The sequence below is a fragment of the Amblyomma mixtum genome, chromosome 7 (assembly GCF_055824585.1).
Source record: "Amblyomma mixtum isolate Tamu chromosome 7, ASM5582458v1, whole genome shotgun sequence".
NCBI lineage: Eukaryota > Metazoa > Arthropoda > Arachnida > Ixodida > Ixodidae > Amblyomma > Amblyomma mixtum.
The window spans coordinates 81,197,741-81,269,829 of NC_143018.1; the positions used below are offsets into that span (position 1 = coordinate 81,197,741).

The 72,089-nt window shown below is 47.6% G+C and overlaps 2 protein-coding genes across 3 annotated transcripts; one reads left to right on the forward strand and one right to left on the reverse strand.

Annotated features, from left to right (window-relative positions):
* Positions 1-24,112: 24,112 nt before the first annotated feature.
* Positions 24,113-37,287, reverse strand: LOC149336619 (uncharacterized). 2 transcript variants are annotated; one of them, XM_089553022.1, is made up of 7 exons: positions 36,391-37,287; positions 32,670-35,002; positions 32,545-32,586; positions 30,349-30,435; positions 28,400-28,647; positions 25,338-25,452; positions 24,113-24,740 (listed from the first exon to the last, which is right to left on the reverse strand). In XM_089553022.1, the coding sequence occupies exons 2-7, from the start codon at positions 32,776-32,778 to the stop codon at positions 24,289-24,291; spliced, it is 1,053 nt and encodes a 350-aa protein (XP_089409148.1). In that variant the 5' UTR covers positions 32,779-35,002; positions 36,391-37,287; the 3' UTR covers positions 24,113-24,288. The 2 variants fall into 2 exon arrangements, with proteins under 2 accessions (XP_089409148.1, XP_089409147.1); XM_089553021.1 differs by having other exon boundaries at positions 24,114-24,740; positions 25,293-25,452; positions 36,391-37,286.
* A 23,094-nt stretch (positions 37,288-60,381) lies between these two features.
* LOC149336620 (uncharacterized) lies at positions 60,382-66,539 on the forward strand (the record flags this gene model as incomplete). The annotated part of the gene is made up of 2 exons (XM_089554190.1): positions 60,382-61,523; positions 66,533-66,539. Coding segments are annotated over 2 exons (1,149 nt in total), but the record flags the coding sequence as incomplete, so codon positions are not given.
* Between the last annotated feature and the right edge of the window lie 5,550 nt (positions 66,540-72,089).

Consider the following 72,089-nt stretch of genomic DNA (forward strand, 5'->3'; position numbering starts at 1 on the left):
CTTATGAAGTTAATATTTAGTTTTGGTTATGCTTACAACTAATTGCTTATAATTAACTTTCCGTTAAAGTCACGATCTAACTAAAGGATATTCGTAACGGGCTCGCTGAGTAGGACATGTTAGACACCAATATTGTCTAATTAGCTTAATATTGTCAAGCGCTTTTGTAGAACATCGACGGAAGAAGCAGAAGATAAAGGTCGGACAGACCGGCAGAGGAAAAGGAGGAGAAAGGGCCGAAGGACGCTTGTAGGCGTCGTCGCGGTGCTGCTTCTATCGATCCCCTCTCTAAATAAACCCCCGTGCGTGCTAAGCGGGTAACAGCTTTGGTGGAGGTGTGGGGTATCGACCACGGAGCGTTCCATCTATTGAAGGAGGCGTAGAATGCCATCGCACATGCCTGGAGACGACAATACCGAGCAATCAGGACCATCCACGGTGACCTAGCCACATTATCGAGAGCCCCGGACATTCGTTGCAAAACCTGAGGAGGACGTCGACGAGTGGCTGAAATACTACGCAAGAGTGAGCAAATATAATCGCTGGAACGCTGCTACTAAACTGGCTAACGTGGTGTTCTTCCTTGCCGCCACTGCTTTCGACTGGTTTGACAATCATGAGGATTCACTAAGCTCATGGGCCATCTTTAGAAGGGAGATCAAGAAAAATTTTAAGGACGAATCGGCAAAGAAGCGTGCGGAGCAGACATTACTACACCGGGCCCAATTACCTGGAGAAACTTGCACGGCATACATCGAAGCTATCTTAAAGCTGTGCAAGCTAGTGAATTCCAGTATGCTTGAAGAAGACAAATTCGGCCACCTTCTAAAAAGAATGGCGGAAGGCATTTATGATTTTCTTATTAGCAGAGAGAGCCTGAGCACCATGTTATAAAGCATTGTAGAACATTTGAAGCTCTTAGGCTGCGTCTAATCACTCCTAAATTCGTAAGACTGGCCAATGTCTCCTCTAGAACGAGTGTTGAAGCCTGTCCTTCACATTATATGGCTGATAGAATACGAGAGATTGTGCGCGGGGAATTTTCCAGATCCAGGGACACATTCAGCCGTGCACAATACCTGGGCACAGTTGTGGACCGCGGGTAGATGTTGCTGCCCTGTCCACTCCGTGGCTCCAACCTAGCGGCGCTTCGGCTATGGACGATCGGAAGAACATTGCCCAACGTTATGGTCACCAGCCGACGGGAAGGAGGCCCACCTACCCTCAAGACGCGGTTCGATTGTGAGCAGCGAGAGCCTGGCTACAACCAACGTCGCGACTTTGTTCGCCAGGAGTCTTATTGCGATCGCTGGCGCTCTCAACCTTTTTGCTACCGCTGTGGCATTGCAGGGCATATCGCTAGACATTACCGCCGCCGTTTCCCGACTGCTCAAGGCTACCGATACTCGGCGAATATTCACGGCCACCGAAGAGCAGCGATCCCCAACTCTGTCCGCTTGGGGCACGTACTTTTCGATACATTTGCGGCGTTCACCTGGATCTTATCGGAGTGTGATGCCGCCACCTCAGCACCAAAGACGGTCACCTTCTCCTTGACGTCGCACTTCCCCTCCGCCTCCGGGGGACTGGGAGGCGTGGCCGATAGAGCTGAGGCCGCCGGCGAGTCGATCACGTCCACACTTCTAACCGTGTTTATGTTGAAGAACCAAGCTTTTATTGACGGTGTGAAAACAATGCCTCTTGTAGACAGTGGACCTACAGTATCCGTTATGAGTTTGATGTTTAAAAACCGTTCAGGCAGAAAAGTAATGTTTAGTGGTGACCGCGCAGCGTTATTCCGTGATGTCGGTGGTGAACCTTTGGTTCCACATGGTGTGGAATTGTTATTCCGGATATTGTTCGGATATTGTTATTGGTGGCCTAACGTTTAGAACAGAATTCATTGTGCTGCCGCGGTCCCCGCAGGATGTGATTCTTGGGATTGATTTTCTGCAAGAGTGTGGTGCAACTTTAGACTGTCGTACGGGAGAGAATGCTATGAATCCTCTACTTTCGGCTCGTGTGGATGACTGGACACTTGATTTTGGAGTATTTGCGGTGGAAGAAGACACTATTGTATCAGGTTTCTCAGTAGCATTCGTGCGAGTTTCCTCTATTCGCAATCAGTGCGGATCTTTTGAAGCTGTAGTAGAACTTACGACACTCGCCTGCTCTAAGAAGAGTATCCTCGTGCCTCGTTTGGTCGTTCCCGTGGTGAGAGGCCGTACCGAGCTGTGGACAGAGAACCAATCTGTAGAGCCAGCTGTGTTGCCTCGGGGCCTCAAACTTGCCGATTTCGAGGAAGCCGTGTCAGGTTCTGCCGCGGCGTTAACCAGCTCTGTCATTCAGCAGCACGTGCAACGAAGAACGGAGACCCAAGTTAAGGCTACGATTAATAAGTGTCGTTCCACAACAATATTTACTTAAGGTCAGGCTTAACATGGCAGTCATGTCGTCAGCACTCGGTAGCTCACAGTTTCATATTTCCTTGCGACAGGCTCCTACCGCCTTGAGGTAAAGAAAAATGGCTCTGCAAACAGTCGAAAAACTTTTTCAGCCCAAATTGGTCTACAATATCCGACCACAAGGCTGTAGGCGCCCGCTTGCCGTAATGTATTGAAAAGTAGCCTAATCACGTGGTAATACATCACATGGACGGCGGATGGCGCTACCGAACAGCTAAAGCGCGTTACATCAGAATATTCCCGTTGGTGGCGGAATTTCTTTTACTTCATTTTTTTTGCGCACATTAGGGTACTTGATAGCCACTGGAACGAGAACATTTCGGGAGAGATCTGCCTATCTGAATTATAAACAAGAGACTACCACTCCTACCAAACTGCCATGAGAGGACGGCCGTCCGGTGCCGCCTTGGAACTTTTTTAGGGTGTGTTGGGTGCGAGTGGGAGACGCACTTTTAATGCGAAAGCATTACTAGTCACATTAAAAGAAATCCTGGCTGTGTGTGTGTCTGTGCGCGTATGTGCGTGTGTGTGTTGCGCCTGCGCGTTTGGGTGTGCGTTCGTGTGTGTGGGGGGGGGGGGGGGGGGGGGGGAGGCGTCGCGGTGACGCAAAGGTTGTGGTGCTCGGCATATCCCAAAAGAATCTCGTCGAAAAATGCATCATTTGGTAATGCTATTCGCCATCATCTATTATCGCACAAAAAAAAAAAAGAATTTAGGCTGATATGGAGTATAATAGAACACGGAAGACGCGAAGAAAGTTGACAAAACGACTTCAATCCCTCAGTGCACAATCAAAGCATACAGGATGTCGTTGTTTCCAAGTACCGTAGCCTATTAGAATTGGTTACTCGCAGTGTGGCCAATCTATCATCACCCGAAGCATCTTTATCTGCAGTCAGATCATGCCAGTAAGTTTTATGTACTTGGTTTCATTCTTGCAGAGTATGTTCGTGATGCTTCAATTCTGCTACGCATGTCAATTCGGCGCTTTTTTATTTTTCTTTGTGGGCTGCTTTCTGCCGCAGAAACCTGACTGTATGCCTATTTCCTTTCTTTTATTTATGTTTGTTATCTGTTATAGACCATCCATTTGTGCACGTCATATACCAGCTCCTGCCTTGGCTACCAAAATGAGGCGGACTGTCAATAAAAAAGAAGAAAAGAAACACCACTGCGCAGCCTTGGCCTTGTGGTTACCGCAAGGTGGCGACACTAAAAAAAAAGCCTTGAAACAGCGGGGGGTGTGGCTTTAGACAAAGAGTACGGGGCGCAGTAAAGAACCAGCAAACTTATAAGCACATGCCACGGTGTTTAGCTGCTACACTTTCTGCTTAGTGACGCAGTTGTAGCACACTATATAGAGTTCTGAATGACGAAGAAGGACTTGAACGCCGAAGACCCAACTCAACGGAGACCCAGTGTGAGTGTTTTACCCATTGTGTGCTTCTTGTCTTTTGTGCGCGGGTCGCGTTGTAGCTATGTTTGCAGAGCCAGTATCAATTCCAAGTGACATGAAATAAATGGTTTGGTCGAACACAGCATTAATTCCGTTCACCTGTTCCTATGCCCGCCGTCTTCGCTCCGTTTTATGAGAGAGTAGCAGCTGTTCCTACCCACTTTACGTCTGCTGAACAAGGTGTGGCCTAAGACGCGCCCCGCAGTGTTGCTTCTTGTTCCTTGCCCTTGGTATGGCGCAGCAGTCAAAAGTGAACTTTTGCTCTCTCGCAGCTTGTCTAGATGCAGCACAGGCAGCGAACTCAAGCCATTCTACTTCGCTCTGCACCGCCCACTTTACCTTGAACGAAAAAGTAGGACTAGGGCGCCGACGACGCGACTCTGCGGAGACCCATACGTGAGTACATCTGTTCTCTTGCACATAGCTCGGTTGGTGTTTTTTGCGCGGGTGTCGCTTAAAGTCCCACGCTTTTCTACCTGCACCATACAAGCAGCCCACTTTCCGTTTACATCCAGGCAGTCATCATCAAACGCATTTTCTGCCAAGAATATGCTTGAGAAGTTCGATGCGGGAATAGAAGTGGAAAATTCCTGAAATATGCAGTTTCATCTAATGAACTGGTGCATCAGCTGTCAATGAGTGAACCATTTGGAACGTTGAAAAGTCGGCGCGTATTTTTAGCTGCGGCTGGCCAAATTCGGGAGCGCGAAGTAAACAGGAGAGAGAAGCTGCGCCATTATTTGTGCATCGATTATATTACCGTGAAGTTTTGTACCTATTGTTGGTTCAAAACCTTGGTACAATGCTTGATAACCTCGTGACGCGAAGCGCGACCATATCTATCTTGAATTGGTTCATCGGTTTGACGTCCCAAGGCAACTCGTGCTACGGGGACGACATGGCTCCGTCCGGGCTCCGGAAATTTCCACCACTTGGGGTTCTTTAGCGTGCACTGAGATCGCACAATACACCGGCCTCCAGAATTTCATCTACACCGAAATTCGACCGCTGCCGCCTGGATCGCACCCGCGTCTTTGGGGTCAGCAGCCGAGCGCCAAAAGAGCTGCTTTTATCTGGGATTATCGCTGTTCCGCGCTGCCGCTTCAACGTGGTGCGAGATAGCAGCCATAGGATTTGGACTTTACCACGAAAGTTCACTTCCCAGCTTTAAAAGTAGCGCGGCTGAGAGCAGCGGTCTGTTATGTTCTTCGACGACCGTAAAATGCGCTGGTCGCTATCGCTTCCGCCAGACTCATAGAGTAATATAGAAGTAAAGAGCGGAAACTCCCGTAGGCCCCAGCGGCCGACTTTTGCGCACAGCGCACCTAGCGGACCCGGAGAAACGCACTGGCCTCAGAGATGATAGACCTAAACAGGAATCTTGGAGGCTCTACTGTCAAAACCTGGTGGTGGGCATCTGCCCTTGACGCAGCTTTGTTGCCTCTTTGGAAGTGCTTAGGAAGAGCCGCCGCCGCCGCCTTTAAAACCTACAGCTGCAGCTTCTTGTTGGACAGTTCACGGGGTGGAAGAAACAACCGTCGCAGCACCACAGTAGTACACAAAACGGACGTGCCCACGAAGCTTGCAGACGCCGCAAAAAAAATACAGCCGCTCACACCGTCGGTCCGTCGCACACTGCCGCCTGGGCGTGCTTGCCCGTTGGCTTGACGCACTTAAAAGACGCCGCTGTTGCTGACGTAACTGCGGCCGTAGGCGCGCAGCGCACGTCACTGCAAGCCAAGATATGCCAAGACCATACTCTTTTTCTTTTTTTTATTTGCACGTTCAGTGCCATCTGGCGGAAACGGGGAAGCGCCGAACTCGGCAGCGAAAGGGCCCGAGTGTCCGCTGTTTACTTTTATGTTACTCTATGCCAGACTGTTTATACTCCGCTTCATACATCATGTGCAAAGCTGACGAGGTTACGGAAGTAGTCCGCAAAACAAAATAAAGAGAGTTGTATCACTCCGCGCTGTTCTGTGGCCGTGTGGTCTAACGTGTCGCCCCGGAGTGTCGACAGACCGCAATGGGGGTGCACGGGTTCAAATCCCGCGTGGTGCAACTTTTTTTTCGCACATTTTTTTTTCTTTTTTTTCATCGCAAGTTGCATTTCGTGTGACTTGATAGAGAAATCTTGTTTTGTTCGCAATCGCTTGAATATTATTCCATGCTCCCAAAAAAACTGCATGCATCTGTTCATTTGATGCATACCGCGTTAATGTGAGCTGTCTGAAATTCGTTGTCAGTGAGCTCGCACCGGCTTTTGATCAGCAGTGGCGGTTTTCTTCCCGATTCTGCAGCATTGTGACTATACGTTTTAGATGCAAGCTAGAGATTTGAGCGAAAGATGACACACATTCGTCGGGTTTAATTAATCAGCACAGTGGTGAGTGCTCCACCGTGGCCCGATTAACAAGTGGCCGTCTGCAACTTTCGATTTCGCTGTTGCCGAGGAACCCACTCTTTTGTGGGCCTCTCTTAAGGTATCTGACATGTTATGAATTGTTCTGAGCAACCGGTTAGCGGCTGATCTAGTCTTCGCCAAAAGAGTCTGGGACCGACTTTGGCACTGTGCTGTAGAGTAGCCTGAAGGCCTTGGCGAGAGCAGTTATTTTTTACTGATCGCAAAGTTGAGAAGCAAGATGTCTTAATTTAGAATGCTGGCTTAGAATTTAGAATACAGGAGCGCAGAAAACAATCTAGACTTCTTAATCGCCTATTTTCTGGCTGTGTATGCGTAACATTCTTGTGCATATCTGCAATTCTTTTGTTTTTGTTAAGGTACCTTTCGTTTTTAAGCAAAGCGCGTTTTCATTTGCCATTGAAGATAGCTCTATAACTTGGCTATTATATGCGGAAAAAGAGCAGTATATTTAAACTGATGGGTCAAAATATTTTTACACACACCACCTGGTTATGGCCTGTTTCCTGTGTTGTGTTAATTTTAGAACGTGTTGATTCACACAGTGAAAGAAAATAGTACTGCCTCAAAAGTTAGATTTGTTGTCCTGCACAAATGTATATGAAGGCAATACAGAGGCAATTCAGCTTGTCTCTATTTCCCTGCTCACCTAGAACAGCAGAAGCTACTCAGGCAGGATTTTCATGCAGCCAGGTAAAAAGAGTTCCAAGCTGTGTGAGCGTCAAATAAGACTGCAGGTAAAGTTGTACAACGCTAGGAAAACATATTCTATAAATCAGACAGGACAATGAAGAATGTTGACCCCACAGTGTTTGCGAGAAATGGATTATTCTGGAAACAGCCAGTGGCCCCCTTGCACGAAGGCGCAGCCAATCCCATCATTAAACCTTTCAGGAAAGCATCCTGAGATGAGTTCACAGTCTTGTCCTGCCAGACGTATTCTTTTGTGTGCCCTGCGTTGACCCAGGTTTCATCTAGGTAGATGATGCACCTGTAAATGCGAAACAACCGAGTGTACGAGTTAATGCTATTAAGTAAACAAACATACTGCAGCATGTAAGCAGGCAACGCACTGCAACAAACACACTGCTAACCACTGTCTCACAAATAGCCGCTCAAAGACAATCGAGAAAAAGAATTATCTCGGCTTTATTGCTTCCTTGTTCGGGATTATATTTCGCGCCCAGGTGGCATTTGGTAGCCAGTTTATATTCACTATGTTTGCATGGGTTACTTGACTAATTCGGTAACATTTGAAATCTCTTCACTTGTGGCGACTGCGAACAACAATTCCCAATGTTCGCAGCAGTAGCGCCAGTAACTCGCACCACTGGAGCCACGGGCAGTGTACGGTGGGTGTTTATTCGTTCCTAACGGTGACGACAAGATGGCACTACCCATTGCGGTGCTACGAAATTTTTGGCAGTTTTGCTGCTTTTGCTTGCCGCACCAATTCGGATTTAGCGATTAAATCTGACCCATGCAGACACGCGCCCCACCCAAACGTAGCGCAAAACTGGCCGTGTAATGCCACCTCTGCGCGGTCCGAAACAGCCACGTGGTTAAGACGATTTCCTTTAAATGTGTCATTCTCAAGCCGCAATCACTGTTACGACTACGAGGTTGCAACGCTGACATCAAGCTCTATGTGAAGCCAGTCTAAACGTGCTGCGTAAGAAAATAATCAAGGAACAATTCGTACCTGCCCTGTTCTCGGAATGCATTGATCGCCCGCAGGTACCTGCGACGCCAGGCAATGATGTCACTTCGCTCGATCAGCGCAAGGTTCCGTTTTCTTTTTTCGAACGTGAATCCGATGTCCTTCATCAACCTCCACAACGTCGTTTTCTTCAAGTTCGGCAGGTCGTCGTCCTCATTGACAGCCTTTAGCACACTGTCCAGTGTTGGGACTTCCCTCCTCGCGTACATACTGTGCACTTTCAGACGGATAGCATGGACTGTGAAGCTGTCATTCTTGACTGTTCGCAAGCTTGAAATCTTCGTCGCGAGGTCTTCTCTTCGGAGACGCCAAAGGCCAACACAGACGCTCCGCCTTGATTTTGGCAACATCACGGGGAGATACTCCGGTGTCCTCGCTCACAGCACTCAGTACTTCCCGAACAGACTTTTCCGGAAAGCGGATCCTGGTACGGGAGTGCCTTGACAGCTTGGATGCACGAACCTTCGCGAAAATGCGTACAGGAGAGGTGGCTGCGGCCGCTGAGCAGGACGCCATTTTCTCAAAAGTGAAAGGGAGCCGGACGGAAAGAGTAAACAAGGCCAGGGTTGCGGAGACAGCGAAAACGTGAAATAGAAAAATACGACAAGCGCAAAATAGAAAATCAGATCTCGATCGATTCGCTCGCAATAGCAGCTTTTTGTTTTGTCACGCTGATGGCAAAAGTATTATTCACGAAGCCTGTCAGCAAAACTTTTGTTATATTCCGCTCACCACAAGCAACGCACTATTTTGTGTCACGGATGCAGGTTGCGCAAAAAGGAGCGCTAGCTGTGGCAGCGTTGCACCTGATGTATGAAACGGAGTATAGTACTAGCCTCGCCGCGGTGGCTCAGTGGTTAGGCACTCGGCTGCTGACCCATTACACTCGGATTCGATCCCGGCCGTGGCGATTGGATTTCGATGGAGGCGAAATTCTAGTGGCCCGTCTTCTGTGTGATGTCAGTGCACCTCTAAAAAACCCCATTTGGTCGAAATTTCCGGAGTCATTCACTACAGCGCGTCTGAAAGCCTTAGTCGCTTTGGGATGTTAAATCCCCATATATAGAAGCAAGAAGTAACTAACTCTCGAAATATTAATACGTCGATTCACTTATTTTACCGAACAATTTTTGTAATGGTTGACTACGTAAATGAACTATAAAATGACTTCAATAAATTATTTACCCATTTGAGAAATAATCCTGGTAAGTAATTATTCTTGCTATATACAAAACTATTAAATTAAGCCATTCTATTAATTAACCCTATAATTGATCACTGACAGTTCGCGCGGACGTGCTCTGATGACATGCTCTGCCTGGAGGTGCTGTAGGCACCACTCATAACACACAAAATGCTTTCGCACTAATACCAACCACCCGCGGCGCTCACTAGACCTTCTATTGAAAACAAATATTAAAAACACATTCCCACTTTTTTTTAACACACTGAACGCTGATTATTTATGTATTCATTTACTTATTATACCCACATGGTTCAAACCTACATTACAGAGGGGAGTGGCGGATGCAGAGGCATACATACGGTTCATAAAGATATGTTATTAGTAAAAAATATACACAAATCTCTAGAAAACCAGTCCGAAAACGAAACTAAGCACATAAAGAAGTAAAAAGAACAAACGTACAAACAGTAAATTTCGAAATCTGGAATAGTGTTAATAAATACAGAAGCATATGACAAGGAAGGTTAATCTAAAACAGGCAATACAGTTCCTAATAAACAGTTCTTGTGAATATTGTTCAAATTTCGCGCTACTCACTTTAAACCCAATCGCACTCCTCTAAATGTATTCAAACTGCTTTTTTCTTCTTCCCTTTGTTTTTCCGCACATATGTGCGCATTTTTTTTCTGCATTTTCATTTGCTACCTCAGACTGTATGGCTGACTAGCTTGTTGTGATCAGTGTCTTCTTTGTATCAGAGTACTTATATTTCTCTACTGCTGTCTGTTGCCACATAATGTAGAGGTGGGCGCACTCGACCAGACGCTCTCGCAGCCTTTATATTCGGCCCTGTCAAAGCAACACAGAGAAAACAGTTCAATTCACTTGAGATGTTGACTTGGTGCGTTTTCTGTAAATCTTCGCCTCCTCTGTGTTATCTGAGCCCCAGCCTTAGCGAAAATTATTCTTCGGCGCAAACAAAAATCTGGCATGCTTGAGCTGCCTTAACAAGGTCCAATAAACCCCATAGATCCACATAGGACGGTAGGTACACTATGGGCACTATATTGAAAGCTTCCTTGAATTTACTCCTTATTGCTTGAGATGTTGCTGATGTAGCTTGTTTCCTTAAAATGACCGCGTCCTGTGTGTTATTTTAACATCAATATTATCGAGAATTATTGCTCTTTCCAAGTAGCAACTGGCATGTTTGAAACAATGAAATAAAATATTGCGGAGTGAGTAAGTCGAAAAAAAAACAAAATTCCCTAACAGTACACATTCTATTCTATTTTTTCGCAGAAGCGGTGTACTCTCCAGACTACCACGGCGGAGGTTGTGTTCGGGGCTAATTGCAGGACAACGGCCACCGTCGGAAGGCGGTGAACACTACCAGAACAGACCCAAAGCGCCGTATTCGCACATGGAACAGAATTCGTCCGAGCAGCAGACACCTGCATTGAAAGGAGATGAGTTCAGCTGCCCCTCCTTCACCTACGGTTCAGCGAACCTTGCAGATGTTACGAGACACATGCACCTTCGGAGAGGAGGAGAGCCATTTAACTGCTCCGACGACCCAGCGGAGTTAGCGAAGTGCGATGGTAAGGGAGATGTGCGGTGCCACACAGAAGGACGACTGCATCAGATTCCTACGTGCCGTTTTACAACTGAAAACTCTACAACGCTAACCCAGCACAAGCATACGCACCGTGGCGAGAACAGTTTCAATAGCGACACGTGTCTTTACAGAGCTGGAGACCCGAGAAATGTCGCTCCACATTATAGTACGCAGAGTGACGAGGGCAGCTTCTATAGCGACACTTGTCCTTCTACGTCTGCAGACGCGAGAAATGTCACTCCCCATTATAGTACGCACATTGGCACGAGCAGCTTTAATAGCGACACGTGTCCTTACAGAGCTGGAGACCCGAGAAATGTAGCTCCACATTATAGTACGCAGAGTGACGAGGGCAGCTTCTATAGCGACACTTGTCCTCCTACGGCTGCAGACCCGAGAAATGTCAGTCCCCATTATAGTACGCACATTGGCGCGAGCAGCTTTAATAGCGACACGTGTCCTTACAGAGCTGGAGACCCGAGAAATGTCGTTCCACATTATAGTACGCAGAGTGACGAGGGCAGCTTCTATAGCGACACTTGTCCTTCTACGCCTGCAGACCCGAGAAATGTCACTCCTCATTATAGTACGCACATTGGCGCGAGCAGCTTTAATAGCGACACGTGTCCTTACAGAGCTGGAGACGCGAGAAATGTAGCTCCACATTATAGTACGCAGAGTGACGAGGGCAGCTTCTATAGTGACACTTGTCCTTCTACGGCAGCAGACCCAAGAAATGTCAGTCCACATTATAGTACGCACATTGGCGCGAGCAGCTTCAATAGCGACACGTGTCCTTACAGAGTTGGAGACCCGAGAAATGTCGCTCCACATTATAGTACGCACATTGGAGCGAGCAGCTTCAATAGCGACACGTGTCCTTACAGAGCTGGAGACCCGATAAATGTCGCTCCACATTGTAGTACGCAGAGTGGCGCGAGCAGCTTCAATAGCGACACGTGTCCTTACAGAGCTGGAGACCAGAGAAATGTCGCTCCACATTGTAGTACGCAGAGTGGCGCGAGCAGCTTCAATAGCGACACGTGTCCTTGCAGAGCTGGAGACCCGATTAATGTCGCTCCACATTGTAGTACGCAGAGTGGCGCGAGCAGCTTCAATAGCGACACGTGTCCTTACAGAGCTGGAGACCAGAGAAATGTCGCTCCTCATTGTAGTACGCAGAGTGGCGCGAGCAGCTTCAATAGCGACACGTGTCCTTACAAAGCTGGAGACCCGAGAAATGTCGCTCCACATTATAATACGCAGAGTGGCGCGACCAGCTTCACTAGCGACACGTGTCCTTCTACAACTGCAGTGCCGAGAAGCGTCTCTCCACAAGATAGTACGCACAGTGGCGAGAGCAGCTTCAGTCGCGACATGTGTCCTTCTTCAGCTGCAGACTGGAGAAATGTCACCCCACGTTTTAGTACGCAAACTGTCGAAAGCGCGTTCAATCGCGACATGTGCACATTTGTACCTGCAGAATCTGGATGTGTCAGTACACACAATACCATGCACACTGGCGAAAGGCTGTTGAATCGCAACACGTGTACTTTTACAGCTGCAGAGTCTGGATGCGTCAATACACACGATACTATGCACACTGGTGAAAAACCATTAAAGTGCGACATGTGCCCTTTTAGAACTGAAGACTCTTCAAGCTTAACTCGTCACAAGCATACGCACGGTGGCGAAGAACCGCTCCAGTGCGACTTGTCCCCCTTTACAGCAGCGCGCTCTTACACTCTCTCCATGCACAAGCAAAAGCATACTATCGAGAAACGCTTCAATTGCGACATGTGCTCTTTTGCAGCTCCAAGCTCTAGCAGACTCTCTCGACACAAGCGTACGCACACTGGCGAAAAACCGTACAAGTGTGACCTGTGCGCGTTTTCAGCTGCGTATTCTTACAATCTCGCCGTGCACAAGCGAAAGCATACTGGCGAGAAACCCTTCAAATGCGATATGTGCTCTTTTGCAGCTGCAAGGTCGAGCCACCTCACCGTACATAAGCGTAAGCACACTGGCGAGAAACCGTACAAGTGCGACCTGTGCGCTTTTTCAACTGCGCATTCTTCATATCTCGCCGTGCACAAGCGGAAGCATACGGGCGAGAAACCCTTCAAGTGTGATATATGCGCTTATGCAACCTCAATGCGATGGGGTTTAAAGTGTCATATGCTGACGCACATTACCGCAGAGGGCTATCGCTGTACCTGGTGCTCATTCACGTGTTTAGATAAGGAGAGCCTCAGAGAGCACATGTCCGGGCACAGGCAGTGAAATCTTCAGATAGACGTGCCGATATCATGAATATGCTCCTTTAGCTCGTGTACAATCTCATGTGCCTTACCACGTACTTAAGCGTCCAGGATTAGCAGTACGCGAGACGTAATTTTCTTCAAATCTGACGGACATCCAGTATTATTTACTTGTTGACTAATACGGGGAGATAAACGCACGATTTCGCAGGTTTTATTCTTTGTTCAGCTTTGCGCGTTGCGGCATTTTCTTGCTGATAAGTGACATTTTAGAACTGGACACAGCATCATTGCTTCGATATTTGTCTGAAAGTAAAAAAGATTGTATACTGACGGATTTATGTCGGAAAAATTGCGAGCGCATATAAGCCTACTTTTCTGCTATGAATTCGACAGCATCGGTTTTTGTATTTTAATCTCTCCTTAATTTCACTTATGTTGTGATGATTTTTTCTTTTGTAATGACATGCCCACTCATTAGCATAAACTCGTAAGGCAACGCATATCTTACGTTCACCTTTGTTCGCCAAGCAGCAACGTGGGTCTATGTCTTGTGGATGTATGTTCGCCTTGCAGTCTGGAAGTCCATGGTTTATTCCCATGCATTTTCGGAATAAATGTTATTTTTCTGTGTATACCCCGGTGACGTCATCTGACAGTCTTGCGACCACTGCAGCTGGTGAACGCTGATCCGGCGTTTTGTTCCCGATGCGCCACATATTGATTTCGCAATTATTAGCTGTAGAATACAGAAGGTTTGACTGCGCAGGGCATGCTCCTTTCTATGATAGAGCGTCACTTGGTGTAAAACATTCACAACTTCATTCCAAGTGAATTTCGTTACGCAGACCTCATTTACAAATACCTGCTTACAGTGAAAATGAAAAAGTTGTCCTGCGGACATTCTGTAGGTTGCAATAAAATTACCACGGCAGTTCGCCTGGAGGTTCTTGTGTTGACTGCGTCCGGTGGTGTCTGCCGTTGTATCTACGCTGCTGATTTCCACTTCAACCTTGAAAAATGAAAATTCACTCCTCGTCTCAAAATTGTGTTACAAGAAATTCATCAGACTACTCGAACTTGGTTGCATATGAAGCAGTGTTCACAGACTGGCTTCATTAGACCATGCATGCGCTTGATTACACCATGTGAAGCGGAGGGGCCAGTAGAAAGTCTACAAGTGATTCCTCGTTGAAGCTAAATGAATAAAACCACAAAAATTGAAGGGCGACTACGATAGTCGGTACATGCGAAATTTCAACGCAGCTCTCCGCACGCCACCTGCCACCGCTGGAAGGTGGTATGTTACGCTGCTAGCCACCATCCGGGATCTTCCCGTGACAGCCACCTTTAGGTTGTCCGTTTCTCCGCTCTTGCCGTGGCAGGTTCCTTTTCGCTCTTCTGCTATCATACATGGTTGTCAGGTGGTGTGGTACGGCAACGCCAACACAGACTACGATGAAGAATCCGTGAAAAGGTTTTAATTAGTTGGTTTCAGAAAAGGAAATGACGCACTAACCGTCTCGCATATTTCGATGGACACCTGAACTGCGCCGTAAGGGGAGGGTTAAAGAAGAAAGGAAGCAAGAGGTTCCGAAGTGGAGGGCTCCGGAATAATTTCGACCACATGGGGATCTTTAACGTGCACTGACACCGCACAGCACACAGTCCTCGCCTGCATCGGAATGCGGCCGGCGCGGTGCGGTTGGAACCCGGGTACTCCGGCTGAGTTAACGAGCGCCCACAGGGGGAGGGGGGGGAATCTGTGGTTTAAAAAAGCAAGTCGAACCCTATTCATTATGCATGTCTGATATAGCTAGGGCTAACAGGTTTTGCAAAGCGCTACGAAGCAAACATACACCATTCCGCGAGCACCGAGATGGCGTCTATTCGCGCAGCATTTTGATCGAAAATATCTTGGGGCAGCCGTTGATCATTGCGCTGATGGGTTTGTCATAGCGTCAAAATATCTTCCTTGCTGAACTTACACTGGTACCAGGAACTCATCCGGCATCCAAAATGGCTCAGTGAATAGGGCGCTCGGGTGGTGGGCAGGAGGATGCTGCTTTAATCCTGGCTTTGAAAGCAGTGTTTACTTGGGGTCGAAGCTGAAAAGAATCCGCGCGCTGTGCGATGTCAGTGCACGGTAAAATTATCCACGTGATCCAAAATATTCTCAAGCCCTCGGGTAAGGCACTTGTGTATTTCGTTGTTTTTCCCCCGACTGTTTTCTCTGTCCAGCTTAAACACAGGAAAATGGTATTTACTTAATTTTTATTACGCACTTTATACGCCACTTTTTAAGCACTGGAACGAGAACATTTCGGGAGAGATCTGACTGGTCGAGATCTCAATTATAAAGAGAAGGCTAACTCTCCGACCAAATTCTGCTGTCCGGTGCCGACTGGGCACCTTCTTTAAGGTTGATGGGGGGCTAAGATGAAAAGACTCACTGTTGTTGCGGAAGCATTACTAGTACCATTAGAAGAAGAGCTAGCAGTGTGTGCGTGTCGCGGTGGGGCTGTGCTTACGGTGCTTCGTTGCTGGCCAAAAAAACGCGGGTTCGATCCAAGCCGTAGCTGTCGCATATCGATGGAGGATAAACGCTAGAGGGCAGTGTATTGAGCGACGTCAGTGCGCGCTAAAAACCCACAGGTGGTCTAAATTACCTGCAGCCCTCCACTGTGGTGTCGTTCATAGCCTGAGTTGCTTTGGTACGTCAGACCCCATAAACCATCGTGACGCTCGGGTGGCTCAGGGGTTATGGCGCGCGCCTTCTGTCCCGGACGTGTTCGATCCCGGTCGTGGCAGTCGCATTTCGATGGAGGCGGAATGCTGAAGGCCCGTGTATTGTGCGAAGTCAGTGCGCTTCAAAGAACCACAGGTGGTCTAAATTATCTGGAGCTCTCCACTCTGGTGTCCCTCATACCCTTAGTTGCTTTGGTACGTCAGACCCCACAAAACCATCCTGGCGATGGGGTTGCTCATTAGTTATGGCGCTTGGTTTCTGACCCGGAAGATGCGGGTTCGATCCCGGTCGCGGCAGTCGCATTTCGATAGAGGTAAATGCTCAAGGTCGGTGTACTGTGCTTAGCCTGTGCGCTTCAGAGAACCACAGGTGGCCTAAATTATTGGGAGCCCTTCACTACGGTGTCGCTCTTGGCCTGAGTAGATTTGGTACGTCAGACCCTATAATCCATCCTGCCGCTGTGGTGGCTCTGTGGTTACGGCGCTACATTTTTAATGAGACTGTATTAGATATCTCTAGAGTACATACTTCTCCACAACGCCGAGTATATTTGGTATAGGATCCGCATACGAAACGGGACGTTAGAAGTCTAGGGAGTGGGGTGGGGGTTAAAAAAATTGCGCAGCGATTTATATGACAAGCTGAAGACAGGTACTGCTGTCTAACCTTCTCAGCCGCTCCGGTTTGCCCATCTTCGAATTTCGTCAATTATCATAAAAATAAAACAAATAGAATTTAAGTCCTACATGCAGTATAGCAGAACACGAAAGACCATGGGCAGTAACATGAAAAAGCGATTGCAGTCCCTCAGTGCGGAAGCAATGCATACAAGATCTCGTTCTTTTCAAGTACGATAGCCTATTAGAATTGGTTACTCACGATGTGGCCACAGATCTTCACCCGAAGCATTTCTATCTGCAGTTAGATCAAGCCAGTAAATTTTATGTATTTGGTTTCTTTCTTGGGGAGTATGTTTTTGATGTTTTCCGCCCTGCATGTAACTGTGGCTCTTTTTTATTTTTGTTTTTGGGCTGGTTTCTTCCGCAGAAATTGAGTGTGTGCCCATTTCCATTCTTTCCATGTTGTTATCTGTTGCAGCCTTTGAATTTGTATACCTCATATATCCGCTCCTTCTTTGGCTACCAAAAGGCGGCGGGCAGCATTGAAGAAAAAAAAGACAGGACTGAAATAAAACACACTGAGCAGCCTTGTTGCTCGCGGTTGCCGCATGGTGGCACCACAAAAAAGACTTGAGACAGCAGGGGCGTGGTGTTCAGACAAACAGTACGGGGCGCAACAGAGAACCACAGAACTCTTTAACGCTGGCGACGGCGTGTGTAGCAGCCGCATTGGCCGCTTAGTGACGCATCTGTAGCGCGCTGTAAAGCCTCCACTCTACACTGAGTGACAAAGGAGGACTTGAACGCCGAAGACCCAACTGTAGGGAGGCCCAGTGTGAGTCTTGTACGCATTTTGCGGCTCCTTTCTTTTGTGCCCGGGTAGTGTTGTAGCTATATTTTCAGCGCTAGTATCGATTCCTGGTGACATGAAATGAATGGTTTAGTGGAACTCAGTGTTCCTACCGTCTGTCTGTTGACATGCCTGTCGTTTTCGCTCTGTTTTATGCATAGAGTTTCTTACTATTACCTAGAGGGAAAGCTGGCGGCGCTGCCCTTCAGCCACCATGGACGCTCAAAGCATCATGGGGCGGTGAGCTACTTGTTGCGGGGCAGTCGTAGTTTTTCGGGAACGCGGAGTGGCACTACTGAGATGTTTCATTCCGAAAACGCTGTTCGTGTGTGCGCAGACGACTTTCGCGCGAACGCAGTGTGCAAAAACCATAGTAGTAAAAATGCATAGACACACGACGCCAATAAAAGGTTTTACTTTTCCGAAATGCCATTAAAAAACTTCTTAAAGTATCTAACCAACCACATTTTTTTTTAAACATATTTACTTTTAAAAATGCGCCTGTTAATTACAAAATATTAGTTTTTATAGTGTTCATTACTTGGCCAATAGGAGAGCGAGTCGTCTCTTATTTTGGGCAAACTTTGCACTTAAATGCTTTTCTGCTCGTTTGTTGCAATCATTAGACAAGATATTGAATGTTAGGACGTTTGTAGTTATCAAACAGCTTAATTTTTGCATTATTTCTTGGCCAAAAGTTGCAGTTCCGCAACAAGTAGCTCACCGCCCCATGATGCTTTGAGCGCCCATGGTGGCTGAAGTGGTCTCGAGGGGTCGCCATGCAAACTCCCATAGACGGGCTGCCAGCTTTCCCTCTAGGTAATAGTAAGAAACTCTATGGTTTTATGTAAGCGTAAAAACTCTTCCTACGCAGTTTACGTCCGCAAAACGAGGTGGGGCCTAACACGCGCCCCGCAGTGTTGCTCCTCATTCCTTGCCGTTGGTATGGTTGAGCAGTCAGAAAGTGAACTTTTTCTCTCGCGCAACTTGTCCAGACGCTTCACAGGCAGCCAACCCAAGCTATTCTACCTCGATCTGCAGCGCCCATTTTATACTTGAAGAACCAAACAGGACTGGGACGCCAACGACACAACTTACGTGAGTACATCTGTTCTCTTGCACATCGCTCGGTTGCCGTTTTTTGTGCGGATGTCGCGGAAAGCCGCTCGCTCTCCTACCTGCCCCAAACTAGCAGCACGCGATGTGTATACAGCCAGGAAGCCTTCATCAACTATCACATTTTCTGCACAGAATATTCTCGAGAAGTCCGGTGCCGGTATAGAATTGTTAAGTTCCTGAAATATGTGTTTTCTCACCTAAAATTGGTGCATCAGCTGTCATTCAGCTAACCAATTCGGGCGATGAAAATTCGGCGTACATTTTTAGCGGAGGCTTGTTGAATTCTAGAGCGCGAAGTCAAGAGAAGAAAGAAGCTGCGGCATTATTTGTGCATCGAATATATGATCGTGAAGTTTTTCATTGTTGGTTGGTTAATAACCTTGGTACGGGGCTTTATCACTTTGTGACGCGAAGAGCGACCATATTTATCTGGAATTGGTTATGGGTTTAACGTCCCAAGGCGACTCTGGCTATGGTGAAGCCGTAGTGAAGGGCTCCGGAGATTTCCTCCACTTGGGGTTCTTCGTTTTTTTTTAACGTGCTCTGACATCGCACAATGCACCGGCCAGCAGAATTTAATCTCCATCGAAATTCGACTGCTGCGGCCGGGATCGATCCCGCGTCTTTCGGGTCAGCAGCCGTGCGCGATAACCGCTGAACCACCGCGGCGGCTTTTATCTCGAATTATCGCAGTTACGCGCTGCCGCTTCAACGTCGTGCAACATAACAGCCATGGCATTCGGACCTTGCCTCGAAAGTTCATTTGCCAGCTTGAAATTTAGCGCGGCTGAGAGCAGCGGTCAGTTGAGTTCTTCGACGACCGTAAAATGGCCTAATTGCTATCGTTAAGGGGAAACGCGGGTCTTGAAATGGTCAAAAATCGCAAAAAAAAACGATTTTTGGAAAAGTGCATTTTCGTTATGTTTAGACATCCAAGAATCCCTCCGCGAAATTTGCAAGTGCAATTCAATCGGGAAATATAAAAAAGACGACTTTATACACGTCACTGTGGACGCGAAATGCCCAAATATTGGCCAAATATGTTCGAAGTTCGCGCGCTCGCCATGACCAAACGCGGCTACCGTCGGCCGCATCTTGGGCTCGTTTTGAACCTGTTTTCTTTGTGCGTATTTTGCGATCCTTCAAAATGGCGTCGATTGGGCGGAGCCGCCGCTATCACGCGTCTCCCGAAAGACCCATGAGCGTCGCTGATTGGCCAAAGCGCGCTTCCCGCGCGCTCGCTTCTGATAGGCTCCTCGCCGCGTCTTCTCTCTTTTTTTTTTTTTCTCTGCGCGCGTCGCCCGCCGCACTGCTTCTCTAGTTTTCTCTCGTTCAGCTGCTCGTTTCGTGATCGCGTTTGACAGGCTCGTGTTTTTTCGCTGCCCAAATGTCCGATCATCGTCTCAAGCTGACTACGCGCCAAGCATTCGGCAAGAAACGAAAGCGGGCGTGGAATGCACGACAGAAGACGGCTAGAGATAACACGCTGCCGGAATCGCCGATTGTATCCTTGCCGGAGGATTCTGCTGGACCAAGTTCCGAGCCTTAACCCAGCACGTCTGGCGTGGAGGCATCGTCGGCCCATGCTTCGAGTTTCGGAATGAACCGCATCGACACTGTGTTTTTCACGGCGGAAGAGAACAGCGAGCGCGCCGCAACCGCCGACATAAGAAAGGTGCACTTGGCGTCGCAGTCTGCTACAGAACGGAAGTTCAAGCTGCTCGACGTCGGCGAGTTGGAAGAGGACGTCAACGACAGCGGCACGGAATTTGTGATCGGGGATTTAAACGTCGTCAGTCATTTTGTAAGAATTATGCCCTGCCCCGAGTGCGGCGAGAAATCGGTGGCCCTGACGAAGGACGAAACCAAGGAGTATGGACTCAGTGCCAAGCTTGTGCTCTCGTGCTCCACGTGCGGCATGCGCGAAGAGAGATTTTCTTCGCCGAGGGTCGCCGGTGAGGCCTCAATAACTCCGTTCGAAGTGAACGTGCGAGCAATGAAGGCAATTCATAGTACAGGCAAGGGGGCAACAGCCTTATCTAATTTCTTCTCGACTATGAACATTTCGCGCCGTGGCCTTCACCACAAGACCTTCCAGGGCCATATGACCAGGATGGTACAAGCGTGCAGCGCTGCTGCAACAGATAGCGAAGTCGCAAGTGTGGCCCGGGTCAAGGAGCTTTATAAGAACTTGGATAACCCACCTGGGAACAATGATGTGATTTTCGACGGAACCTGGCTAACGCGTGGCGACAGTTCGCATATCGCGGTTGGATGCATTATTGATATGTTCACCGGGCTCGTCATAGACCACATCGTCTTATCGAATTTCTGCCTAGGGTGCACAAAAGGTCCCAAACCTAGTGAGCAAGGGTATGCGGCCTGGCATGCAGTACATGCTCCTGAATGTCAGAAGAATGTTGACTGCAAGTCCGGGCAAATGGAGGTTCAGGCTGCACTCTGCTTGTTCCAGAGGTCACTTGACAAGCATAAGCTACGATACACGACAATGCTGTCTGATGGAGACAGCAGGTTTTTTCACGCTTTGACAGAAGAGTCTGTGTATGGCTTGGTCAAGGTGGAAAAAAAAAGACTGTATTAACCATGTTCATAAGCGCATGGGAGCAGCCTTGCGTGGGCTGGTTGACAAAAAGAAGGCCCAAGGTAAACCACAATTAAAATGTGGTGCTAGTGCTAGTGCTTGAGCTAATGCAGTTACCCAAAATCTAATTACATATTTGGAATCAGCACAAAAATCTGAATAAGACTGGTGAGTTTCATTTAGTTCGTCCCAAAAGTAACAAAAATAGTTTTAAGACCCACATCTCCCCTTAAGTACAGTGATGAAGTTGGTGAGCGCCAAAACGGGAGCGTGTGGCAGATAGCTTCGAGCCCTACTTGTGGCAGTGCGCAACGGCTGCTTTTATCAACGTGGTGGAAAGGGTTCAGCCGCCTTGCCTGCTCCCGGCAAGCGGAAGGGCACACCTTCCTTTCGAGTTTGCTTATGAAAGCGGCCGCCGCCCATCGGCACGACCAGCGTTTGAGGCTATCGGGCATGCTCTGCTCTGTCCATGCTCATAAATTTTATGACTGTACTGTTGCAATCACATCTGTCTAGAGCGGACCTGCAGCCTCTCCAAATAGTCACTTTGGGTCCAAATTGTGCGTGCGATGTCTTGCGGCAGTCATTGGGTTCGAATTCGCTTGGTCAGATGCATAACGAGAGTGGATGCTACAGCATTCTCGGCGGACCGGATACAGTTTTTCGTGATTTGCGGGACCCGAGTGCAGAATTTCCAAGATTTTTCACAGAGGAAAACGCATGACGACACCGCATTCCACTGCGCGACGACTCCGCACACGACGTTGAGGCTGAAATTGACGCCATGAATGTGAAATGACGCGAGCGAGAAAAAACACGACATGCGCAAGCCATATTTCTATACGTGACGCAGCACTGACCCTGCTCAGAGGCCAACGGTCATTTCGAAAGCAACCATCGAAACTGAAGAGGTATTTCATGGCCGCAAGTTTACCTGGTACACAAGAGAGACCTGGTAGACAAGAGAGACGGCACTGCCATCGGCGTACACTCTGCAGTCGTCATGATTAAAATCATGTTTATTCACGACGGACCCCAATCCACACTGCTGGAAGGTGCTTATAACAGATTAAAGGGCAAGTGCACAACTTTCTGAGAATTCCGCGATATTTAAGTATTGCAGTCCATGTAGGCTGTAGGTAAAGCGTGCCAAATGTTTTTTGCGATTGTTTAAAAATAGTGACGTGACCACTGATTGATTTTTGGGCTTCTCCTCTTTGCGCCCGAGAAGTGCGGGCAAGCTTGGTGCGGCGTCATGGAAGGGATATATCAAATTACCTCTGCCGTCAACCAAATCCTGCAGCGCTTCGCTTGATGGTGCCAAGTACCCTCGGTGGCCTTGCCTTCAGTGGCGGTTGCGTTTTTGTTCAAAGGGAGCGTTTACGCATTGGAAATGTAGGTGGCAACGCAAAAGAACCTACGTATTAGCTCCCGAATTGGAAATACAAGCGCGGTTGAAGCGCGTTTGATGCTGCCAAATAACCCTGAGTGGCTTTGCCTTCAGCGGCGTTGGCTTCTTCCTTGAAAGGAAGCGCTTACGTGTTCGAAATGTACTATCAGCAAAGAATGAAACGCGAACAAGAAAAGTGAGTCGGAACACACACACACACACACACACACACAAAAACAAACAAGGTATTAGCTCATGGATTGGAAATACAAGCGCGGTTGAATGACACCCCAAAAAGAAGTCTTCGTGCCTTCGAAATTAAAATAGCAGGAGCTAGTATTCAGCTTACCTGGCAAAGAGCTGCACATTTTGCAGTCCGTGGTTCAGTTGTATTCTTCGCGTTTCATTTCTTGCTGATAGCACAGTACCTTAGATGACGTCATCATGCACCCTCCCACTTGGCGCTGTGTGCTGCGGAGAAGCTTGAATTCCATTGGTATTTAATTTGGCGATTACGTCAGCATTTGAAATGCTTATCCAAAAAGATTTCACATGCTTTACCTGCAAGTTCCACACCTTCTACCCCTTAAAGTTCGTCGATTTCTAAAACATATGCAGTTGCCCTTTAAGGACCATGTTTTGCTCGAGTGGTGGTGAACGGACGTAGTTATTGCCCTTCGACCTTTGTTGTCCTGTGGCTGTGTTCCCAGGACATTATCGGGGCATAGGCTTCCTGACTGAACATCAAAAAAATAAATGAGCTTAGGTACAAGCACATCTGCCTTTCGACGGACTTTCCTTTTAGAAGACGCTGCATTCTTAGCGAGTAGTATCGACGAAAGCCCAAGGAGGCTGAAGCGAGTTATAGAGGCTATCATATTTTACAGAGTTCAGCTGAAACCAGAAAGGTTCCGCTTCGCCTACCTGAACTTATCCCTCGTTGTCAGCAAGGAGAAAGTGGGATCAGGCAAGGAAGGACAGTCGCTGTTTCATATTTCCCGAATTCAGCTGACAAGGAAAGCGTTTAGAGATATTTTTTGGCTCCACCCCTACCCATGCACACCGGTTAGTAAACGGCCATTGTCGCATTGCAATCGTTTTTGACGTACATGAGAAAAGTAGACGTAACGCTTGTAAATCCAGTTTCAGGCCCCCACTTTTCTCACCCGCACATGTCTTTCCCTCCTCCACCCCGGAGCACACTTGCCGGCCTGCCGCTTATGTGACAACCCGAGAGTCGTCTACGCTCATCTCATATTCTCTTGCCCACCGCACTCCCCAAGCAGCACACCAACAATGGACCGACGCTGGCATAATGCTGGTCAAAACCGGCTCGAAAGTCGTACCGACGTCGGCATTGGGGCAAAAAGTTACTTTTTCCAACCTTGGCCTGATGTTCGGACCAACACTGAACCGACATTCATGCCACTATCAGACCACTGTTCAGCCGCTCTACCAACACTGAACCGACATTCATGCCACTCTCAGACCACTGTTCAGCCGCTCTACCAACACTGAACCGACATTCATGCCACTCTCAGACCACTGTTCAGCCGCTCTACCAACACTGAACCGACATTCACGCCGCTATTGTACCCACTTTCAGCCACTCTACCAACACTGAACCGACATTCATGCCGCTATTGTACCCACTTTCAACCGCTCTACCAACACTGAACCGACATTCATGCCGCTATTGTACCCACTTTCAGCTGCTCTACCAACACCGGCTTGACATACCACAATTAGGCCACTGTTCAGCCTTTCTGCTAACGCTTGCCCGAAGTTTATGCCATTGCATTTCCAGTTCAGCGAATATTCACATTCCAGTTAATGTTCGCATTGGGAAAGCCATGGGTTTTGGCATTGCAAAGCTGCAATCATCTCTTCTATACACATGCACAACAAAATGAGGCAACGAAAGAATCCAACTGAGAAACTATTTATTAAATAATTAGGCACCGTGGCTGGGGACGCGCGGTTGCGCGAGTCCTGCGAGGCAGCGAGGGCCGCGCAGGAGGCGGGACCTTGGGAAGGAGCCAGGGCCGCGCGGGAGGAGGATTTCTGGGAGGTGGGGGCCGCTTGGGGAAGGGAGGGCACTGTGCTGGGGGCTGAAGCACAGGGGCTCGCAGTGGTTGCCAGGCCGGCAGCGGTACTTGGCAGAAACGCTTCGGCAAAACGCCTTTTGCGTCCGCCGCCACGGTCCACCGAACCTGGCAACCACTTCCTAATAAACCCCTGCGCTTCCACCACATCCGCGCCCGTCTTCTCACAGATGGCATCTGCATAAGATAAGCGTTCATTTTAGGCCAGCAGAAAAAGTTTGCTCGTTAACAGAAATCAAGATTATTTCAGCAACAGAGAAAACAGAAAAGGCCACAAGTACATGTTAACTCAAAGTGCGTGCCAAAATGAAAGGACTACAGTATCCAAATACAACTTGAGGAGAAAATCCACCTGAAAGCTCTTCTAACCAACTGTATAAAGCTGCTGCGACATCACGGTCGACCACTTTGCACTACTAACATATGGGAGCACAAATGGCTGGCAGATACAAGGCACGACTACGATCCATGACAAGAGATGGATGTGACTGATGGGAGGGCTTTCTTTGAAAGGCATCTGCTGACTCATATATCTTCAGATGCACATGGAAGAAAACTGCAGATGACTACCCCCATAAAAACAGTAACAAAATATTCACCTGTAATGAAAAAGAAAACTGGTAAAGTATCAACTGAAAAGAAGAAAAGAAAACAAAGCGCAGCAGAACCTGGTGCATGTTCTTCCACTCATCTTCTAAAATTCAGTTAAAAGCTACTGCAACAACATACCTGTTGCCACCTTGCATAACTTCAGGGCAATAAATGACCACTTGCCCTTGCGGCCATGGAGGCTGTACATCCTCTGTACAGCCACCCCCATGATGGCGGTCATTATGTTGGAGCCCACCTCCCTCAGGCCCTTGCCCCCCAGGCGGACCAGCTGCTTTCGCTGAAAAGAAACACCACAGGTGCACAAGCTATTAGGCACAAACATCAATTATAATTTCATTTAGTTTAGCAGAATCGAATAGCTAAGACAATTGTGTGACTACCTGTCAACAGCCCATGCGAGTACCTACAATCATAATGCATAATTTCTGTATGATACAATAGCTTGACTAGTTGCTACCAGCAGAAAGCACCACCACCAATATGGACATTCTTTTTTTTCCCAGTTTACTAAGAGCAGGGAAACTTTAGCGATTAAGCAAAGGTGGCCAACTCCTACCCATTATGCTTTGCATCTTGGACATTATTATATTATAACTATAATGCTTTTTGCAGATATCTATGTGCTGGATGTGTTTTCTCTGCACAGCCGTTACGCTAAAATTGATTTGGTTTGTAGAACTTAAAGTTCCAAAGTGACTCAGGCTATGATGAGGGACACCATAGTGGAGGGCTCCGGAAGTTTCGACCACGTGGGGTCTTTAACATGCGCCACTGACATCACACTGCACACGGGCGCCTTGCTTTTCGCCTCCATGGAAAACTGGCCATCACGGCTCGGTTTGAACCCGAGTCTTTGGGTTCAGCAGTCGAGTGCCCTAACCACTGAGCCACCATGGCGGGGCTCACTACCCTGAAATTGAGCAGTCTAATTAATGCTATACAAAGGGCGCTTATTTAAATCCCCAAGCACCTGAGTAAAGCTGCGTGCTTAGCAACCACATTTAATTAAACGATGTTGCTTGTTTTTGGCAGCAGATTAAGTAATGAAATGTGCATAATGTGAGCAAAAGACAGGGAAGAGGTGGGTTAAAGCTGCCCCATTATTTGGGAAACCTAGCCGAAATTAAAGACGCACTGAGAGAGGACCAACTTCCAGCTGTGTTCACAGCAGTTCATGCAACAGTATATTAACCGAAAGCTCAGCTTCCTGTAAAACAGACCTTACAACATCCTTAATGTTAGCTACAAAGTCCACTGCTGAACTAAATTAAAACAGCACAACAATAAATGACAAATGTAAGGAAAATGAGGGGCTCGTTATGAGACACATACGAAGAAAGGCAGCCACAGGCAACAAAAGCATAGGGGATTTTTTTTTGCTGTTGATCGATGTAAAAGAATAATGTAATCACAGAAATATTTGACTGAGAAAAAAAATTTGTTGGAACCAAGTCTGTTATGCAACGACCGGCCACCGGCAGAGCTCTGGAAAACTACATCGAATGACATTGAGTGACACCATCTGAGAGCAACTGCCCCAAAAAAGCCTGTGACTGCACCGCCAAATACCAAGCTACTACAAGATGTGATAGGTGCAATGCTTCGCACAGAACCAGCATCAGTAGCTTGGTTTGCTGTTTAGCGCTCCTTCTCGCCTAAACGCTCTGGTGCGACAGCAGTCTCGCAGGTGGCATTTTCTTTGCATTGCGTGGCTGAAACATGATGTGACAACTGGCACTTGCCGTAAGCAATACAGTCGATCCCGGATATATCGAACTCGAAGGGGATCGCGAAAAAGTTCGATATATCAATAATTCGAAATATAAAATATGCCTATTAGACGCTTATTTTAAAATTGCGCAAATCTCGGACAATTTCCCGGGATCGTAGCAAGTGGGAACTTACCGATTTATTCCTCTTAAGTCCACAAAAACGAAAGCACAACTCCACGATTAGCGCGCTTTATTTCGCAAGAAAAGTCAGTGAGCTTTGCTTGCCTCTTCCTCTGCACCATGCAGTTCATTAAGCTGTCCTCAAGCTTGTTGAGAGTATCCAAATGAGAAAGTCCAGTGCCCTCCATTGCGCCACAACAGCGATGAATGACGCTGAATGCGGATGCAAGTTCAGCCGCAGTGCATGGCGGCTGGGCCTCTTCGCACAATCTTCGTCACTGCTCGGGTCCGCTTCCTCGGTATCGATGATGTCAGCCACGATGTGAGCATCAGAAATTAGGGAGCTCCTTATGGCCATTCCCATTTCCTTTCACACCCCCCACAAAGTTCCCATCACGTGACTAAGCGCAGCTGTCCAAGGCCAGCGCCGCGTGAACTCTTAGGAGAAGCCCATTTGCAGGAGCGCGCGCTAGTGGAAGAAGCCCACTTCCAGGGTGGTGCATACTGGGAGAAGCGCACTTGCGGGGGCTCGGCATGGCACGGAGTTCGATATATCAAATATAGGGTGCACAGGAGTTCGATAAACGTAAACAAATTTGCTATAATTTTGCATGAGATTCCCGAGGGGATTCTACATCTGTTCGATATAGGCAATAATTCGATATATCCGGGTTCTATATATCCGGGATCGACTGTATTGCGAGCGCCACATGTTCAGCACTGCTACTGAGCCCAACAAATTGATAGGAGCCAAAGAGCAGATAAAGAGAGTCCCCTAACAGCTGTCCCGACACGTGATGCAGTTTTTGCAAGCTCTGCTACCGGCTGGGCATTGCGTACCACTTTTGCTTCGAACAGTAAATCTCACCACACAAGGAATCGACAGGGCGTTCCAGTGAACACTCTCAAAAATTCCTAAAGAAGCGCAAGTTCGATATGGGAAAACAATTTTTTTTTTGGAGGAACGATCTCTCAGCAGTGGTGGACATAATTTACTGCATAACTGTGCGTGTGTACCTGCAAATATTTCTTCTATTTTGAACTCCCTATTCTTCGGAATTCCTGAAAATGTTCACTGAAACAGCCAGTGTGTATATCAGCAAGCAATTTTCATGAACAAGACATTTACATTAACAAAACACACTGTGACAGCACACTCCAGCACAACAGTAGGAATTATATCTATGAAGAGCATGTTATTCACAGAGCACGGCATGCAAATACTCTTGGAGCTCAAGATTTCTTCACAAACCTCGGAATTACATTATGCATGCAATTCGTTAGTAGGCATTCATTTTTTCCAGACACGAATTATCAGAAACATTAAATCACCAGTCCAGCAGCCACGCTGTCGTCCTGGACGGCAGCTTCCACAGTGTCCAACTCCTCGGGGGAGAATGCGGGCAGTGCAAGGGTGGGAGGCGGTGGCGAGGGGGACACTGGCCGAGTCCTCTGCTCCAGCTGCCGGTCCGACCGCAGCAGCACGTGATCCTCCAGCCTTTGTAACCGCTGCATTAAGTCGCGCTGCTGCTGTCGGACCTCCAGCACCAGGCACATCAGCTTCAGCAGGGTAGCTGAAACTGAAGCAATCAACAATTTCAGTGAGAGCAGGGTTAACCTGGGCGCAATAATATCATTTGCGCACTGAGGTACAATAAAGAACAGTATGAGGCTAACAGTAGGCAGCAACACACTCTGTACTATGCTCCTAAACTTCCCCCAGTTTTTATCCTCCAGGACACTTCTAATTCATGTTCTATTCCTTGCTAGCCTAATTTAAATGCCATAAATGTCACCATGCACTGACAAACACCTAGGTGAAATGGAGCTGCTCTATGTGTGATAGCTAGCACAGAACCTGCAGCCTTGTTGTGTAAAGGACTTCTCAGTCTATGAGCTTCGCCAATTTTTACATTGCTTCATGGGCATTTCCACTGCTATTGCACCATGGCAGAGATGGCAGCAGTTAGTCGCAAATGGATTCTTCCAGTGTCATGAGAAGCATGTGCTAATAGAAGAGAGAAAGCAGAGCAGGCCTGTGCCCTTAATATAGCATTGCACCATTTGGAAAGTATTGCTCACGGCAAAACCCACATTGGCCAAAATGCTGGAGGTAGACATCTGTTCTAACTGCAAGTGCTGGCAGGGATCAATGCATTAAAACTGCAACAAAGATAGCCCTTATGGAATTATAGCCCTTAGCTGACAAGCGAAATGCAACAAAGAGGTGGACCAAATGTTTCTTGCTAGGCACAGGAGGTCCCAAACCGTTGAGAAATAAAACAAGGTCACATTTATCTCTTACCACGCATCCATTTTCTGCAGGCAAGACAAGACTAGGAGCCAGCTGATGTGCTCCACAAGGCAGTTAGGCTGTTCAGTTCTTTCCTAAGCAAGAGGTCCTCCTTCAGAGCATGCCACTATTATTGGCTGCTTATCTCCTTCAGCACCCTTTATGGGAGCTTTGTGATAGCGCAATTAATTTTTTTTCAGCACATTTCGCTGCATCCAAGGCACTGCATTGACTTCCAACCAGTAAACTTTTAAAATACTTTGAAAGACAATGAAAAATTACAATATGGGCCTTGCTGACCAACCGCGACCAAGCGACCAAATTATGCTGGTAAGGAAACAAATGCACAGAACATGGGACTACTGTGTAGAGTGCAATTCGTAGGAGTGGCTTCCTGGTGGTGATGTAGGCCGAGAGAGGCAACAGAAATGCCAGGATCCAAAAGAACCCAACAAAAGCACAACATACAGCTCTTGGGAAGGGCACACAACAACCACTCCACTATGAATCACAAGAGGAGAAAGCAATGGAAGTACTAGGTTGTAAATTCCAGTACCACTTCAGTTCATACAATGGTTTTTGAGAAATACATGTGATGATTTTCAGAGTGACCCCTTTCAAAGCACATAGTTTGAAACTAGAAATGTGCTCCTAGCACCGTTTCAAGAGCCACTGAGGAGAACTCCGTGCAAATATCTTCCTGAATAAGTATATTCTCTAGGTCTTTCTGGGCCTGTTGACTGCTGCTCGGCAGCAGCAGGTACAATGAGAAATTTAAAATTTGCTTTGTTTTTCTTTAAGGCAAAGCAGATCTAGCTTCTATATTTTGTTGTGTCACTTGATACTAGACAAAATAGGAGTGTAATTAAAAGAAAGGAACACAGTGAAAAGACGGGACAAGCAGCATTTGTTCTGTCCTCTCACTGTGTCCCCATGTTTGGCTTGCATTTCTCTTTTTGCACAAAAGTAAACAAAGTGAAAATCTCACCATCAACAGTCCCAGCTGTCGACCCCTCCAGCTTGCTGGGTGGCGCACTGTTTTCGTTCACGCTCTCCCCAGCGTGATTCAGCGGGGCTGGAGATGAACATGCGTCATTGATGGCAATCCAGGAAGTACAGAACACACTACTGTGTACAACCACAATGTCACATTTCTATCCTAATTGAATGTAGAAATGCTACTTCAGGATATTTTTGGAGAAGGGACAGAACAGTTGCATGGCCAGGCTGTTTTTCATACAGGTGATCTTTTTAAAACACAATAGACACAAAATTACGAAGTTCAGATACAAATTCCTGGTTATATAGAGATGCCCCCCAGGCAATAGTAACACTTCCTTTGGCCGAAAAGATATTTTAATTTGGTTTCAATCACAGCCTGTACAAAGACTTCATAATTCAAAACCCACCAAAACCGACACCTCCATGACAAGTAGTTGACGTGACAAACAATGTCACATCATGCAGATACCTATGACACATAAAAGAACGTTGTGATCCGACTGCGGCGGCGCGTTTCGATGGAGGCGAAACGCAAGAGGTGCCCGTGTGCTGTGCGATGTCAGTGCACGTTAAAGATCCCCAGTCGGCTGAAATTATCCCAGGGCGCTACGGCACCTCCTTCTTCCTTTCTTCTCACACTCCCTCCTTTATCCCTTCTCTTATGAATGTCCACCGAAATGCGAGAGAATTACTGCACCACTTTCTTTCCTGAAAAATCAGTTTTCAATTTTTTAAATATGTGTCTATAGTACTTCAATAATTACATTTCTCATGCACCAGCATGGTGCATTGGTACCGTATTTTCCGGTGTATAAGACGCGGCTTTTTTCAAAAATCTTGCTGGTGCGTCCTATACAAGGGTGCGTCTTATATGCGAATTTTTCGTTTTTTTTTTTTAGAGAGTTCAGAAATTACTCAGGTTCATGTTCAAGCCTTTTTTACCGAAAAAATATCACTAGCAATGAAGCGGTTGTAACACGGTTAATACTTCAATACGGGGACCACCGTGCGCAACTTTTTTTAGGTGAACTTTATCATGAAACGACGGGGATGACGACTTCCGGGATCACAAACACACCACCGTTTCGGAGGCCCCAAGCAAAAGTAATGTGAAATGCCAAACGATGACGACAATCACGCTTCTCGCCATTGTCAAGACAAGCCAGGACAAGCCGGCGTTCTTTTTTCAGCCACCCTTTGCCACTTTGTTTGCTCCATGTACGTAGTGCGAAGAGAATATTTCAGTCGCGTTGCCACCAGAAATGGGTGAACTTTTTGATAGCGCATCCGAAGGTGAAGACTTCCAAGGTTTTAAGTAGAAATAAAATGTTCTTATGGACATGTGGGAGAGTTTTTTTTGTTTTTCTTTCTTTTTTCCAAAACGTGGGCAGGAATGGCGCGAGTGTTGCCTTTTTCGACCACTTAGCGTTGCTTAAGAATTTCTCGCAAGTACGGTGAATTTCGTGATGGTCGTGCAAGCGTGTTTAATTGATCCTCACTAGCCCAACTGGGAAAACTGGGGTGCGTCTTATATAGCAACTTTTTCAATTACAGCCTGCATATATGGCGGGTGCGTCTTATACACTGGAAAATACGGTACATTTAAGGACACAAAAGAAACTGTCATGGCGAAACCAAACACAGAGAGCAGAATATATGTCATGTGAATAGAAACCTGTTCGCAGTACTGTTAACGTGGGTAAGAGAGTTTGCCACGAAATGGTTACTGGCAGAATCACTGCTGATCTGAGAGCATGGCAAATGTAAAAAGTTGATGCCAAGTCTGAGCACGTTCCATTTCTCTGCAAGTGCAATTAGCTACGGTGGAGTTTTTTTCCCAGATTTTGCAAGCATACTACCATAAATCCCCAATCAAAACTAACACAATGTCGACCTTACATTAAATAGAAATGAGAAATGGTGTTTTAGTTTTAAGGCGGTTAACATCCAAAGGCAACTCAGGCTATGAGGGACGCCGTAGTGAAGGGCTCCGGAAATTTCGACCACCTGGGGTTCTTCAACGTGCACTGACATCGCACAGCACACGGGCCTCTAGAATTTCGCCTCCATCAAAATTCGACCGCCTTGGCCGGGATCGTACCCGCGTCTTTCGGGTCAGCAGCCGAGCGCCGTAACCACTGAGCCACCGCGGCGGCTTAACAAATGAGAATTCATGTCTTACGTGGTGACGGCAGCTGTACAACATCGTTGTGGCCCTCATTTCCTAAAAAAGAATTGCACATGAACGTCTTGTTGAGTATGCAAAATAATTTCTCATCAATAAAGAAATATGAGAATTTCAATTACCAGAAACTGCCGAGCTTTCTAGGGCTGAAGTGAACTCGTAGCGCCGCACCTTTTTTTCGGCGCTCTTGTAGGATCCTGCAAACATTCTCAATATCTCGACAAAAACCATGTCATCTCCAAGCAACAGTATGGATTTCAAAAAAACAAAACAACTGAGGCCGCCTTACTTGAAATCAAAGAAAAGCTAATTGAAAACATAGAAAATAAACTGCTAACAGTTGGCATATTCCTTGATATGAGGAAAGCGTTTGACTCGGTTAACCATAAGATATTGCTTGAAAAAATGCATTGTTATGGAATACGCGGTGTTCCTTTAACCTTATTTGCTAGCTACCTTGACAACCGATCTCAAACAACTATCATTAACGGTATTTCATCTGGGATCGGTCAGATTGTGTCTGGTGCGCCACAGGGCTCCGTTCTAGGACCAACGTTGTTCTTATTATATATTAATGATATCGTCAACCTTCATCCAGCAGACAACATTATAATCTATGCAGACGATACTAACGTATTTTTTTCAGGACAAGATAGTAATATTTTGCAAGCAGCCTCCAATAGTTGGTTATCCCAATTGTCTGTTTGGTTAAAATCAAATAGGTTAGAACTTAATGTCAGGAAAACAAAGTACATACTGTTTAGAGCCAAAAATAAGGAAGTTCCGAACAACTTCCAAATTCACTTCGAGCAAGCTCCTATAACTCGTGTCAGCTCTACAATGTTCCTTGGAGTCATTTTTGAAGAACATTTACTCTGGACAGATTGTGTAAACTACGTTTGCACTAAAATGGCTCGCTCTGTTGGTATCCTAAATAAATTTCGCACAATACTGCCTCGAAAATTCAAACTACAAATTTATTTCTCTCTAGTCTTTTCGCATGTACAATATTGTTTGTTGATCTGGGGAACGACTACCTCAACCAATTTTGTGAAAGTACTTACTTTACAAAAAAGAGCTGTACGAGCGATTGATAACTTACATTACAGTGAGAGCACGGGTCCTTCCTTCCTCAACCATAGACTGCTAACCATCACGGCCGCTTACCACAAGAAGCTTGCTGTTTATATCAGAAACCTTATGAAAGGAAACTGGCAGACTTTCGAGAGCACATATTTAATTGCCCAAACAGCATACAGTCTTAGGCACCCTCAATACCATGCACCAAAATCTCGTACAAACTATGGGTTCCAAAAACTAACTCACATAATTCCTCATAATTAAACACGTATCCATACTTAACAGAATTGTCGCTACAAAATATGTCCGAGGGCTGCTTTGCTGACTTGATGCCCGTTCAGCTGCCTGTATAGCAACACTCAGGCCAACAGACCATCAGTTTGAAAGCCTGTGAAACACTCATGTGGCAGAGGCATTGTTTTATTTACAATTAAAAGTGTGATTCTGGTTTCTAGGATTTAACAGCTTTAAGCTATGAAGAATGACGTAGCGGAAGACTCCAGATTAATTTAGACCACATGGGGTTGTTTAACATGCACTGATATTACAGAGCACAAGCGCATTCTGCACTGCTCCATTTCACCACAGACAGGATGTAACCTGGGCCCTCGGCTCAGCAGCATGGACCACTCAGCCACTGCGGCAGGCTTACAATTCAAACTGAACTAAATGTAAACAGCTGGATGAGTTGGTTCTGAATTTGCATTATGAAACACTGTCTCAGTGCACAACAAACATGGATGAGGAAAGAGCACACAACGCAAAGCATCAATTGATGTCTGGCATTTGTATTGTGTGCTCTTTCCTTGTCTGTGCTTTTTGTGTGCCAAAAAATGTTTCATAATGCAAAAAAAAAAAATTACCATACTAAACCTTTCTGTACTAAATATTATTAAGCATACTGAGTGCAGCACTAATTCTGGGAACTACAGGTCTTCAAAAACAAAGCACTAATGAGTTTCAGAAGTAGTTCATCAGCTTACAAGTGCAATAGCTAACAGTTCATTCTGCTCCTCTTTTTGACAGCTGGCTAAGCGGTGGTTATCAACATGACTTCTTAGTCGTAATTTAGCCATGCAGAGGTGCAGACTCACAGAATCTAGCAAAGAGGCCTTTACAATCGCTGATGAAGCTACCATCATTATGTCTGCAATAAGACTACTTATGGCAAGTGGTAACGACGACCACTGGGCAACGCATCCACTCCCCTCCGAGAGCTGGCTCGGCCTCAGCTTTTGCGAGCCGCGTCACCTCCGAGCTCCTGGCCACAGGCCAGTAGCACTCTTCTTTTGTCTCTGTGAGCCATCCGACAGGAATGACTGCAAGGCAGTCGTCCTCAAGAGGAAACTTCACCACAGCGAATGGTTTTGACATGCTGCACAGAGGAAACACAACAAAAGATTAATGGGCAAACAAGGATTTTTACCAGACACTCTCTGTGCCATTCTCTACTGGCACTTGCCTGTTTGGGTGCCGAAAACTTACACTACCATGACAACTGACAGGTACTCTTACAACCATCTCGTTCTACTTCGCAACGCACTTCTGAACTTTCATGAGTTGAGAGTTACAAGTGTCACGAGCGCCTGCAATTTGGGACTTATTTAAACAATATTTCTGTGCCTGCTGTCATGTGAAACAAATAACAGCCAGCAATAGTGGCGTGCAACTTCACTGCATTGAACATCAAACTGAGTGCAGTCTACCAGGAGCATAGTGATGAAAAAAGAAACCAGTAAAACGCAAGATTGACCAAATGAGGAAGAGAGAAAACAAGCGCGTTCAATTAGCGAGCTCGAAACTAGCACTCGCTATATGTAGAGTCACACTGATCTAGACTTTGTAATACAAGGCTCTGAGTAGCGGGAAGGGACACACATAAATAAAAAGTACTCTCAATTTTTTTTCTGTAACCGATCACTGGCAGGAGCAGCATTACTTCTGGCAGTACAGAAGAATTGTGTTCATTCATCCTGTTCTTGTCACATTTCTCTCATCGCACGGAGACTCGCAACGCAACAATGTCAACACTGCCATGGAAGCATTTGTCAATCAAGCACAAGGCATGCAGGCTGCGACTCTATGACGTCTGACATGCATGCCTGAACCAAGCGATTAGCCTCACAAAAGCAAAAACTGGCGATGAAAAACACTCAACTGCATCGCACGTGGCAACTGGTTGGTCATGGGGGGCGCCGCAGAGAACGGCTCCGGAAATTTCGACCACCTGGGGTTCTTTAGAGTGCACCGATATCGCGCACAGTACACGGGCCTCTAGAATTTCGCCTCCATCGAAATTCGACCGCCGCAGCCGGGATCGAACCCGCGTATTTCGAGTCAGCAGCCGAGCGCCGTAACCACGTGACGACTGTCATTGCGATCATGATCATATCATCTATACACGTACATAAATGTACGATGTGCCGAGAAACAAACCCTCTCAGAAGCAATGCGCCAACAAGATTTGCCGGGATAGTGCGTTCACCCTGATGAAGGAACACACAAACACACACGACATTTAGAAGCGCTTCCCTTCGTGTACGTGTGTGTTACTTCATATTACCCCAACCCTTACACGCAGTTACACCTTGCAATGCGCCGCTGAGTTAATCAAAAGACAACTGCTGGCAGATGCCTACAGACAAGTTAGATAAAGGGGCGACACACGAGGCGTGCTCATTGTCCTCACTCTTGACAAGTTCACAAGTAAATATTAGCTGACAACTAACATGAAAGGGAAAAAAGGACAGAATGTATACTTACGCAAGCAGTGCCTCCTGGTTCCCCTCGGTGACTCACGCGTGCCGCCACCAAACTTCAAAAAGCTTGAAGAAATAAAAATTCACAAGAGCGCTTTGCTGCCAAACGTCCAAACGAAATGACCACAAGCTATGGATTGGGATTGGCTTGGAACGTACGTGGGAGCGAGAGCGGATGCCTACGTTTATGCGTAAAGCGGTGTTTAGTTTCGAAAAATTTCTTTGAAGCTTAGTGTTGACAACACCGCCAAGAATAATTTTTATCAATTTTTTTACACTTCAATTTATTAATGAGCAAAAGATCTTATTTTACGCGACAGCTAAGATGAAATGGCATGGCTACTTTTGACTACTTTCAGCTCAAGTTTTGGCTCCTTTTAAAATGTTCCCAACGGCAACCCTGCCCGCGAGTCATGCCGCGAGTGCTCGCGCTTGTTTTTCTTTTGTGGTGTGGAGGTGTTGGTCGTACTGCCTGTCTGCTGTCCCTTTGTGCGGCTGTTGCGGTCCTCGTCTTTCACCGCAAAGCTTCTGCATTTCGCCATGAATGCAAAGCAACGCAAGTACCGTATCGTTGAAAAAGAATACCGTGAGATCTTGCAAGATCTCGGTATTTCACAACGGCCGGTCGCATCTACGTCTTCAAGCTTGGATCAAGGCGGCAGGAAACGATCGCACTCCGAAACATCAGTCGACGTACGCACCCCCCAACTCTTGCTACCGTCCGAAGCAACCACGCGACGCAGAAGCGAAGTGCGCGCTGAAGACGCGTGATTGAAATCTATGACCGTAATCAATATGAAGACGATTAACCGATAGCGATTAATACGTCCCTATCGAAAAATCTCGTATATATGTGTCATATGTGTCTGGTTCATACGAGATTATGGAATATCTCGTATGATTATGGAATATCTCGTATGTGTCATATGACACATATGTGTCATATGTGTCTGGTTTGCAATTTTTGGGAAAGGAAAGGGAAGGGCTGGGGTGGAATTATAAGGCAATTAACAATAAAATAGCTTCCATTGAAGTTAGTAAACTAAAGAAAGTAAAAAAAAAATTCGGACGCGAAAAAAAAAACTACGCGCCGTTCCGGATTCGAACCACCGACCTAAATATCTACAGCTCACTACACTACCCACTACACCACTGCTGGCATGGCAAAAACTACTTTACATTTCGATGACATGACTTATGCTATGCTTCCCACTATAGAATTCGACGGTTAGGTGCGAGGACAAATGTTTATTTTTAAGGTATAAGGAGCTGAACTACAGCCGATTGCACTTCCACTGATTTTGTGGATCTTGATGTGCTCTGTGATAAGCACTGAAAGATCTGATATTTGTATGTATTTTAATTTTCACAGCGCCTGCACCATTGATCGTAGTACTCTCATTGCGCACATATTGTTAACTACAGTCGGAGCTCTTGCATGAAAATACCTGGCGTTATTAGCTCAACTAAGCCCAGAAGGCAACATTTGCCTTCTGGCTGAACGTTTGTCCAAGCACATTGGAAACGCCTAACGTCATACTGTTTGGATAGGCGCGGTTTACAACAGGAGGGCACAAGCAGAGAATCAAGGAGAAAAATATTTGAAACAGGCCAAGAGTTTTTTTTATGCGTTGGTTGGGCACTTGTTAATCGCTTGTTCATCCCTTCTTTTCCGCGTGTTTCAAACAGCAAGGCCCACTCTATGAGAGGCACTCATCAGCGGCTATGTGTTTCGCTCGAGATTGATGTAAGCTGATACGGTGCATATCGGAGCTCTTGTGTACGCACGAGTGTCGCGTGTCAGTTAAGGTATGCCACATATGTAATCCATACAAGTCACCTTTCCGTAGCGCGTGAACTACTATATATGCAGCAGATGTGTTCATCTGTGACATTTGTGACGCGTATGAGCTCGTACGCAGCCTATACGCGTTCATACGAGACACATGACACACATGAACTCGTATGAAGTATATGTGCTGATACGAGGCGCATTTGTCGACACATATGGCTCATATGGTGCCCATATGAGTCAAACGAGGCACATATGAACTCGTATGAAGCCTATATGTGTTCATATGAGGCACATATACTGACACATATAACTCATATGGGCTGCATACGAGGCAAAGGGAGAGAACGAGTACCGTGGAGGCGCAATGCCTTCGCATTCTTCCAATTCGAGTTCCCGCAGACGATGTAACGTTTTTTTTCTTAAGCTATATGTATCTCTTATATAAGCGCATGGTCAGCGCTGTCCTATCATGGAGCAAACGCACGTTACTCTTTACCCATTCCTGCTTTAATGGAGTGCTCGACACGTTGCGCCATACATATATGTTTTGGTGCTGTTCTGCAGGTATACCGCATTAACTGCGACGCCCAAGCACATCAAGGTACAGCGTATTTAACGTTAGAGTCGAGAAGTTATTTTTATAAAATGCTATTTATAGTTTTTGAAATTCAGGCCTGAAAATCGGTGCTGCATATATGTTTCTCCGACTCGCATTCTTTCATTGCACGACTGGACTTTTTACATTTACACAGAACGAAGACCACAACCTTAAAGGGGGAAATAACGCACGCATGCATGCAACTTTGCATATTTTAGTTTAAAAAACTGAGATTTAAAAAATCTCACAGGAGGTTATGCGGGTTTTTACGAAGATATCATTATCTACGCCCCAGACTATATATGCTAATAAATAATTAACAATGTGCGAGCTATATATATATATATCGCGCCTATCGCCGCAATTGAGAAAACTAAGAAGTCACAATAGCAACTGCATGATGCTCCATAGCAGTCGGCACTTCAAAGTTGAGTTGCGTATTGCAGGAATTGGCCAGCTTCTAAATATGGCAAAGTCAATGCAGGGGAAACATTCGAGAAAGTGGTCCAATACTGCCAACTTCTAAAAATGGCTGAGCCAAGGCGGGTGAAACGTCCGAGAAATTGGTCCAATACTACCAACTTCTAAAAATGGCTGAGCCAAGGCGGGGAAAACGTCCGAGAAATTGGTCCAATACTACCAACTTCTAAAAATGGCTGAGCCAAGGCGGGGAAAACGTCCGAGAAATTGGTCCAATACTACCAACTTCTAAAAATGGCTGAGCCAAGGCTGGGAGAACGTCCGAGAAAGTGGTCCAATGCTGCCAACTTCTAAAAATGGCTGAGCCAAGGCTGGGAGAACAGAGGCAACGCGGGGCCTTCACAGGGCTGTCGTTTGCCAACTCAGATCCTACATTGGACCGATGTCATGTGCTGCTTGGGTCGCTCCCTGCCTCTTGTCACCTAAACAGTCCGCAGCAGTGGGAGGCTGCGTTGTCCAGCACCAAGCCAACTCTCCATTTTCGGCTGGTGAACTGGGCAGAGGACGTCGAGACTAGGTAGAGCCTGGACGCCACAACCGGCAGCCTGAATGTCACTCGCAATGCGCTTGCATAATTTTTTTAGGCATTCAAATAAGTTTTTCACCACCACCACCAGTTTCAGTGGCAAACACCGCAAATTGTAAGGTTCAAGGAACTTCCATCCCGTTTGCAAGCACAACCAGTCCCCGCCCACTTGAATGAAGGGGCCGAAGCCCTCATTCGTACTGACGCAGGCAGGTTAAACCTCGGCGCCTTGATCAATAAAAGGGCGGACTAGAGCGAGTAACGGCAGCTTCAACCGATGCTGATCGCTTCGGTTATAAGGCTAGAGCGTTACAAAAAAAAATGGCGGTGCTTTAGCTTTGGTTAAACGAGTTACAAGCGGTAGCTTCCTGATGGTGTTCGAAGCCACCGCGATGGCTCAGTGGTTACGGCACTCGGCTGCTCACCCGAAAGACGCGGGTTCGCTCCCGGCCGCGGTGGTCGAATTTCGATGCAGGCGAAATTCTAGAGGCCCTTACTGTGCGATGTCAGCGCATGTTAAAGATCACCAGGTGGTCGAAATTTCTGGAGCTCTTCACTACGGCGTCCATCATAGCCTGAGTCGATTTGGGACGCTAAACCCCTACAAACTATCAAAGAAACCTTCATGATAGGTTAGCCTAGAAAATACAAAAAAAAAACGTTCAACGAACAGCATAACAAGACTTTTCTAGCCTAAACCACCGTGAAGCTAGCGCTTCTCAGTCGATTTTACCAAACCTAAAGCACTATTAATTTTTTCCTAGGATCGTCGGCGCTCCTTCCGTCATGTCCTAGGTTAAAGGAGTGACGTCACGCCTATTACGTAAACGCCACAATTAGGCTCCTCGGCAAGCCAAACTCCATCACCTGACAAAATTTTGGTTGACCTTCACGTGACCTTTACGTCACCGGCTTGACCTTGACTTGGCTGCGACATGTTAACTAGCGAGAATAAAACATCGTACAGAGACAGAGAAGCAGATGAAATACTGGCCGAGCACCAACTAGCCTAACCTTCTTGTTTATTTGCTGACCTTGACTTGATCTTACCTCGAAATGACATTGAACTTCTGCCTTGACCTTGACCCTTGACCTGTCCAATTCCTTGACTGTTGGCCTCACCATTGACCATCTACCGGTTCTCCAAACTTAAGCCGAAGGTTTGACCGTGTCTGAGCATTGAAGTTCATTAGCAACGCATGGCGATCTCAGCCCGAGACGTCTAGTGGTAAAGCTACCGCTTCGAAAGATGTGAACGTCAAACTCCACCACACACTGTGGTTTCTCCCAGCAGAATGTCATGGATGACGCTGCCTGCATTGGTTGTAATATCAGAGCTGCCTTAACATGCTGTGCAAAACAGCATACATCAACATACTGTGGATGATGCACTACGGGCTCTAGTTTTAAAGCTTTCATGAGTACACTCCTGAACCAGGCACCTGCCGAGTCTAGTTCTTCCCTTTGTATCTGATCTGGACTTAGATTTAGAACTAAGGGAAGACGTGGAAAGCATTCGTGTGTTATTTGTCCACTTTACGAGTCATTTGAATTGGGATGTAATAAGAAAGCTTTCTCGTATCACACCCATTATAAGTCGGTATAGGCTTTATCAATCTATATTTTTCTGACCCCTGAATTGCTGCTAGCTCGTTATCTTGTGTGGGCAACTACCACTGCATTAATAACGTGATTTGCCTGCTTCAAGATAATGTTTTACGTGCGATATGTAACCAGAGTTTCTTCGCCCACACAGTCGATCTTTTTGGTCAGTATAGTCAACATATCTGGCCTTTAACACTTAAGACTGCTTGACCCTTAGAGAACTGACCTAGTTAGAAAAAGGTATAAGAGATGCACTTCAGTTTTCTTACCTGCAGTAATCGGAAAGCATTTCTTTTAATGCAGCCGATTCAGTTCTACCACATGGTCACATGTCTTGTTGCTAGAGCGTGTAGTAAGCACTCCAAAGTTTTATTTCATTATTCAGTAATTAAGTAATCAGTTCGGTTTTGTTACCGATGACTGTGAAGTAAGCTACTAATTGAATTAATTAGGCCGGTTATTTATTCACCCAATAATTCATTCATTTCATTTGAGTGATTATTTGAATGTAATATAAATTTATAGTTTATATGATTCTGTAACGACTTGTTCGCCGATTCAGTTAATACACCTCCATTTGTGAGAGTAATTGACAAAAACAACTGATTAATTACTTCGTCCAAATAATTCCATTTGATTAATCACTCGACACAAAAAATGGTTTCGCATTAATATCAACCCCATCCGCCATTTAGAAGACCTTCGTACTAACACTCGTCAATTCCACAGCAGACACCCTGAACACTGGTATACTAAAATATCTACTACATATGGTGCATAAAATATCAAAAACACATTACGACGTACTTCGAACAAACTAAACGCTGTTCATGTCAGCGTTGCTGAAAGTTCGGGCAAATCACTCTGAAATTGATTGTACTCCTGTAACTACATTGAAACTGCTTTTGTTTCTTCCGTTTGTTTTCGCGAACATGTCTTCATTTTTTTTCTGCGTTTCTGTTTGCTGCCTCACACTGCAGGGATGACTGACATCTTTTCATGTCTGTATGTTTTGTATCAGAGTGCTTGTTTTTCAACACTGCTGTTTGCTGAAACGCTCTATAGAGGTTGAAGCACTCGAATAGCTGCTCTTGCAGCTTTTATACTGGGCCATGCCCAAGTGACACTGGGAAAATAATTCAATTTACTTGGTGCATTTACTGAGAATCTTTGCCTCCTGTGTGATATTTTAGCGTCAATTTTTTTAAACTTTTTGTCAAGCACGCCAACAATCGGGCATGCTTGAACCATTGCAAGAAAATATTGCGGTGTAAGTAGACAAAAAAACGAATTTACCTAATGCCACACATTCTATTAATTTTATTTGCAGAAGCGGTGTGCTTTCCTGACTACCCCGACAGAAGTTGTGTTCTGGCCTCGTGGCGGCCAAACAACATCGTCGAAGGGTGGTGAACACTACGAGCAAAGGCACCTAGCGCCGTAATCGCTCATGGAACCGAACTCAATTCATCGGGAGCCACCTGCATTGAAAGATGTGTTCAGCTGCCCTTCCAGCGCCTGCGCTTCAGCGAACTTCGCCGATGCTACGAGGCACATGCATTCTGAGAAAGGAGGAGAGCCAGTTGAATGCTCAGAGGACCCAGCGGTGTTTGCGAAGTGTGACCGTAAGGGAGATGTGCGGTGCCAAAAAGGAGGACAACCATATAATAGTGCTATGTGCCCTTTTACAGCTGAAGGCTCTAAAATGCTATCAGGGAACGAGCCTACGAACTCTGGCGAAAACCCTTTCAATCTCGACAAATGTCTGTCTACAGCTGCCGATTGGAGAAATGTCACTCCACAAGATAGTATGCGCATTGGCGGCAGCCCCTTTAATCGCCACACGGGTCCTTTTGCACCTGCAGAGTCTAGATATGTCACACCACACGATAGCATGGACACAGGCGAAAGCCCCTTCAATCTCGACACGTGTCCATCTACAGCTGCCGATTGGAGAAATGTCACTCCACAAGATAGTATGCGCATTGGCGGCAGCCCCTTTAATCGCCACACGGGTCCTTTTGCACCTGCAGAGTCTAGATATGTCACACCACACGATAGCATGGGCACAGGCGAAAGCCCCTTCAATCCCGGCCCATGTCCATCTACAGCTGCAGACTGGAGAAAAGTTACTCCACAAGATAGCATGCGCACTGGCGGCAGCCCCTTTAATCGCCACACCGGTCCTTTTGCACTCCCAGAGTCTAGATATGTCACTCCACACGATAGCATGGACACTAACCAAAGCCCCTTCAATCCCGACCCGTGTCCTACAGCTGCAGACTCGAGAAATGTCACTCCACAGGAGAGTATACAAATTCTCGAAAGCCCCGTAAATCACGACACGTGTACTTCTACACCTGCGGAGTCTAGAAATGTCTCACACGATAGTATCCACTCTGGTGAAAAACCGTTAAAGTGCGACATGTGCCCTCTTAGAACTGCATATGCGGGAGCATTAACTCGACACAAGCGTATGCATACTGGGCAAAAATCGTTCACGTGCGACATGTGTAAATTTAAAACTGCTCGCTCTGACTATCTAGCTGTGCACAAGCGAACGCATACTGGCGAGAAACCCTTCATTTGCGACATGTGTCCTTTTAGAGCTAAAAATGTCAGCAACCTCACTCGACATCAGCGTATACACACAGGAGAAAAACCGTTAAAGTGTGATGTGTGCCCATACCGAAGTGCAGCCTCTTCAAGCTTAAATCAGCACAAGCTAATTCAAACTGGGGAAAAACCCTTCAAGTGTGACATATGCCCTTATGCAACGTCTCAGAAAGGGCATTTAAAGCGCCATATGCTGACGCACGCTAGCGCAGAGGTATATCGCTGTACCCTGTGCTCATTCACGAGTTCAAATAGAGATGATAGAGATGACTTCCGAGAGCATGTATCCGGTGATGGGCATTGAAATATTCAGGTGGGCGCGCCATTGTCAAAGAATACGCTTGCTGCTTGAGTCCAGACCTATGTGCCTTAACAGTTAAATAAGCGTGCTCGATGAGTAGTCACTTGAGACGCATTGTTCTTAAAATCCAACGGACATCCGTACTCTACGACTTGGTTCCTAATGCAGTGAGATAAATGCACAATTCTCATCTTTTATTTTTTTTTCCTCGATGCGTATTGCTGCATTGCCATGCTGATAAGGGATATTTTAGAACTGGACACAGCTTCAGTGCTTCGATTTTTATCCTAAGTGTAGAAGTTTGAATACTGGAGGAGATATGAGGAAAAATTACGGATGGCACTTAAGACTACTTACGTGCTTAGAAGTTGAAAGCATCGTTTTTCGTATTTTTAATTTTCTATCTTTATGTACATTTTCATTATTTTTGCTTCCTTTATAGTTAGGCACCTATTCGTTAGCATACAGTTTTCAGGCAACGCATATTTTACGTGCGCCTTTTTTCGCCAAGAAGCAACGTGTTTTTGGGCCTATGGGTTAGATGCCCACCTCGAAATCTGAAAATCTGAAATCTTCAGAAGAAATGTTATTTTCCTCTCTGCACCACGGTGACGTCATCTGGCAGTTTTCTGACCACTGCTGCTCGTCAACGGTGATGTCGCGTTTCGTTCCTCATCAGCCACATAGTGCTTTCGCATCGATAAACTGCAGACTACAGCGAACTTGGCCGCTCAGCGCTCGCCGTTTTTCTAATAGTGTGTCACTTGGTGTAAAACATCCACGACAACTGCATCCAAATTGAGTTCGCTACGCAGAGCTCGTTTCCGAATTCTTGTTTACAGTGAGAATGCTGCGGACATTCTGTATGTTGCAATAAAAGTACCACAGCCGGCCCGTGCGTTGACTTCGTCCTGTGGTGTCTGCCGTTGTATCTCCGCTGCTCATTTGTACTTCGACATTTAAATAAAAAACAGATTTTTGAGCTCTCATCGCAAGAATGTATTACAAGAAAATCGTCTGCCCACTCGACATTGGTTGGATATGCATTACATTTTTCGAACTAGCTTCAGTACACTATGCATATTCAGCACATCGATCTTCTAGCTTATGTGGGGAGCTATTGAGAAGCGTGCAAGGGATTACCCGTTAGAGCTAAATGAATAAAACCACAGAAATTAACAGACGACTGCGATATTCGGTAATTAGAAATTTCAGCGCAGCTCTTCACACGGCACCTGCCACCCTTGGAAGGTGGCGTTTTAGGCTGCTAGCTACCTTCAGGGGTCTTCCTTTGGCAGCCGCCTTCCGGTTGTTCGTTCCTCCGCTCTCCCTTTGGCAGATAGCGTTTTACTCTGCTACTACCTGCCCTGGTTGCCAAGTGGTGTGTTAAGCCAGCGCTGATACAGACGACTACAACGAGGAATCCAGAAACAGGGGCTTGTAGAGGTGGATGTGGAGGTCGATCAGGAGGCGACCGCGGCCACGTTTGTTTGAAGGCTGCAGGAGAGATGATAGCGGCAGAACAGCAGCGGCCGAGGCCGGCCGAAGCAAATGCCCCAAACGTTCTCCGTAGAGCGCGTCAGCAACTTCGTTCTCTTCGCCATGTTGTCACTGTCGGCAGCGCGGGTCGCTGCAGGCTAATTGTTTTTTTTTTCTTTTCAGGAAAGGAAAAGGCACGGTATCTGTCTCAACATCTCGGTAGTAGAGTGCTTGGGCTAGCTCGTGAGCCCCCCGCTCACTGGGCGTAAGACGAGCGTCTGCAAAATTACGGGCAATCATCAACCATTATAAAATGGTACGTAGACTGCTACGCCTGTCAGATGTTGGCCTAAATAATAAAGAAATTCTCTCGTGGAGGTAACTCCAAACTAATATGTTCATGAACCTGGTCTAGGCGTTTCACGTGCTATCAGAGCTTAGGAACTGCCATCAGTGAAAACACTGCGGGGTGAGAGGGACACTAGGCCACACAATTTGGGAGTGCCCGCAATCAACAAGGCTGGGTCAAAATACAGTAAGTAAAGAACGAGGGACCCTGCTGGGAAGCGCGGAGCCTCCTTCAAAGCGACGCTCCATCCATTTGGCGGAAGAGGCCGAACAAGCGAAGGACTGCTTGCCGACTCTAATCCGGGGCCACACCACTCCCCATCTTCCCAGGCCTTCGTACCGGAGGCAGGAGGGAGGTGCCCCTTTTGTGAGCGAAATAGAAGTTGTTTTAATCAATCAATCGACCAATCGATCAATCGACCAATCGATCAATCGATCAATCGATCGATCAACATATCTCGGTGGACGACCAAACCGCACCGTAAGGGGAGGGATAAATTATAGAGTGAAAGAAGAACTGAAGGACTGAAGAGATGCGGTTTAAAAAAGCAAGTTGAGCATAATTAGTCATCCGTGCCTGGCATTGCTTTGGGTCATACGTTTCGTAGAGCGCTACAAAGCAATCGTGCTTCATTCCTCCATCACCAAGGTGGGCCCGATTTGCGCACCATTTTCATTTGGGACAGCCGTTGGTGATTGCGCTGCTGGGTTTCCCTTAGCGGCAAATACCGTTGTTGCGGAACCTGTGGTGGTACTAGAATCCGTTCGGCCCTCCCGAATGAGTCAGTGAATAAATAGGGCGGTCGAGTGGTGAGCCCGGGGATGCCGATTTAATACGTTCAAAAATATCCACGTCACTTAAAATATTCGCCAGCCCCCCAGTACGGCAGCTGTTTATCCCTTTGATTTTCCGCCGACTGCATTGCCTGTGCAATTCAAGTCAAGTAAAGAAAAATTGTGTTTACTTCATTGATATTACGCACTTTACGGTACGTTATAAGCAGTGGAACGAGAAGATTTCGGGAAAGAACTGCCGGGTCGAGATCTGAATTATAAAGTAGACGAACACTCCGACCATATTGCTAGGAGAGAACTGCCGTCCGGTGCCGACTCGGCACCTTCTTCAGGGTTGAGTTGGTAGGAGCGGAAGACGATTTTTTAATGCGAAAGCAGTGCTAGTCCCATTAGAAGAAAAGCTGCCTGTGTGTTCGTGTGTGTGTTGCGGTGGCGGAGTGGTTATGGTGCTCGGCTGCTGGCCCGGAAGATACGGGATCGATCCCGGCCGCGGCGGTCGCAGTTCGGTGGAGGCGAAATTCTAGAGGCCCGCGTACTGTGCGATATCAGTGCACGTTAAAGAACCCCAGGTGGTCGAAATTTCGGGAGCCCTTCACTAGGGCGTCCCTCATAGCCTCAGTCGTTTTGGGACGTTGAACAACATAAACCGTATAAACCGTAAAAATTCCCAACTGCAGCAGTCGGTGTGAATTGGCATAGGCCGGCAGGCCAAGGACTGCACTGTATGTTATTCTAATGTTGCTGTTAAGTGCTTCTTCGTCCCTGCGACGCAGATGATAGTAGGGGCAAGCCTACGTGATTCTACTTGTGACGAAGGATTGCATGATCCTGCACAGGTCGGTTTCTTTCATGCCCCCACGACGAGTGGAAATGAGCGTCACCAGCCAACCTATCCGGTACGCCGTGACGCTTAGCCGGCGTGTTGATTCCGTGTTTTATTACTCCGAATCAACATGCCAAGAAACTTGATCGTGACTACCGCGGGTATCGGATAGCTGTCGATGTGGAACTCGATGGGTTTCCGAGGGTTGGGTTATGTCTGTGAGGCTTGTTTGATCCTTATAACTAATGGTTCCAATTCAGCCAGTGAAATCGACAGGCCGTTTCCCCGCACGAAAGATTGTACCGCGTCGATAGCTCGTTGTAATGACACTGAAATCTCTCTGTTGGATATGGAGTTGGTCCATATGGTAATGTCGTCGGCGTATACAGAAATGTGGAGAACGACAATACATCGCGGGGAAGCAAACCAAACGAGTCGACGCGAGGTGAGTCCCCATAACTTGCATCCGCGCGCAATGAATCCAGAATACACCGATTTTGCATTGCCCTCTGAAGATGCGTTAAGCGACTCCATAGCATTTTTTTTTTCGTCTCTACTATCTTCCTTGCACAGTTTATTGAGAGGACGTAGATGTCTCAAGAAAATTTACCCGTGCACAGCGCAGAAAAACATACATTATAGGTATATCAAGGCGGGGGGGGGGGGGCACTTCGATTTACATACTTCGCCGACGTCACACAGGTACCCTTGGAATACCGTAGACAAATGCGTCGTTTCATAATGTCGTTCGCCATCGTCAATTATCATACAAAAATAGAATTTCAGGCTCATATGCAGCACAGCAGAATGCGAAAGACTCCGTAGAAACATGACATATGCAACACTAATACCTCAGTGCAGATCCAATGAAATCCAGCTGTCGTTTATTCCAAGAGCGACAGCCGACTGTAAAGCGTTACCTCGGTCTCTGGCCACCTTATCATCATCGAAAGCATTTTTATCTGCAGTCAGATCAAGCCAGTAAGTTTTATGTACTTGGTTTGGTTTTTAGAACGAAGGTTTTTTTTTGCTTTCGATGCTTAAATTGAAATATGACGCGTTTTTACTTACTTTACGAGCTCGTTTTTTGCGCAGAAGCTTGGCAGTATGCTCATTTGCTCCCGTTTCTGGTTGTTGCCTGTGATGTAGCTAGCATTTTTACGCATAGCGCACCCACTCCTGCCCTAGCCACCAAATGGCAACCGGCAGTATTGTATACAGGAAACGAAGAAAAAAAAAACGCTCCACGCAGTCGTGTTTCTCATGGTTGCTCCGTGGTGCCGCCACATGAAATCATGTGGGACCGTGGGCGTGGTGTTCAGACTAATAGTAAGGGGGGTAACATTGAACCAGCGAACTTTGTAACACTTGTGACGGTGTCTAGCTGCTCCACTAGCTCCTTAGTCAAGCAGTTTTAGCCCGCTGTCTGGTGTACATAATCGACTGGATGTTCAAGCAGGACACGAACGCTGATGACCCAACTTAAGGAACACCCTGTGTGAGTGAAACTGTTCTTTCACGCATTGCATTTTTTTTTTGTGGACGGGTCAAGTTAGCTATTTTTTCAGCTCCAATATATATTTCAGGCTACATGAAACGAACTGTTTTGTCGATCTTAGTGTGGCTTCTGTCCAGTTGCGCGACTTCCTGTTGTTTTTCGCTTTGTTTTATGAAGGAATACCTGATTTTCAGACAACTTATGTCTGCAAGACGAGATGTGGGTTAAAATACGTGCCGCAGTGTTGCTTGCTCTTACTTGGCCTTGGTTTCGCGCCACACAAATAATCAGGAGACTGTGGGCATGCTCATAAGGCAACGTACGAGGTGCAATACTCAAAAGATGAACATTTTCGCCCTCGCGACTTTTCTATGCAATTTACAGGCAGCCAACTCAAGCTGTTCTGCCTCGCAGTATAGCGTCTACTTTACCTTGCACGACCCACTAGAACTGGGACGCCGACGACGCTACGCGAGTCCATCTGTTCTCTTGCTCGGCGTCCCCACAGGGACACTGACGTCCCTGTGTTGAGGTCCTACGTGAGTACATTGGTTCTCTTGCACATCGCTCGGTTGGTGTTTTTTGTGCGGGTGCCGCGGAAAGCCGCATGCTTTCTTACCTGCCCCATGGCAGCAGCCTTCGTTCAGTCTATATTCAGGCAGCTTTCGTCAAATATCTCATTTTTTTTTACTTTTTTAAAAGGATATTCTCGAGAAGTCCAGTGCGGGAATAGAAGTGGAAATTTCCTGAAATGTTGATTTTCCCCCTACAGAACTGGCGCATACAAGTAGTCACTCAGCCAAACATTTAGAGCGATGCAATCTGGGCGTAAATTTTTAGCTGCTTCTGGTGGAATTCTAGGGTGCGGAGTAAACATCATAATGAAGTTGCGGCATTATTAGTGCTTCGAATATATTCCGTGAAGTTTTGCAACGTTTGTTATTTAATAACCATTGTACGTGGCTTTTTAACTTTGTGATGCGAAGAGCGACCACATTTTATCGAATTACCCCATTTACGCACTGCTGGTTCTGAGTCACGCGAGACCACAGCCATTGCTTCGCGGGCCTTACCTGAAATTCCTTTCTCAGCTTTAAATTTAGCGCAGCTGAGACAAGCGCTCATTGTGTTCTGCGGTGACCGCAAAACGCCCTTGTTGCTATCGTCGCTGCAAAGTTCTTGAGTAGTGATCACAATATTGCGGTACTTGGGATAGTGTGGCAAAACTACGGTGTGCGCCACCTAACGGCGCCCGCCGGCACTTTCGCTTCATTCAGGCATCTCTGTGCCGTCACGACAACCTTACGCGCGCCGTATACGTAGCAACTGAAAAGGGTAATGCTGACAAGGGTAAGGCTGATAAGGAGACTGCATCTCAGATGCAACAACAGTGAGAGTGTAACTATGTAAAAACGAACGGAGAGGCGCCGCAATTTTGGACACGCTCTTGAAAAACCCGCATATCTGGCATGCACGGATTTTAAGGTGTGCCTCCGAACCTCGTGACACCCGCCCTCTGAACGAATGCGGGGACCAAAAAATTCAGTAGAAAAGGCGACACAGTGGCGACAAGGTGAGAGTTTTACCGAGTCTTGCCGTAAAAAATAAATACCTTGAAAGGCAACACCGGCGCTGGTGGAAGGCACCAGAAACTTTTGCGTTCACAAGGAAGAACGGCTGCGACCAGCGGCTCCCCATTGCCACCGGAAAGTACAGCCAACTCACATATTGTGGTGTGCGCTTTCGTACGGTTCAAGCCGAATTGAAAGTCCTGCATAATGCCTCACATTTCGTTATAATTCGTGGAGCGTGCAACCAAGCATGTGTTTCATACATGCGATACACAGTTATCTTGTCGAGCGATTTGTCAGTTCATCTATGGCATGGCGAAAAATATAGGAGCTTCTGCTCGTTCTTGACAAATTTGCGATGGACCGCGTGTTGGTTTCTCTGATTGTGGTGCCAATGCTCTTCTCGCTACCGAATAAAAAGTGGATGACAGCCACCGGACATGGGCGGCATTACCGCGCTCAAGATGTCCCAGCATCGGTGCTATACACAGCGCATGCTCATACCAAATGACGCTGAAGGTGGCGTAGTCATCATCATCATCAGCAGCAGCCTGACTACACCCACTGCAGGGCAAAGGCCTCTCCCATGTCTCTCCAATTAACCCCATCCTTTGTCAGTTGCCGCCACTGTATCCCCACAAACTTAATCTCATCCGCCCACCTAACTTTCTGCCGTCACCTGCTACGTTTGCTTTCTCTTGGAATCCACTCCGTTACCCTTAAGGACCAGCGGTTATCTTGCCTTCGCATTACATGCCCTGCCCAAGCCCATTTCTTCCTCTTGATTTCAACTAGGATGTCATTAACCCGCGCTTGTTCCCTCACCCACTCCGCCCTCTTCAGATCTCTTAACGTTACACCTATCATTTTCCTTTCCATAGCTCGCTGCGTTGTTCCTAACTTAAGCTGAACCCTCTTTGTTAGCCTCCACGTTTCTGCCCCATAGGTGAGTACCGGTAGGATACAGCTGTTGTATACTTTTCTCTTCAGGGATATTGGTAAGCTACTATTCATGATCTGAGAGAACCTGCCATATGCGCTCCACCCCATTCTTATTCTTCTAGTTATTTCCCTCGCATGATCCGGATCTGCGGTCACTACCTGCCCTAAGTAGACATATTCTCTTACTACTTCCAGCACCTCGTTACCAATTGCGAACTGCTGTTCGCTTCCTCGGCTGTTGAACATTACTTTGGTTTTCTGCATGTTAATTATTAGCCCCACCGTTCTGCTCTGCCTGTCTAACTGATTGATCATGCTTTGCAGTTCTTGTCCTGAGTGGCTTAGCAAGGCAATGTCATCAGCGAATCGCAAATTACTCAGATATTCTTCATTAACTCTTATCCCCAATTGTTCCCATTCCAGTCCCCGGAATACCTCCTGTAAGCAGGCAGTGAAGAGCATTGGCGAGATCATGTCTCCCTGCCTGAAACCTTTCCGTATTAGAATTTTATTGCTGACTTTATGGAGAACTATAGTAGCTGTGCAATCGCTATAAAAATATTCCAATATTTTCACATAACACTTTTCTACACCCTGATTCCGCAATGCCTGCATGACAGCTGAGGTTTCCACTGAGTCAAATGCTTTCTCGTAATCGATGAAGGCTATATATAGGGGTTGGTTATATTCTGCGCATTTCTCTATCACCTGATTGAAACGGTGGCGTAGTACTGTTTCGAATATCTTTGTTCACCGCTGCGATAATGAATGAGGATGCGTGGAGGCGGCTTACGGCAGAGTGAATAGAAAATTGCTTCCCTGAAGCACAGTTCAGGGGCCAAAAAGTAACAGTAGACGCTGTTGAACATGCGCGTGATTTGACACATCTAGATTTGAAACAATGCGGTGTTGATGCACAGATAGCTGGACATGACTTCGCCTGGGTTGACTTCGAGACATGCCAATCATGATGCCGACACTACAAAGCAATGCAGTGCCACAGCCATTGTTCGAGAAGTGCGATCACTCCCCGACTCTCAAGAATCTGCTGGCGAGGATGCCGAGGTGCCACCGGTTGCTATGGACTCTTTAGTTCAAGGTTCAAGGTTCGTTTATTGCATGTTTATGGAACAAGAAGAATAAAAAGCAGTGGAATACAGAAGGAGGTCCCAAAGTCAGAGACTGTGGACGGGACCTCCTGTGAGAACAACTGTAAGAATAAGTATTGGGCAGCAGATGCAAAAATTATAAAGATGTTGGCATCAGTAAAGAGCAGAAAGTGAGATACAGGAAATAATGCAAAAACTTATTTAAATTGTGTTCCTAAAGCATCCCATTGCTTGGCCTCGGACGGAAACATACGTATGCCCGCTCTGCAGACCTTCTAAAGCATCGTGATATGTTCTGCTTCGAAGAAGGCGACGCGCGTATTAAGGCGAAAGCCTTGAATGTCTCATCGTTGTAAGCAGCAGTTGTCGACAGAAATGTCACGCTTTTCAATTGGTCGAAACGGTCGTGACGTCATAGTGCGCCAATTTCAAACGGGGCCAATAGTAACCATGCAACCAATTGAAGAGATCGTATAGTGATGCTCCAAGTGGGACTGAGCTTAGTTAATTGCTTAATTACCCAATTAGCATAATTAACTTTTCTAGTCAGGCCATATAAATAAATAAAACCGAGTAGGAAATTGATCGAGCTCGGGAATCGAACCCCGGTCTTCGGCGTGCGAGACGAGCATGCTATCCACTCCGCCATGCCAGGTTTTTTTTTTCTTCAATATGGTATTTATTACAGTGATGTAATGTTCTATGTACATGAACTATATACAAGCCATTATGAAACCGGTTTTAAACAATACATATTGAAAAGACCATGCACTAGAAAAGGGGCAATGCAGAGCACATCACTAATAGTGAGTGCCACTCCGGTTCGTACTCAGTCTGGGCATACACGTCTCTTAGATGAACAACCATTCGACTGAAGTGATCCTTTGTAGACACAGCAGGTTCACAGTGTCTGTCCATCATGCGGGTTTTCCAGAGGCTGTGCAGTCCAATCAGAAAGAACATGTCCAGGGGTTCATCAACAAATGGCAGCGCAGTGAGATAGCGAACAGAATGTGGAGTCAGATGAATTCTTTTTTTAAATGTGCGTTGCAGGATATCCCAGAAGAGTACTGCATCTTTGCAACTGATGAAATAATGCTCAATTGTTTCTGGTTCATCACAAAGGCAGCAATTAACGATAGACACAAAAATGCCCTTTTTCTCTAACCATGTTCTAACGGGCAACGTACCGGTGTGTAACTTAAAGAAAAAGGTATTTGTACACGGCAAGACTGGCATCTTAGTACCCTTTTGAGTACGTCATGCCCAGGTAAACCAAAATACAGAGAGCGGTACATGGGCGGAGGGAAGAGCATACTAATCAAATCCTTATACAACTTTTTCCTCGACACTAAAAAAAGGAACTCAGGAGAAAAACGAATAAGTAGGAAACGGAAAGCCAAATACACCTCTTGCATTATGCCCCACAAACACGGACGGTCACAAACATTGGAAGACACAATGAGGTTGGGTAAAACAAGAACTAAATTTGTTTGCAGGAATGAACGTACTACTGGGTGTGTAGTGTCACGGAAAAACATGAAACGTGACACTATCTGTCGGACATACAGGTGAACCAGACCAAGGCCACCTCGATGGTTTGGAATGAACAAAGTCGCGTCTATTTTATAGTGAATACGGTGTCTTCGCTCACTCCCATCCTCCTCTCTTTCCTCCTGGCGAGGTTTAGGTGTCCACCGAGGTATGAGCGACAGACACATTTCCTTTCCTGAAAAACCAATTTACCGACGAGCGAGGCGTAGAACCGAATGGCAGATGGCGTTCTATGGGCTCCCTGGCAGCGTTTCAAGACGCTGTCGCGTTCCACTCTTAGAGGCGAAGCTTAACATCTTACCCACACATCAGTAACCACACTTTAGGTCAAAAAAGTGCCCCCCCCCCCCCCCCCCCCCCCCCCCCTGAATTTTGACATATATGCATCGAGATATGCGAGACAGGTACTGCGTAATTTCCTTTCCTCAAATACAATTTTCATTTTCTTTATTACGGGCCCTCTTTGTCTTTTTTCACTCCCACTTCCTCCCTTGCTGTACGGTGCGGTTCAGGTGTCCACCGAGATGACAGAGAATTACTGCGCCATTTCCTTTCCTCAAAAAGCGTTGCGTTCACAGGGCAAGGCATCGCGCCGAACGGGTGGTGGCGTTCCGTGGACTCCCTGGCAGCGTGTAGCGCTGCGAGGGAGTCCACGCTGTTCCGTTCCACTCCTAAAGGCGAAACTTAAGCGTCATTAATTTCGCAATTAATTAGTATTCAGGCATTAATTAGTAATTAAGCATTAATTACTGATTTGTCATCACTTAGTAGTTAGTACTCAATTATATGTGACGTCACCAGTGCCACAGAGGCAGTGTAAGTGGTGCGGAAATCGCTTTCGCCTCTACGCACTTTAGACAGTCAAAGTGCCCCCTGAATTTTCTAAGAAACAAACGTTTCTTTCGTCGGACGTCGTATTTCTGGCTGAAAATGAAAAGTACACTTACTACGAACATCCGACAAAACGAACGCAATGAGCGCTACTGTCGTGTTCGTTATAAGTGGGCTCGACAGTAGTGTTCCGCGGTAGCTCATTGGTTACGGTGTTCGGCTGCTGACCCGAAAGACGCGAGTTTGATCCTCGCCAAGGCGGTCGCACTTAAGGCAACAAACGACGGTAGACACACTTCGGGCACTACTCTCAAAGCTCGCCTTAATGCACTCCTCATTGTTTGGCATGTTTTCGACTTGTGCATTTCCTAAAAATGTTCATGCCCTGTGTGTTACTTTAGCATCAATCTTTGCGAGAATTATTATTCGATGCAACGAACAGTGTGGTCAGAGCAAGCGCGACAAAAAACAAAAGCTGGTTTTCCTAACGCCACACGTTCTATTAACTTTACTCGCAGAAGCGGTGTGCTTTCCTGACTACCACGACGGAGACTGTGTTCTGGACCCATTGGCGGACAACGACCAACGTGGGAGGCTCGTGAACACCACGAGCAAAGACCCCTAGCGCCGTATTCGCTCATGGAACATAATTCGTTCAGGCGGCAGTCAACTGCATTGAAAGGAGACGTGTCCAGCTGCCCCTCCTGCGGCTACGTTTCAGCAAACTTTGCCGATGTAATGAGACACATGCACTTTGAGGAACCATGTGCGGAATGGTCTGAGGAACAAGCCGAGTTTGTGAAGTCTGACTGCAAGAGAGATACTCGGTGCCAGCCCGGAGGACGACCGTATGATTGTCTTCTCTGCCCTTTAAAAGCTGACGACTGTACAGCGCGAGCTCGGCACGACCGTACCCACACAGCCGAACGCCCCTTAAACTGTGAGACATGTTCGTTAACAGCTGGAGACTCCGGAAATGTCACTTCACAGGGTAGTACGAACACTGGCGAAAGCCCGTTGACTCGCCACACGTGTCCTACACACGCAGAGTCCAGAAATGCTACTCCACATGATAACACACACGCCGGCGAGAAACCCTCAGAGTGCGATATGGAAACTCCTACAACTGCAGACACTTCAACCTTAATTCGGCACAAGCATACGCGCGCAGGTGATAGACAGTTCAAGTGCGATAAGTGCCCTTTTACAGCTGCACATTATCCGGCTTTCATTCGTCACAAGCGTACGCACAGTGGTGAAAGGCCCTTCAAGTGCGATGTGTGCCCCTTTACATGTGCGATCCATTAAAACTTAATTCGGCACAAACGAAATAACAACGGGGGAAAGACCCTTCACGTATGACATGTGCTCTTACGCTTCGTCTCAGCAAGACACTTTAAAGCGCCACATGCTGACGCACGCTATCGCAGAGGGCTATCGCAGTACCCTGTGCTCATTTACGGGGTCAGATAGACAGGACCTCACAAAGCACGCGTCCGGTCACGGGCAGTGAATTCCTCAGATGGCCGCGCCAATGATATGAATATACTTGCCGCTGGAGTCCACTCCTATGCTCCTTACCAGATAAACAAGCGTCCTTGTTGAGTTGTGACGTGAGACGAATTGTTCATCTTGAAATCCGACAGACATCCGCTCTCTGCGACTTTGTTCCTTATGCAGGGCGATAAATGGAAGATCTCGCAGCTTTTATTTTACATTCCTTACTACGTATTGCTGTACGCCTTGCTGGTAAGTGATATTTTAGAACTTGACACTGCATCAGTGCTTCGATTTTTATCCGAAGTGTATAAGTTTGTATACTGCAGGATTTATGGAGCAAAAATTACTGAGGGCACTTAAGACTACTCACGTGCTTAGAGTCTGAAAGCATCGTTTCTGTATTTTTTATTTATATATATATATTTATATATGTTTTGCTTCCTTTGTAAATTGGGCACATTTTCCTTTGTAAACGGCGACACCACGTTTCGTTCCGGTTGAGCTACACAATGCTTTCGCATTGATAAACTGTAGACTAGAAATGCCTGGGCCACCCGCCGCTTTTCTAAGAGAGCGTAACTTGGCGCAAAATATCCATGACCATTGCAGCCGAAAGGAGTGGCTGTAGGCAGCGCTCTGTTCCAAATGCTATATTAAGATGAGATCGAGAAAGTTGGACGCCGGACATTCTGCATGTTGCAATAAAGTTACGACATCAGTTCGCCAGGAGGCGCTTGCGTTGACTTCGTCCTGCGGTGTCTATCGTTGTATGTGCGCTACTGATTTTCACTTCGACATTCAAAAAAAGAACAGATTTTTCAGTATATGCCTCAAAAATGAGTTACAAGAAAATCGTCTGACCACTCGACATTGCTTGGATATGGAGCATAGTTACCAAGCTTGCTTCAGTACACTTTGCAAACGCAGCAGAGCCCTCTTCTAGCTTATGCGTGTAGCCAGTTGAAATCCTACAAGTTTAATAAGAGTTCTGTCAATAAATCAACATATCTCGGTGGATACCCGAACCGCGCCGTAAGGAGAGGGATAAAGGAGGAAGTGAAATAACAAATAGAAAGATGCCTAAGTGGAGGGCTCCGGAATAAAGTTGACCACCTGGGGATCTTTAACGCGCACTCACATTGCACACCACATGGGTATCGCCTCCATCGCAATGCGGCTTCCGCGGTAAGGTTGGAACCCGGGTACTCCGGCTTACTAGACGAACGACCGGGGGGGGGGGGGGGGGGAAGGTGAAGCTGCAGTGTAAAAAGAACATTGAGCATAACTCGTTGTGGGTGCGTGACATTGCTTGGGAGCATACGTTTGGTAAAGCGCTACGAAGCTGACGTGCATCATTTCGCCAGGACCAAGATGGGCCCTATTCGCGCAGCATATTGATTAAAATTACTTTGGACAGCCCTTGGTCATTGCGCTGCCGGTTTTCTCATAGCGTCAAAATACCCGTCATTCCACACCTACGGTGGTACTAGAATTCCTACGCCCCCCAAAAGGGCACAGTGAATAGGGTGCTCGGGCGGTGAGCCCAAGGATGCGGGTTTAATCTCAGCCTTGGCGGCTGCGGTTACTTGGAGGTGAAGTGGAAAATGTATTTTCGGCTGCAGGTTTTAGTGCACGTTTAAAATATTCTCGTGATCCAAAATATTCAGAAGCCCTCCACTACGGCACCTGCTTGTTTCTTTGTTTTCCAACCAACTGCATTCTCTGCGCAAGTGAAATATAGAAAAAGAAATTGGCAGTAACTTAGCTCAGCTGTGCCAGGATATAGGTAGCGAAAGCTATCTTGGCGTCTCTGCTTCGCAAGACGTTCTTCTCTTTGGCCGGGTGTCTCCGCCGCTCAATCACGCGCGGCTCCGGCGGACGTATTCGGGCCGGCGCGGCTCTTCGCGCGGCGGCGGTAGCGAACTCTGACGTCATGCGCCGCGCACCGGCTGCTCCTCTCGGGTTTCGCGCATGCGCACTATCGGCCTCCCAGGCTCACGGCGAAATGCTGGACAGGGCAGCGTAGTGTAGCTCTCGTTAGAAGTTTTATGCGAAGCATATTAACGTAGGTTTCGGGCCTTCGCGCGACGCCCGGCGGTGGCCACCATTGACCTTGAAGTGAGATCACATGATGTGGCGTCACATGGTGACGGGGGCCTCATATCGCGCCGTCGGACGTCGCCCGGCGGAGGCCTCCACGCTTCGGTTCGCGCCGTCGCGCGCGACGCGGCGGCGGTGCCACCATCGCTGCATCACGTGATATGTTACGTCACGCCAGGGATGAAGCGGCGCGCGCCCGCCAAGGTCAATTGAAATAGGTCGCGAAGCCGGGGCTTGAATGCGGTCCAGAACCAAGTGCTAGCGACATCAAATTAGGGGCGGAACTAAAGCGCCAAAATGAAATGAGTGGACAAACACGACTAGAAGAGGAAAATAATTAGGACATATTTTGTGTTTCAAAAGCATTCAAAAACAATTGCAGTGATTCCGTTTTAGTTGTGTGCAAATGTTTTAGTGTGTGCATTTTGTTACAAAGTATAGCGCTTGCTTTGTAAAAATTTTATAACAGCGTTCGCTCAGTGCAGCGGCAATGGCAGCGGGACGATGCCAAGGTTGACGGTGCTCTGATGTAATACCCTGGTCATATCTTTTGACCATCCTGCTTGCTTTTGTTTGAAACTCGATTCTGCTAGCCCTACTTTTTCCTCGTTGCTTGTTGCTCGAGTTCTTGGTGTGCATCGTTCGTGTACAGTTTCCGCTTTTCCCTTTTACCAGCGCTTCTGTGTAGTTTCGTTCGGTTGGGTGCGGTTCTGTCGCTTTTGCCCCAAAAGGGCATCGTCTGTGGCCATGGGGCCCCCGTACGCAAAAAAGAGGTGTGCGGTTGCACGATGTGCGAGCGATAACCTGTCTGGCGGCGTCACATTTCATCGCTTCAGCGCTACACCTGCGACATTCAGCGCGACACCTGAGGCGAGGACGAAGGAAAAAGGCACAACGAGAACTGACTACCTAAAAATAGCGTTGGTGGTCGGCACTCGTCATGTCTTCTTTCTTCGTTCTCGTGTCGGGCGTCGCGCTAAAGCGTCGCGGCGTTCAGCAGTTTATTTTTCCCGCCAAGCAGCACGTGACGCTGACGTCACGAATATGACGTCACTAAAACATGTGACTTCGACGTCGCGTATTTGTTTTAATTATGACGTCACTTTTTAGTTGTCCACGCATTTCGAAGACGGCGCTGGCTGCGCACCACAAGCCGCCATGTTTTGAACGTATGGGCTTCTATGCAGCCTGCGCTACCATAGTACATCTACCTTGCGCCCGCCGTCGCGTCAGTCTCTGTGCCCGCAACCGCGCCAGCGTCTTTGCGCCGGGCGTGTATGCGGTCAAGATGCCTCCAAACGCTAAGGACGTTAATAATGTCAGTGGACAACGAAGAAGACAGTGCTGGGCTCGTGCACGGAGCGCGAAGAGGACGAAGTGTGATCTGTGCGCCGTTGGCCGGCAGTGGTTCGATTGAGCTGCTGTGAGCTGCTGTCAGCATCCCTCAGCGACTACTTCTTGTGTGCCTACATTTACGTAACATCTCTTGGTGGAGGTGCTGGGTACGAGCCGCCATGCCGCTGACCCGACGAGCCGACGAGCCGATCCGTCGAGATAGCTACCGACGCGCCTGCCACGCCAACTGTCGTCCTAGCCCACCCTCGAGACCCGGGCACATTCTGCGGTACCGATGGCGTGGACGTCGAAGACTGGCTCTCGCTGTACGAGCGTGTGAGCACACACAACCGGTGGGATCCCACGATGAAGTTGGCCAACGTCATTTTCTACTTGACGGGCACTGCAAGGGTCTGGTTCGAGACACACGAGGAAGAACTGACCAGTTGGGACCTGTGCAAGCAGAAGCTTACCGAATTGTTCGGTAAGCCATTCGGACGTCAGCTGGCTGCGAAGAAGGAGCTTGCATGCCGCGCACCATCCTCAACAGAGTCATATGTGTCTTATATTCAGGACATTTTAGCCCTCTGCATGAAAGTTGATTCCGCCATGTCAGAGAGTGACAAAGTAGGTCACGTTCTCAAAGGAATTGCAGACGACGCCTTTAACTTGCTGGTGTACAAGGACTGTGGAACGGTTGACGCCATCTTAAAAGAATGCCGCCGCTTTGAACAAGCGAAAAGCCGCCGTATTTCCCCTCAGTTCACGCGGTTGCCGAACACGGCGGCAACGTCGTCCTGCGTAGACTCATCCCAACCGTGCTCCCTGCCAACATCCGACAGCCTGACACGACTTGTACGCCGAGAACTAGAGGCAGTGTCTCCCACAATTTCCCAATTATCGGTACCGGACAGTGCCCCTGCAGTATCCCTTATACAGGCTGTTGTCCGACAAGAATTCGCCAATCTCGGCATCCGACCTGTATGCTCCATTAGTTGCCCAGATGCTCGCAATGTGTCTCCCGTGCTCGGTGCCCGACATCCGTACCACACTCGCCGCAGCCGCAACCCGGATGAGTGGAGAACACCTGACGACAGGCCCATCTGTTTTAACTGCTCCCGAGTTGGTCACATCTCCCGACACTGCCGAAGCCGTCCGTCATCGACCTACCGCCGCTATCCTGATTCTTTCTATCCCCGCCGCTCGTCGTCGCCCCATGAACCACAGCTCGCAAGCTCCGACGCTCAGGCCCCTCCAACTAACCGCTCGTCGTCTCCCTACCGTCGTCGATCTCCGTCGCCCCAAACTCGACGCCCATCATCTCCTGGCCCGTATGCTCGATCCCGTTCGGAAAACTGATGGCTGCAGCGTCTGGAGGTGATGCTGCTCCGACGACCGACCTTGGAAATCCTCCTTTGACTCTACAAGCCCGACGGAATATACTTAGCGTAGACGTGGACGGGATCCCTGTTACCGCTCTCATCGACACGGGAGCGCACGTCTCCGTTATGAATGCCTCTCTACGCCGTCGCCTAAGGAAAGTGCTCACTCCTGCCCACTCCGCTGTTGTTCGTCTCGCCGATGGCGGTACTTCCGCTGTCGTTGGAATGTGCACAGCCCGTGTGTCAATCGCCGGCCGCCATACTTCGGTTCTCTTCACTGTCCTCGAACACTGCCCTCATGACCTCATCCTTGGCCTTGACTTTCTTTCCGAACATTCTGCCATCTTTGATTGCGCCACAAGTGTCGTTCAGCTCGCCCTACCTTTTAACGAGGAGCCACCGGCTCCAGTTGTCCATCGCCTATGTACCGTGGATTTTGTCCGCCTGAACCCCGAAGCCGTCACTTACGTATCCTTCTCTTCCGTCCCACCAGTTCCCGATGGCCAATACATCGTTACTCCAGCCCTTGATGTGCCTCTCACACGGAGTGTTGCCCTCGCACATACAGTGGTCACTATGTTTGCCAATCGAGTGTCCCTTCCGATCCTCAACTTTTCATCGCACGTTCAGCCGCTTCCCCAAGGCATGTCGCTCGCCACGCTGTGCCCTGCTTCCGACTGCTTTGTGTCAGCTGTCACCGGCTGTGAACCTCCCTCGCCGAAATGCTCCAAATCCGACGTACCACCATCTGACCAACACGCAAAAATGATTGCCCCTGACCTCTTACCAGCACAAACTCACGACCTCAGGTGTCTTCTTTCCTCATTTGACGACATCGTTGACTTCGACAACCGCCCTTTGGCTCGTACCTCTGTGGTTACGCATCGCATTAACACCGGTGACGCCGCTCCTATCCACAGACGTCCGTATAGGGTCTCCAGTACAGAACGGAACATCATTCAGCAGGAGGTGGACAAAATGCTTACCAAAGACATTATAGAGCCCTCGTCGAGTCCTTGGGCCTCACCAGTTGTTCTAGTTAAAAACAAAGACGGGAGCTGGCGCTTTTGCGTTGATTACCGGCCCCTTAACCGCATCACGAAAAAGGACGTGTATCCTCTCCCCAGAATTGACGACGCTTTGGATTGCCTTCACGGAGCCAAATGTTTCTCTTCCATCGACCTTCGATCCGGCTATTGGCAAATTGCTGTGGATGACCAAGACCGTGAAAAGACTGCATTCGTCACACCAGACGGCTTATATCAGTTCAAAGTTATGCCGTTCGGTCTCTGCAATGCGCCAGCTACCTTCGAGAGAATGATGGACTCCTTGCTTCGAGGATTTAAATGGGTTACATGCCTGTGTTACCTAGACGACGTCGTGGTTTTTTCGCCCTCATTTTCCACGCACCTCGAACGACTGACGAGCATTCTTTCTGTCTTCCGTAAAGCCGGGCTGCAGCTCAACTCATCGAAATGCCAATTCGCTCGTCGCCAACTGACCATCCTTGGACATCTGGTCGATGCCTCGGGTGTCCGCCCGGACCCTGCTAAAGTTCAAGCTGTCAAAGACTTCCCTCTTCCGCAATCGTCCAGGGACGTACGCAGCTTTGTAAGCCTGTGCTCTTATTTCCGACGTTTCATCAAAAATTTTGCTGGCATCGCGCGTCCCCTCACCGACCTCCTTAAGAAAGACAGCCCTTTTACCTGGGGCCCTGCCCAAGGAGAGGCCTTTTCTTCCTTAATCCAATTGCTCACTTCCCCTCCTATATTGGCCCATTTCGACCCGTCGGCACCCACTGAAGTTCGCACAGACGCCAGCGGATATGGTATCGGCGCTGTGCTCGCCCAACGTCACCAAGGTCAAGACCGTGTCATTGCGTACGCCAGCCGTCTTCTTTCCACCGCCGAGCGCAATTACTCCATAACGGAGCGCGAGTGCCTCGCCCTTGTTTGGGCGGTCGCTAAATTTCGACCCTACCTGTTTGGCCGCCTTTTCTCAGTTGTGACGGACCACCACGCTCTTTGCTGGCTTTCTTCGCTGAAGGACCCCACAGGCCGGCTTGGTCGTTGGGCATTGCGCCTGCAAGAGTACTCTTACACCGTTGTTTACAAGTCCGGGCGCCTACATCAAGACGCTGACTGCCTGTCTCGTCACCCTGTGGAGCCGCCAGATCCTGGAGACAATGACCTCGGCCCGTGCGTATTCGCTATCTCTGATCTGCTTAACATCGCGGCCGAGCAACGGCAAGATTCCTCCTTGCGTCCCCTTATTGACCGCCTCACCTGTGCCAACCCCGATCCTTCGCTCCAACTCTTTGTCCTTCAGGATGACATCCTCTACCGCCGCAACCTTCGCCCTGACGGCCCTCCGCTCCTGCTCGTCGTTCCTCAGCGTCTCCGCTCGTCTGTCCTCGCGGAACTACACGACCTGCCCACCGCGGGACACCTCGGTGTCTCCCGCACGTACGATCGCGTCCGACGCCGCTTCTTTTGGCCCGGCCTTTACCGTAGTGTTCGCCGTTACGTTGCCAGCTGTGACCTCTGTCAACGAAGGAAGCGGCCCTCCACTTTGCCTGCCGGCCTTCTGCAGCCTATCGACGTACCTCTGGAACCCTTTCATCGTGTCGGACTAGACCTCCTCGGACCTTTTCCTACGTCCAGTTCCGGCAACCGTTGGATCGCCGTCGCGACTGACTACGCCACTCGGTACGCTATCACACGTGCCTTACCAACCAGTTGCGCCACCGATGTCGCCGATTTCCTGTTGCAAAATGTCATCCTTCATCACGGTGCCCCACGCCAATTGCTGACGGACCGCGGCCGCTACTTTTTGTCCCGGGTAGTTGACGACATACTCCGGTCCTGTTCCACGCAGCATAAACTCACTACAGCGTACCATCCTCAAACGAACGGGCTTACCGAGCGCCTGAATAGGACCCTCACTGACATGCTATCCATGTACGTCGCACCCGACCATCGTGATTGGGACATTGCCTTGCCCTATGTAACATTTGCTTATAATTCGTCGCGGCATGACACCACGGGCTATTCGCCTTTCTATCTTTTGTATGGCCGGCATCCTGCGTTGCCACTGGATACACTCCTGCCGCTTTCTTCGGCCTCCACCACGGAGTACGCACGTGACGCCATCGCTCAAGCAACCTCGGCCCGCGAAATCGCCTGCGACCGTCTCACCGCCTCCCAGGCCTACCAGAAGTCAGTTTACGACCGCCGACATCGCCCAGTCCACTACACGCCAGGATCACTCGTCCTCGTTTGGTATCCCTCTCGCCGTGTCGGCCTTTCAGAAAAACTCCTACATCAGTATAAGGGCCCTTATCGCGTGCTCCGTCAGGTGACCGACGTGACTTATGAGATTGCCCCCCTCTACCCTCCGTCGTCATCCACCCCCCCTACCACTGACGTTGTTCACGTGGTTCGCCTCAAGCCATACCGTGCACCTGCTCCGTCTTCCACTTAGCATCGGGACGCGTGTTCGCCAAATGCAGCCGGTACAGCCAGCGATGACAGCGCCGCCCACCGGCAGGTAGCAGCCACATTAAGGCTAGTTATAAATATTCATTCAGAACGACGGCTTCACATCGCTGCTATGGCGCAGTGGATTAGAGGCTCGTGTTGCGTGTGGAAGGTCGGCCGTTCGACTCCGCTCTCTGTACTGTAGTTTTATTGCTTTTTTTAATTTCATTTTTTCCCATTTTTTCCCTTTTAGGTCGCAAATCGTGATGCTTAGTGGCATATAACGCCGTTTAAGAGGATTTATTATCCCTTTTAGGTAAGGCGTAGTGACAATCTTCAGTCACCGTGATCAATTCACCGTGCTTTCAAGCCTTGTGGCTGTACAGGCTGCAGTTGGCGAATACGCCATCGGGACGATGCTTTCGCCGCCGGGAGTTGTGTCAGTGGACAACGAAGAAGACAGTGCTGGGCTCGTGCACGGAGCGCGAAGAGGACGAAGTGTGATCTGTGCGCCGTTGGCCGGCAGTGGTTCGATTGAGCTGCTTTGAGCTGCTGTCAGCATCCCTCAGTGACTACTTCTTGTGTGCCTACATTTACGTAACAATAATAAGAATGCAAAACGAAGGCTGCTTCGCATCCACTGGGCTTAACTTTGATAAACCTCCAACTTTTTTTTCGTTTTTATTACGCACTTTTCGGTACTTTGTATGCGCTGGAACTAGAACATTTTGGGAGATCTGCCTGGTCAAGAATTGAACTATAAAGAAGAGAATAACGCTCCTACCAAATCGCCATGAGAGGCCTTCCATCCGATGCCGCCTTGTCCCCTGTTCTAGGGTTGTTTGGGTATAAGCGGAAGACGAACTTTCAATGCGAAAGCATTATTAGTACCATTACAAGAAAAGCTGGTGGTGTGAGTATGTGCGCGTGCGTGTGCGTGAGTGTGCGCGTGCGCGCGCGCGTGCGTGAGTGTCTGTGTGTGTGCGCGCGCGTGTGTCCATATGTGTGCATGTGCGTGAGCGCGTGGGGATTTGTGTTGGGGGGTGGGTGTGTGTGTCTGCGAGCGAACGGAGGAGGGGAGGAGGTGTCGCGGTAGCGCAAACGTTATGGTGGACGGCTGTTGGTCCGAAAGAATTTCGTCGAGCAATTATCACACAAAAAAAAACAATTTCGGGCTTATATAAAGCACAATAGAACATGAAAGACTGGGAAGAAACATGACAAAACAACCGCAATCCCTCAGTTCACAATCAATGCATGCAAGATGTCATTCTTTCCAAGTACCATAGCCTGTTAGAATTGGTTGCTCGCGGTGTGACCAGCCTATCATCATCCAAAGCATTTTCATCTGCAGCCAGATTAAGCCAGTAAGTTTTATGGGCTTGGTTTCATTCTTGCAGAGTATGTTTTTATGTTTTCTGCCCTGCATGTGAATGCGGCACTTTTTTATATTTGTTTGTGGGCTTGTTTCTTCCGCAGAAATTGAACTGTGTGCCCATTTTCTTTTCTTCTTGTGTGTTATCTGTAATAGACCATGCATTTGTACACGTCATACACCCATTCCTGCCTTGGCTACAAAAGGCGGTGGGCAGTATTGAATAAAAAAAAAGAGGAGGAAAAGCAAATACATTGTGCAGCCTTGTTCCTCGTGGTTGCCACTTGATGGCGTCACAATAAAAACTTTAGAGAGCGGGGGCGTGGTTCTCAGACAAACAGTACAGGGCGCAACAGAGAACAAGCGAACTTTTGAACAGATGCGACGGTGTCTATAGCAGCTACACTGGCTGCTTGGTGATGCTGTTGTAGCACGCTATATACCGTTCACTTTACGTTGAATGACCAAACAGGACTTGAACACCGAAGCCCCAACTCTAGGGAGACGCAGTGTGAGTCTTTTCCGCATTTCCCGCCCTCTGTGTTTTGTGCCAGGGTAGCGTTATAGCGGTTTCAAGCGGCAGTATCTATACCAGGTTACGGCAAATAAATGGTTTGGTCGAAATCAGTGTTTCTTCCGTCTATCTGTTCATATCCTCTCGTTTTCGCTATGTTTTATGAAAGAGTACCAGCTGTTCCGACCCAGTTTACGTCTGCAAAACGAGGAGTGGCCTAACATGCGCCCCGCACTGTTGCTTCTTATTCCTTGCTCTTGGTATAGCGCAGCACTCAAAAAGTGAACTTTTTCGCTCTCTCGCGACTTGTCTAGACGCTGCACAAGCCGCCAACTCAAGCCATTCTACCTCGGTCTGCAGCGCCCACTTTACCCTAAACGACCAAGGAGGACCGGGACGCCGACGACGCAACTCTGGGGGGACCATACGTGAGTACATTTTTTGTCTTTGAAATCCCTCGATTGGTGTTTCTGGTGAAGGTGTCGCGGAAAGCCGCACGCTTTCCTACCTGCCCCATACTAGCAGCCCGCGTTCTGTCTGCACCTAGACAAACTTCATCAAATATCGCATTTTCTCCACAGATTATTCTCGAGAGGTTCGGTGCGCGAATAGAAGTGGAAAGTTTCTGAAATTTTCATTCTTTCACGTAAAGAACTGGTGCATCAGCTGTCACTGCGAACCATTCCGAGCGATGAAAAGAAGGCGTACAGACGCCCATAGACTTAGCATGAATGACGGAAAGCGTGGCCTGGACTGCCGTCAGCGCCATAAAGCGATAGTCATTGGTGCGAGACAGTGCTCTCGGTCGGCATGTTTGCGGTGGTTGACGACAGCTGGTGCGCAGCTCGCTTTTACTGCTTTTCTGCTTGTGCCTGATTGCCGCGTGGACAGCGCGCTCATCACGGGGGCGTTTACGCGCTTTTTCCTCGCCGATTCGGCCTCCACGGCCCTGGCAACGCTCTTTCCAGTTTTCATATTGCGGCAACCAGGAATTGCCACTAAGCTGCCGCGGTTAGCACATCCTATCGTCAGACACTGCAAATATTCCGGGAGCATTATCTCGCACCCGATGACTATCGCTTCATGTCGCTGACTGCAGTCCAGGCCGCGCATACCGTCATTCGTGTTAAGTCTGTGGGCGTCTGTACATTTTTAGCTGCAGGTGGTCGAATTCTAGAGCGCAGAGTCAATAGAAGGCAGAAGCTGCGCCGTTGTTAGTGCGTCGCTTATATTACCGTAAAGTTTTGTAATGTTGGTCGGTTCTTAGTTTTGGTGCGTGCCTTGATAATTTTGTGACAGGAAGCGCGACCATATCTGGAATTGGTTTATGCGGTTGACGTCCTAAGACGACTCAGGCTATGAGGGACGCCGCAGTGAAAGGCTATGTAAATTTCTGCCACCTGGGGTTCCTTACTGTGCGCTGACATCCCACAATACACCGGCCTCCAGAATGTCGCCTCCGCCGAAACTCGACCGTGCCGGCCGGGATCGAACCTGCGTCTTTCGGGTCAGCAGCCGAGAGCTATAACCACTGAACCACCGCGGTGCTTTTATCACGAATTACCGCAGTTACCTGCTACTGCTTCAACGTTATGCGAGGTAGTATCCCTAGCACTTGGACCTTGCCGCGGAAGTTAATTTGCCAGCTTTAAATTTAGTACGGCTGAGAGCAGCGGTCAGTTGTTCTCGACGACCGTAAAATGAGCTGGTTGCTATCGCTTCCGCCGGTCTGTTATGTACTGTAGCTATCACATTTGCCTACAGTGGATCAGCGGGCTCTGCAAATAAAGTCACTTTAGCTCAGAACTGCGCCTGCGACGTCTTGCCGCAGTCATCGGGTTCTAGTTCGCATGGTCAAATGCGTCACGGGAGTGGATGCTACAGCATTCTCCCTGGACCGAGATACAGGCTTGCGTGATTTGCTGCTCCTGAGGGCTGAGTTTTCAAGATTCTTCTTCACCGAGCAAAACGCTTAGCTACGCCTCTTTCCACTGCGACAACTCCTCACACGAAGTTTAGCGTGAAAGTGACGCGTGTCAGGTCTCAAGTGACGCTAACCAGAAAAACTACGACGACATGCCCGACCCATATTTCGATCTGTGACGCAGCACTGACCCCACTCAGAGGCTAGAGCGCATTCTGATGGTAATAATGGACACTAGAGTGTAATTTCATGGCCGCAAGGTTATCTACCTGGTAGTCAAGAGAGGCGACACTGCCATCAGCGGACTCTTTGCAGCCATCATGATTGAAGTCATGTTCATTCAAGACGGGCCCCGAATCCACACTGCAGGAATGCTCGTCATTCGCATTAAAGGGCAACTGCACCACATTTCTAGAGCTGCCTGATATTCAAAGATTCAAATCTGTATAGGCTGAAGGTAAAGCATGCCAATTGCTTTTGCGCTTGTATTTTAAATAGTGACGTCAGCAACGAGTGAATTTTAGGCTTCTTCTGATAGCGCAGAAGTGCGGGCCAGTTCGGTGTCACGTTACGGAAGGAAAGGTTTCAGATTTCCGCTGCCATCAACCAAATCCTGCCGTGCTTCGTTTGATGCTGGCAAACAACTCTCGGCGGGCTTTTGCTTCAGTGGCGTTGGTTTTTTGCGTCACAGAAAACGCTTATGCTTTGATATGTACGGGTACCTTCGATGACATCATCATGAGCCCTCCCACTTGGCGCTGTGTGCTGCGGAGAAACTTGAATGCCATCGAAATTTTAATCAGCGTTTGCGTCACCATTTCAAATGCTAAGCCTAAAGGATTGTGCATGATTTACCTGAAAGTTTTACTGTATTCGACCCATTAAAGTTCATCGATTGCTAAAACTTATGCATTTTCCCTTAAAGGATATGTTTTGGTCGCGTTCTGCGAACGCACGTACCTACTTGGCCGGTGACCTTTGTAGTCTTGCGGCTGTGTTCTGAGGACCTTACGATGTTCATACGCTTCCTAGAGTAAACATAAAAAAATCAACGATCTCAGATCCTAGCACATCTCCCATTCGAGGGCGGACTAAGAGGTGTGTTCTGAGGCGACCATGTAAATAACATTGCTCACGTGTGCTCGATGATGGTTTATGATTTATTGATGTTTAACGTCCCAAAGCGACTCCTGCTATGAGGGACACCATAGTGAAGGACCCCGGAAATTTCGACCACCGGTGGTTCTTTAACGTGCACTGACAGCGCACAGTATACGGCCCTCTAGAATTTTGCCTCCATCAAAGCAGGTATCTTGTCGCCCTAATAAACCGTTGTAATCCTCGGGGCTCATTGTGTTACGGAGAATTGCAATGAGTTCATCGTAGAGTGAAACAAACAGTTCCTTCAGGACCGAGGATTGGCATTGCAGGAGGCAACGTATGTCTCGGAAATTGCTAAGCTTAGGTTCTGGCCTAAAAGTTTGGAATGAATCTCCAAAGCTGAGCTAGAGCACGATAATTGGGCTGTTAGATGATAATGCCGAGAAAAGCAACTGATTCACTCTTCTAGAGCTTTAGTCAAGGACTGCAAAAGCTCAAGCACTCTGGAACATTCTTATGAATTGAGAGACCCCCTAACGGCGTAGAGACGGCGCTTTAATTCACGATTAAAGCCCAGCAGACACCACAGAATCACGAAACGTCTCATCATAACTGTCGAGTACTCGAGCGTCTTGACTCTCAATGCCAATAGCAAGTGACAGCACGAGAGCGTGATGCTATCAGATATAAGGTCGAAAAAATTATGTGGCACGGCGTCATAAAGCGGTCTAAGGGACCATTGGGGCCATGCTTTGTTCTCGTGAAGAAGGAAGATGGCACTCTTTGGTACTGCGTTAATGACAGTAGGCACAACAACATAACTAAAATTTGCACCACTCCCCTCTATCCACGACACTCGTATCACGCAGTAGGGCGTATTTGAGTCCAAGAGAATATAATTCGGACTTTGCTTCGCCATCGCATTTTTTCTGTGGATCACGGGCAAGGGGTCTGCAGGTCATTGGTGGCAGAGCTTTGTCGTTTATTTAGACGACGCTATGATCTTCGAGAGGAGTTCCGACGAACACCTGAGGAGGCTGGAGCAAGTGCTAGACGCGGACATACTTTTTGGACTCGGGCTGAAGCCAGAATGGTTCCGCTTCGCCTACTTAAGCGTATCCCTCGTTGTCAGCAGGGACAAGGTTGTGTCCGACCAAGGAACGACAGTCGCTATTTCACATTTCCCGAATCCAAGCACCAAGGAAGGCGTTTAGAGATATTTTTGGTCTGCACCCCAATCCATGCACTTCAATCAATTATTTACCAATTTAATTAATCATCTTGGTGAGTTCACTATTTTTCCGGGCTTTTTAAAGTTATTCAATTAAGCAATACTCTTAATTACCCCTATGATAGACTGCTGACAGCTCGCGCGGACACGCTCTAATGAGATGCTCAGCTGACAGGTTCTGTACGCACCACTCATGACCCAATAAATGCTCTCGCATTAATACCAACCACATCCCCCCGCCCTCACACGACCTTCTTATTACAGTCGTCAATTTCACAACAGACACTTTGGACACTGGCATGTTGAAACATTGGTACTACATATGGTACCCAAACATTAATAACACAGTGCCAGGCACTTTTGAACACACTGAACGCAGTTTATTAATTTATTTACTTATTATTTATTTATTATATCATCAGGGTTCCAACGTACAATACAGAGGGGAGGGGCGGATTTAGAAGCATACACAGCGGACATAAAAAAATGTTAATAAAAATATGCACAAATCTCTGTTAAACAACTTTAAAAACAAAAGTAAGCACACAGAGAATAAAAAAGAACAAAGGTAGAAACCGTGAATTTCGAAATCTGGAATGGTGCTAATAAATACAGAAAATATGACATGGATAACAAATATATACCAAGGAATACAGTACCTAATAAACAGTTGATGAGAATATTGCCTAAATTTTGCGCTAATCACTTTGAAACCGATTAGACTCCTGTAACTGTATTGAAGATCCTTTTTTCTACTTCCCTTTGTTTTTGCGTACGTATGTGCCCATTTTTTCCTGCATTTTCGTTTGACGCCTCACATTGCAGGGGTCACTGACTTGTTTTCGTCCCTTTGTCTTGTATCAGAGAATTTATAATTCTGCCTTGCTGTCT

Excerpts from the sequence above, each read along its gene's own strand:
- LOC149336619 (XM_089553021.1), bottom strand. The coding sequence starts at position 32,778 with ATGGTTTTTGTCGAGATATTGAGAATGTTTGCAGGATCCTACAAGAGC. Across the intron at positions 30,436-32,544 it reads TGTACAGCTGCCGTCACCAC|CCCCGCTGAATCACGCTGGG; the intron begins GTAAGACATGAA and ends GTTCATCTCCAG. Across the intron at positions 28,648-30,348 it reads GACAGCTGGGACTGTTGATG|TTTCAGCTACCCTGCTGAAG; the intron begins GTGAGATTTTCA and ends TGATTGCTTCAG.